Below are 72,089 nucleotides of genomic sequence, written 5' to 3'. Positions count from 1 at the left end.
GCAAGAATGCCTAGAAATGTCCCAAATGTTTTGTTAGGGAAAAATGAAGTACATGGGAGAAAAAAATCTCCAGCACCAGCCAAGCCTGGGGAGCCACTCTAAAGCCCAACATTGAGTTCTGAAAAATGCATAGAAATGTCTCACTCTTTGTGTTATGTAAAAAAATGACATGGGACACTTGTAGGCACTTTACATTATAGCAAGAATGCCTAGAAATGTCCCAAATGTTTTGATAGGGAAAAATACATGGGAGAAAAAATTCTCCAGCACCAGCCACGCCCAGGGACCCACTATAAAGCCCCACCTTGAGTGCTGAAAAATGCCTAGAAATGTCTCACTTCATGTGTTAGGTAAAACAATACATGGGACACTTGTAGGCACTTTACATTATAGCAAGAATGCCTAGAAATGTCCGAAATGTTTTGTTAGGGAAAAATGAAATACATGGGAGAAAAAAATCTCCAGCACCACCCAAGGCCAGGGATCCACTATAAAGCCCCACCTTTAGTGCTGAAAAATGCCTAGAAATGTCTCACTTTATGTGTTAGGTAAAAAAATATATATATATATGGGACACTTGTAGGCACTTTGCGTTATAGCAAGAATGCCTAGAAATGTCCCAAATGTTTTGTTAGGGAAAAATGAAGTACATGGGAGAAAAAAATCTCCAGCACCAGCCAAGCCTGGGGAGCCACTCTAAAGCCCAACATTGAGTTCTGAAAAATGCATAGAAATGTCTCACTCTTTGTGTTATGTAAAAAAATGACATGGGACACTTGTAGGCACTTTACATTATAGCAAGAATGCCTAGAAATGTCCCAAATGTTTTGTTAGGGAAAAATGAAATACATGGGAGAAAAAAATCTCCAGCACCAGCCAAGCCCAGGGACCCACTATAAAGCCCCACCTCGAGTGCAGAAAAATGCCTAGAAATGTCTCACTTCATGTGTTAGGTAAAACAATACATGGGAGACTTATAGGCACTTTACATTATAGCAAGAATGCCTAGAAATGTCCCAAATGTTTTGTTAGGGAAAAATGAAATACATGGGAGAAAAAAATCTCCAGCACCAGCCAAGCCCGGGGACCCACTATAAAGCCCCAACTTTAGTGCTGAAAAATGCCTAGAAATGTCTCACTTTATGTGTTAGGTAAAAAAATGACATGGGACACTTGTAGCCACTTTACATTATAGCAAGAATGTCTAGAAATGTCCCAAATGTTTTGATAGGGAAAAATACATGGGACACTTGTAGTTACTTTACATTATAGCAAGAATGCCTTGAAATGTCCGAAATGTTTTGTTAGGGAAAAATGAAATACATGGGAGAAAAAAATCTCCAGCACCAGCCAAGCCCAGGGACCCACTATAAAGCCCCACCTCGAGTGCTGAAAAATGCCTAGAAATGTCTCACTTCATGTGTTAGGTAAAACAATACATGGGACACTTGTAGGCACTTTACATTATAGCAAGAATGCCTAGAAATGTACGAAAATGTTTTGTTAGGGAAAAATGAAATACATGGGAGAAAAAAATCTCCAGCACCAGCCAAGCCCAGGGATCCACTATAAAGCCCCACCTTTAGTGCTGAAAAATGCCTAGAAATGTCTCACTTTATGTGTTAGGTAAAAAAAAAATATATATATATATATATATGGGACACTTGTAGGCACTTTGCGTTATAGCAAGAATGCCTCAAAATGTCCCACAAGTTTTATTAGGGAAAAATGAAATACATGGGAGAAAAAAATCTCCAGCACCAGCCAAGCCCGGGGACCCACTATAAAGCCCCGCCTTGAGTTCTGAAAAATGCATAGAAATGTCTCACTCTTTGTGTTATGTAAAAAAATGACATGGGACACTTGTAGGCACTTTACATTATAGCAAGAATGCCTAGAAATGTCCCAAATGTTTTGATAGGGAAAAATACATGGGACACTTGTAGGCACTTTACATTATAGCAAGAATGCCTAGAAATGTCCGAAATGTTTTGTTAGGGAAAAATGAAATACATGGGAGAAAAAAATCTCCAGCACCACCCAAGCCCAGGGATCCACTATAAAGCCCCACCTTTAGTGCTGAAAAATGCCTAGAAATGTCTCACTTTATGTGTTAGGTAAAAAAAAATATATATATATATGGGACACTTGTAGGCACTTTACATAATAGCAAGAATGCCTAGATATGTCCGAAATGTTTTGTTAGGGAAAAATGAAATACATGAGAGGAAAAAATTCTCCAGCACCAGCCACGCCTTGGGAGCCACTCTAAAGCCCAACCCTGAGTGATAAGTGCTGCTGCTGTTGTTACCACCTTTTGAAGTATTGGAGTTTGTTAAATGAAGAATCATTGAAATAACATTAACTTTATTTCCACTTTAAATAAATACTTTTGTAATTAAAGTATTTGTACTTCTGTGATTATTTGTGCATATGTATGTGAATACAGCAGGATTACTATAGCCTGTGCTCGAACTTAAAACCCTTCATTGTTTATTATATAATCATTAATACTAAATATTGAGATTATTAATATAACTTATATCATTGAGACTGATATTTAAAGATTGAATTGTTGGTCCCTGTAACCAGGGTGGTGCCCCGCGACAATAAGCAATGATTACAGATTTGTATTATTCTTAATTGATAATTTTATTGTTTTCATTAATTATTTTAACTATTATTAATGGATAACCGTATCATTTCTAATTAAATGGGTTACTGTTCTTAATTAATAGCTTTATCATTTTTGATTATTTTTAAGAAATAATTGTTATTTTAATAATCATATTTCCTGATTATTAATAATTAGCCAACGTCAATTCTACTCCTACTATTGCACAACACATGGTAGAAAAAATTCTCCAACAACAGCCAAGCCTGGGGACCCACTCTAAAGCCCTGCCTTGAATGCTGAAAAATGCCTAGAAATGTGTCACTCTTTGTGTTAGGTAAAAAAAAAAATACATGGGACACTTGTAGGCACTTTACATAATAGCAAGAATGCCTAGAAATGTCCCAAATGTTTTGTTAGGGAAAAATGAAATACATGGGAGAAAAAAATCTCCAGCACCAGCCAAGCCCGGGGACCCACTATAAAGCCCCACCTTGAGTGCTGAAAAATGCCTAGAAATGTCACTCTTTGTGTTAGGTAAAAAAATGACATGGGACACTTGTAGCCACTTTACATTATAGCAAGAATGCCTAGAAATATCCCAAATGTTTTGATAGGGAAAAATACATGGGACACTTGTAGTTACTTTTTTATTATAGCAAGAATGCCTAGAAATGTCCGAAATGTTTTGTTAGGGAAAAATGAAATACATGGGAGAAAAAAATCTCCAGCACCAGCCAAGCCCAGGGACCCACTATAAAGCCCCACCTCGAGTGCTGAAAAATGCCTAGAAATGTCTCACTTCATGTGTTAGGTAAAACAATACATGGGACACTTGTAGGCACTTTACATTATAGCAAGAATGCCTAGAAATGTCCGAAATGTTTTGTTAGGGAAAAATGAAATACATGGGAGAAAAAAATCTCCAGCACCAGCCAAGCCCAGGGATCCACTATAAAGCCCCACCTTTAGTGCTGAAAAATGCCTAGAAATGTCTCACTTTATGTGTTAGGTAAAAAAAAAATATATATATATATATATATATGGGACACTTGTAGCCACTTTGCGTTATAGCAAGAATGCCTCAAAATGTCCCACAAGTTTTATTAGGGAAAAATACAATACATGGAAGAAAAAATTGCCAGCAACAGCTAAGCCTGAGCAGCCACTCTAAAGCCTAACATTGAGTGCTGAAAAATGCCTAGAAATGTCTCACTTTATGTGTTAGGTAAAAAAAAAATATATATATATATGGGACACTTGTAGGCACTTTGCGTTCTAGCAAGAATGCCTAGAAATGTCCCAAATGTTTTGTTAGGGAAAAATGAAATACATGGGAGGAAAAAATCGCAAGCACCAGCCAAGCCTGAGGAGCCACTCTAAAGCCCCACCCTGAGTGATAAGTGCTGCTGCTGTTGTTACCACCTTTTGAAATATTGGAGTTTGTTAAATGAAGAATCATTGAAATAACATTAACTTTATTTCCCCTTTTAATAAATACTTTTGTAATTAAAGTATTTGTACTTCTGTGATTATTTGTGCATATGTATGTGAATACAGCAGGATTACTATAGCCTGTGCTCGAACTTAAAACCCTTCATTGTTTATTATATAATCATTAATACTAAATATTGAGATTATTAATATAACTTATATCATTGAGACTGATATTTAAAGATTGAATTGTTGGTCCCTGTAACCAGGGTGGAGCCCCGCGACAATAAGCAATGATTACAGATTTGTATTATTCTTAATTGATAATTTTATTGTTTTCATTAATTATTTTAACTATTATTAATGGATAACCGTATCATTTCTAATTAAATATGTTACTGTTCTTAATTAATAGCTTTATCATTTTTGATCATTTTTAAGAAATAATTGTTATTTTAATAATCATATTTCCTGATTATTAATAATTAGCCAACGTCAATTCTACTCCTACTATTGCACAACACATGGTAGAAAAAATTCTCCAACAACAGCCAAGCCTGGGGACCCACTCTAAAGCCCCGCCTTGAATGCTGAAAAATGCCTAGAAATGTGTCACTCTTTGTGTTAGGTAAAAAAAAAAATACATGGGACACTTGTAGGCACTTTACATAATAGCAAGAATGCCTGGAAATGTCCAAAATGTTTTGTTAGGGAAAAATGAAATACACGGGAGAAAAAAATCTCCAGCAACAGCCAAGCCTGGGGAGCCACTCTAAAGCCCAACATTGAGTGCTGAAAAATGCCTAGAAATGTCATTCTTTGTGTTTGGTAAAAAAATGACATGGGACAATTGTAGGCACTTTACATTATAGCAAGAATGCCTAGAAATGTCCCAAATGTTTTGTTAGGGAAAAATGAAGTACATGGGAGAAAAAATCTCCAGCACCAGCAAAGCCTGAGGAGCCACTCTAAAGCCCAAACCTGAGTGCTGAAAATGCCTAGAAATGTCTCACTCTTTGTTTTAGTTAAAAAAATGACATGGGACACTTGTAGGCACTTTACATTATAGCAAGAATGCCTAGAAATGTCCGAAATGTTTTGTTAGGGAAAAATACAAAACATGGTAGAAAAAATTCTCCAACAACAGCCAAGCCTGGGGACCCACTCTAAAGCCCCGCCTTGAATGCTGAAAAATGCCTAGAAATGTGTCACTCTTTGTGTTAGGTAAAAAAAAAAATACATGGGACACTTGTAGGCACTTTACATAATAGCAAGAATGCCTAGAAATGTCCGAAATGTTTTGTTAGGGAAAAATGAAATATACGGGAGAAAAAAATCTCCAGCACCAGCCAAGCCTGGGGAGCCACTCTAAAGCCCAACATTGAGTGCTGAAAAATGCCTAGAAATGTCACTCTTTGTGTTTGGTAAAAAAATGACATGGGACAATTGTAGGCACTTTAGATTGTAGCAAGAATGCCTAGAAATGTCCCAGATGTTTTGTTAGGTAAAAATGAAGTAAATGGGAGAAAAAATCTCCAGCACCAGCAAAGCCTGAGGAGCCACTCTAAAGCCCAACCCTGAGTGCTGAAAATGCCTAGAAATGTCTCACTCTTTGTTTTAGTTTAAAAAAATGACATGGGACACTTGTAGGCACTTTACATTATAGCAAGAATGCCTAGAAATGTCCGAAATGTTTTGTTAGGGAAAAATACAAAACATGGTAGAAAAAAATCTACAGCACCAGCCAAGCCCAGGGACCCACTCTAAAGCCCCACCTTGAGTGCTGAAAAATGCCCAGAAATGTCTCATTTCATGTGTTAGGTAAAAAAAAAAAAAAAAACACATGTGTAGTATATTCAGCTCCAACATGGTTATATATGTTGTTTATTCAGCTCTAACATGGTTATATACAATGATGGCATGTTACTGTTGTAAAATCAGCTAATGGAACTTTCTAACATGTGTATATACAATGATGACATGCTACCCTCCTAAGTTTTGAGTTTGAGTTATTCGTCCCCTCTTTGGAATGATCTTTGACCTATCGTACAGTATCTGACCTGCCAAGGGAGGAGCAAAGATCTAGAGGTTGACTTCAACTTGAAGTTCCTAAAAACATGTCCAAATTTAGGCATAGACCCTATGTGCTACGTCATTGTATCTATAGTTCTGTTGTAAACAACTCCTCTTTAAAAGGTCTTGCCTGGCGGAGGCGAGCCAGATTTTCACTATCTGGCCTTTGTGATTTCTCCGGGCATACCATGGAGCCCGTCTGACCTGTGAAACTTCTGTGTAATAAATTCTGTTATGCTGCAAGTTCTGGGTCCGCGTCTCCTCTCTTCAAACACCGACTTCGACAAGACACTGCTGCTTGAAATACGACAAATGGAACACTTGTAGTTACTTTACATTATAGCAAGAATGCCTAGAAATGTCCGAAATGTTTTGTTAGGGAAAACTAAAATACATGGGAGAAAAAAATCTCCAGCACCAGCCAAGCCTGAGGAGCCACTCTCAAGCCCAACCCTGAGTGCTGAAAATGCCTAGAAATGTCTCACTCTTTCTGTTAGGTAAAAAAATGACATGGGACACTTGTAGGCACTTTACATGATAGCAAGAATGCCTAGAACTGTCCCAAATGTTTTTAGGGAAAAATTAAATACATGGGAGAAAACAATTTCCAGCACCAGCCACGCCCAGGGATCCACTCTAAAGCCCCACCCTGAGTGCTGAGAAATGCCTAGAAATGTCTCACTATTTGTATTAGGTGAAAAAATGACATGGGACACTTGTAGGCACTTTACATTATAGCAAGAATGCCTAGAAATGTCCGAAATGTTTTGTTAGGGAAAAATGAAATACTTGGGAGAAAAAATCTCCAGCACCAGCCAAGCCTGAGGAGCCACTCTAAAGCCCAACCCTGTGTGCTGAAAAATGCCTAGAAATGTCTCACTCTTTGTGTTAGGTAAAAAAATGACATGGGACACTTGTAGGCACTTTACATGAAAGCAAGAATGCTTAGAAATGTCCCAAATGTTTTTAGGGAAAAATTAAATACATGGTAGAAAAAAATCTCCAGCACCAGCCAAGCCCAGGGACCTACTCTAAAGCCCCACCTTGAGTGCTGAAAAATGCATAGGAATGTCTCACTCTTTGTGTTAGGTAAAAAAATGACATGGGACACTTGTAGGCACTTTACATGAAAGCAAGAATGCCTAGAAATGTCCCAAATGTTTTTAGGGAAAAATTAAATACATGGGAGAAAACAAATTCCAGCACCAGCCACGCCCGGGGATCCACTCTAAAGCCCCACCCTGAGTGCTGAGAAATGCCTAGAAATGTCTCACTCTTTGTATTAGGTAAAAAAATGACATGGGACACTTGTAGGCACTTTACATTATAGCAAGAATGCCTAGAAATGTCCGAAATGTTTTGTTAGGGAAAAATGAAATACTTGGGAGAAAAAAATCTCCAGCACCAGCCAAGCCTGAGGAGCCACTCTAAAGCCCAACCCTGTGTGCTGAAAAATGCCTAGAAATGTCTCACTCTTTGTGTTAGGTAAAAAAATGACATGGGACACTTGTAGGCACTTTACATGAAAGCAAGAATGCTTAGAAATGTCCCAAATGTTTTTAGGGAAAAATTAAATACATGGTAGAAAAAAATCTCCAGCACCAGCCAAGCCCAGGGACCTACTCTAAAGCCCCACCTTGAGTGCTGAAAAATGCATAGGAATGTCTCACTTTATGTGTTAGGTAAAAAAATGACATGGGACACTTGTAGGCACTTTACATTATAGCAAGAATGCCTAGAAATGTCCGAAATGTTTTGTTAGGGAAAAATGAAATACATGGGAGAAAAAAATCTCCAGCACTAGGCAAGCCCAGGGACCCACTCTAAAGCCCCACCTTGAGTGCTGAAAAATGCCCAGAAATGTCTCATTTCATGTGTTAGGTAAAAAAAAAAAAAAAAACACATGGGACACTTGTAGTTACTTTACATTATAGCAAGAATGCCTAGAAATGTCCGAAATGTTTTGTTAGGGAAAACTAAAATACATGAGAGAAAAAAATCTCCAGCACCAGCCAAGCCTGAGGAGCCACTCTAAAGCCCAACCCTGAGTGCTGAAAATGCCTAGAAATGTCTCACTCTATCTGTTAGGTAAAAAAATGACATGGGACACTTTTAGGCACTTTACATTATAGCAAGAATGCCTAGAAATGTCCGAAATGTTTTGTTAGGGAAAAATGAAATACATGGGAGAAAAAAATCTCCAGCACTAGCCAAGCCCAGGGACCCACTCTAAAGCCCCACCTTGAGTGCTGAAAAATGCCCAGAAATGTCTCATTTCATGTGTTAGGTAAAAAAAAAAAAAAAAACACATGGGACACCTGTAGTTACTTTACATTATAGCAAGAATGCCTAGAAATGTCCGAAATGTTTTGTTAGGGAAAACTAAAATACATGGGAGAAAAAAATCTCCAGCACCAGCCAAGCCTGAGGAGCCACTCTAAAGCCCAACCCTGAGTGCTGAAAATGCCTAGAAATGTCTCACTCTTTGTATTAGGTAAAAAAATGACATGGGACACTTGTAGGCACTTTACATTATAGCAAGAATGCCTAGAAATGTCCGAAATGTTTTGTTAGGGAAAACTAAAATACATGGGAGAAAAAAATCTCCAGCACCAGCCAAGCCTGAGGAGCCACTCTAAAGCCCAACCCTGAGTGCTGAAAATGCCTAGAAATGTCTCACTCTTTCTGTTAGGTAAAAAAATGACATGGGACACTTGTAGGCACTTTACATTATAGCAAGAATGCCTAGAAATGTCCGAAATGTTTTGTTAGGGAAAAATGAAATACATGGGAGAAAACAATTTCCAGCACCAGCCAAGCCTGAGGAGCCACTCTAAAGCCCAACCCTGTGTGCTGAAAATGCCTAGAAATGTCTCACTCTTTCTGTTAGGTAAAAAAATGACATGGGACACTTGTAGGCACTTTACATTATAGCAAGAATGCCTAGAAATGTCCGAAATGTTTTGTTGGGGAAAAATGAAATACATGGGAGAAAAAAATCTCCAGCACTAGCCAAGCCCAGGGACCCACTCTAAAGCCCCACCTTGAGTGCTGAAAAATGCCCAGAAATGTCTCATTTCATGTGTTAGGTAAAAAAAAAAAAAAAAAACACATGGGACACTTGTAGTTACTTTACATTATAGCAAGAATGCCTAGAAATGTCCGAAATGTTTTGTTAGGGAAAACTAAAATACATGGGAGAAAAAAATCTCCAGCACCAGCCAAGCCTGAGGAGCCACTCTAAAACCCAACCCTGAGTGCTGAAAATGCCTAGAAATGTCTCACTCTTTCTGTTAGGTAAAAAAATGACATGGGACACTTGTAGGCACTTTACATGATAGCAAGAATGCCTAGAAATGTCCCAAATGTTTTTAGGGAAAAATTAAATACATGGGAGAAAACAATTTCCAGCACCAGCCACGCCCAGGGATCCACTCTAAAGCCCCACCCTGAGTGCTGAGAAATGCCTAGAAATGTCTCACTCTTTGTATTAGGTAAAAAAATGACATGGGACACTTGTAGGCACTTTACATTAAAGCAAGAATGCCTAGAAATGTCCGAAATGTTTTGTTAGGGAAAAATGAAATACTTGGGAGAAAAAAATCTCCAGCACCAGCCAAGCCTGAGGAGCCACTCTAAAGCCCAACCCTGTGTGCTGAAAAATGCCTAGAAATGTCTCACTCTTTGTGTTAGGTAAAAAAATGACATGGGACACTTGTAGGCACTTTACATGAAAGCAAGAATGCCTAGAAATGTCCCAAATGTTTTTAGGGAAAAATGAAATACATGGTAGAAAAAAATCTCCAGCACCAGCCAAGCCCAGGGACCTACTCTAAAGCCCCACCTTGAGTGCTGAAAAATGCATAGGAATGTCTCACTTTATGTGTTAGGTAAAAAAAATAAAAATACATGGGACACTTGTAGGCACTTTACATTATAGCAAGAATGCCTAGAAATGTCCCAAATGTTTTGTTAGGGAAAAATGAAATACATGGGAGAAAAAAATCTCCAGCACTAGCCAAGCCCAGGGACCCACTCTAAAGCCCCACCTTGAGTGCTGAAAATGCCCAGAAATGTCTCATTTCATGTGTTAGGTAAAAAAGAAAAAAAAACCACATGGGACACTTGTAGTTACTTTACATTATAGCAAGAATGCCTAGAAATGTCCGAAATGTTTTGTTAGGGAAAACTAAAATACATGGGAGAAAAAAATTTCCAGCACCAGCCACGCCCAGGGATCCACTCTATAGCCCAACCCTGAGTGCTGAAAATGCCTAGAAATGTCTCACTCTTTCTGTTAGGTAAAAAAATGACATGGGACACTTGTAGGTACTTTACATGATAGCAAGAATGCATAGAAATGTCCCAAATGTTTTTAGGGAAAAATGAAATACATGGGAGAAAACAATTTCCAGCACCAGCCACGCCCAGGGATCCACTCTATAGCCCCACCCTGAGTGCTGAGAAATGCCTAGAAATGTCTCACTCTATGTATTAGGTAAAAAAATGACATGGGACACTTGTAGGCACTTTACATTATAGCAAGAATCCCTAGAAATGTCCCAAATGTTTTGTTAGGGAGAAATACAAAACATGGTAGAAAAAAATCTCCAGCACCAGCCAAGCCCAGGGACCCACTCTAAAGCCCCACCTTGAGTGCTGAAAAATGCATAGGAATGTCTCACTTTATGTGTTAGGTAAAAAAAATTTAAAATACATGGTACACTTGTAGGCTCTTTACATTATAGCAAGAATGCCTAAAAATGTCTGAAATGTTTTGTTAGGGAAAAATTAAATACATGGGAGAAAAAATCTCCAGCACCAGCCAATCCCGGGGACCCACTCTGAAGGCCCACCCTGAGTGATGAAAACTGACTAGAAATGTCTCAATCTGAACTTCCGGTTACGCCATGTTCTGAGAAAGTCACAAGGAGTGTTGGCTCCCTCAAAATTCGGTGTGGCTTGGCTGTTTGCGAGATTATTACGATTAATGGGTTAAGTTTAGTCCTAGTGGAAGACATGAGCACGTCCAGAGATACAAGAAACGCAGGGAAGCAGCAGAAATCTCAAGAAGAGGCAAAAGGTAAAAAAGGGCCGCTGGCTAACATTGTCCCAGGTGAAGCTAGCGGAGGAGAAGGAGCAATGAACATGGCGGAGATACTTCGAGAACTGAAAGAATTAAGGAAAGAAAAATCAGGAACCTGCAGAACCGAATGCGCCGCAACAATCTGAGAATCTATCAAGTCCCTGAAGGTAGTGAGAAAGGAGATATGGCCGGATTTGTTAAACACTTATTAATGCCACGCTGCAGCTGCCGCCTGAAATTAACGTACACATTGAAAGGGCGCACAGATCTTTGGGGCTGAAACTGGACAACAGCGCACCTCCACGCTCCATTATTGTGAGATTTCTGGACTATACAGTGAAAGAAGCGGTGCTACGACAAGCCTGGACGCAGAAACAAGTCCAATTTCAGGGAAAACTCATTTACTTCGACCAGGATTACTCTCCGGAGGTGCAGAGGAAAAGAGCGCGGGTACGGGGAGTTATTAAGCAGCTGAAGGAGAAGGGGATTCGGGCCGGATGTCGCTTCCCTGCGCAGCTGAGAGTCACCTTGGAGACGGGAGTGAAAACTTTTCCAACACTGGTCGAGGCTCTGCCGACTCTTGGGGAGTTGGGCATCGAAGTGCAGGTTAGTGCTCTCACAGAGAAGATGGAACGGGAGCTTTCAAGGGTGACATGGCAGAGACAAGAGGAAGGGAGGAGAGGAAGAGGAGCCGCATCTCTGAGGGACACTGATCTACGGTCTTTTCTGCAGGATTGAGAAAATGACATATGTGCTCAGGAAACGCTAACAGACTTTTGAAAACTGGTGCTAAGTTTAACGGTCGAAAGGAATAAGACATTATATCTATCACCTCATACGACACTTGGAACAGTCAACCACACTGAATATAAATGATGAGTATATGTGAGTGATATTAAAGGTACGAGGGAGTGAAGTGCTCCCATTGTCTTTTTTATGATAATACCCAAGATGGGTCGAAAACCTCACCAGGGAATTGGTTATTTTCTTTTGTCTGTGGTTTGTTTGGCACTTAGTGCATATTCCCCAGAGAGAGTTAGAAGTCACAACTCTCTTCCTATAATACAACAGGAGCGGCTGGACACATTTCTTCTGCCAGCTGGGTTTTTGGAAGTCAAAGGTGTTTATTTCTTTCATTTAAATATGTTTGTTCTTGGTTCATATATCCTTGACATGTCTGTTCAGTCCACACAAGTACATGAGGTAATTTTTGAACTAAAACTTTTTGTTTTAAACACAGGGGATTTTAGGGGAAGGGAAAAAAACTAGACAGAATTTTATGTATGTCTGATTTAGGAGATGTCAGTTACAATGTTAAAGGTATCAATCATCCCATAAAAAGGAAAAAGATTCTAGCTCAGTTGAAAAAATTCAAATGCTCAATAGGGTTACTACAGGAAACTCACCTAAATGAGGCTGAACATAAGAAATTGAGAAGAGATTGGGAGGAGCAGGTGTTCTATGCAACTTGTCCAAATAGCAGAAAGAGAGGAGTGGCAATTTTGATTAGTCGATCCAGTGGCCTGACAGTACATAGGGAATTAAAAGATATTCAGGGCAGGTATATAGCAGTCATAGGAAAAATAGGTGGAATAGACCTGACCATCATGAATATTTATGCTCCGAATGAAGATGATTCTTTATTTTTTAAGGCCATTGCATCCATACTGGCAAGGGAAGCTGAAGGTACCATAGTTTTGGGAGGAGATTTTAATTGTGTCTTAAAGGGGACATATTATGCTCATTTCACCAAAGTTGATATGGCTCCTTGGGGTCTTAATGAAATGTCTGTAACATTTTTTGGTCAAAAAACAACAAGTATCATTTAAAACAGCACCCTTTTTACCCTGTCTAAAACAGCCTTCCTCAGATTGACCCCCCCCCCCCCCCCCCACCGCCTGCCCCCGCTCTCACCAACAACCCAACCCCCTTCTCACTGCCCCGCCCCCGACACACACGCGCACACACACACACACACACTCACACACAGACAGATCTTAAATCTCCCCTTAGCATATTTAAGGTTGTTAAAATCATTTTAAGTCACTGACCTACACATATATTTCTGTATCTGTTTGTTGTGTTTCTTCATTGAAGCTACAATTTTCTAAATACTACACCTTCTAATAAAGATTTACATTATTTAAATACATGCATTAGATATGTGTGTATACACTAATTGTATGTGTATATTTCTTCATACAGGGCATATATTCTGAGCTCACACACACACACACACACACACACTGTATCTGTTTGTTGTGTTTCTTCATTGAAGCTACAATTTTCGAACTACTACACCTTCTGATAAAGATGTACATTATTTAAATACATGCATTAGATATGTGTGTATACACTGTATAATTGTATGTGTATATTTCTTCTTAGAGGGCATATATTCTGAGCGCACACACACGCAGACACAGATCGTGGAGGGGCTACAGCTCTGGAGGCTAACACTGCTGCAACTTTTACGGCGAAATGCACTTAAATCCCCGGGTATGAGTTTATTGAGCAACGGAGGTGGCAACGAGCTAATAGTGACCGGCACCGGTGCGTGCAGCTTGGGGTACGTGGAGCAAATCTGTACGGGCCACAAAAGTTATAAGGCGCAGCTCTCTCCCCCCCTCCTCCTCTTCTGCTTCGCCGCCTGGGCATCACAGGAGAGGTTGTCCGCTGAGCGAGCACCAATGCACGGGTACAATGCAGCCGGAGACCGGGACTGCAGTAAAGTGAGCCGTCATTTGGGAAGCCAGCCACAACTCGGGTTTTTGTTGCGCGTCTACTACTGGCTCATACGGTAAAGCGGTAAAGCCGTTTCACCCAACCATGCTGTTTAACCGTAAAGCCACAAGTAGACGCGCAAAAAAAACACGTTCCGGTGCAATTTTATAAGCTGTTTGCTCCACAAACAGCTGTTTTAAATTATACCTGCTGTTTCAACCGGGCAACACACACAGAAGCAACGACTCGGGTTAGCAACGAACGGGGTTCCACATGCAATACTGCTGTAAAAACGTGCATAAGCAGCCATTTGAAGCAACTTTAAACACAAACTAACAGCAAGCTAGCGTTAGTGTATGGAGCCAGAACAGTCTCAAAAGGATTAAATGCACACAGAAATGAATACATGCGCAAAAAAGATCCACAAATACATTTTCAATGCACACACAAATATGTTTCATTCCATATATAAGTTAACAAAATTCACATGTAACATATAAGATTCATAAACATATTTCCAATGCACACACAAATAGAAAAAAAATTCACAAATATATGCATGTAAAAGTATTTGCAATCTTCATCAAATACATATTTAGAGCTTGTTGCATTCATATATAAACTGTTGGACCTGCATTTACCTGCAAGTGCTTTTAATTTGTAAACCTGGCTGCATTTGTGTGTGAGACTTTTGAGACTCCCCTGAAGTGACTCTGTTTCACAAATGCGTTTTTTCTAAGAGGGGATCGTCTGTAGCCAATCAGATGTCTCACTCCTCTACAGCCAATCACGTGAGTGCCATTACACGTGAGTGCCATTACACACGCACGCAGGCAGCCTGGAGCTGTTTCGCCCTATGGTTTAGCCCGCCAGCCAATAGACATAGAATTAGTAGACGCTGATCAGGCGCAAGAAATCCGCCCGCCAATTTCTGGAAAAGTCGAAGACAGGAGACCTTGGCAAGATGGCCTCTGGTCACTTAAGTGTAAGTGAAAAATAATCATTTCTTGTGAATCTTTTACGTAAGTCATGTTCTAGAATTATGAATGAATCAATGTTTATCATGAATCGCGACGTTAACTCAGACGGTTAGAGAATTATTTGAAACATGATAGGCGGTAACTAGCCACGTTAAGCTGGGCATACACTGTAGGGGAGAGCCGAGTCGAAAGTAACGCTGGACGAAAGTAAGGGGGCGATTTTCTGTTTTCAGTGACGGAAAGTAAACGCACACGAGCGGTTATTTTATCGGCTGTGTTTACTGTTTCAGGTGTTATAATTATGCTGGTTAGTTAGATGAATTAGGCCTCTAACACATCCATAAGTTTGACATGTCAGTATAGAAGCAAGTTCGGTGGGACGAAAGTAACAGCTGTCATATCCTCCCTCTGCACATTAACTATGAGCCTGTCAGTCACTCTGCCGGTGCCGCGGTCACACTATGTGTGTTTCAGGTAGTGTTATGCCTGAACGCGTTCAATGAACGATCGTTCATATTTTGAGTGAAAGTGAGCTGAATGTAATGTATTCCGCTTGATAAACGTTATTGATAAACGTTATTGATAAACGTTTGTTAAAGAGTGTCAGATTTCCATAAAGCCCCGGCTAAAACACACCGTAAACAGGCCTTAATATGAATCTGACGCATAGTTTCAGTGTTAAACTGATACAAAATAATTGCTGTCTGTGGCAACAATTTTGAAAAAGAATAGCTTGCAGCAACAAATTGAAACAAAGAACTATGAACTTGTTCATTTTTGGAACTAATTTCTTTTTTTAATCTATCCCCTAGGAATCACTGAAGCATGATATCTTTCAGAGACTACATGACCAACTGATCCACGTCTTGGAGAGGCAACCCCTTGACCTGGAAGGACTGCAGTTTGTTTGCCATCAGCATTTAGTTTTGCTGACCCGGTGGATGTGGGAGAGCACATCCAGACAGCACTGGCCGATCTAAATTCTCTCATCCAGCGAGAGAGAGAGAGTGAACACACATTTGTCACACTTGACTTCCAAAGGGGATTTTTTGGGCGTCCACGGTTGACAGTGTCAGTAGACACTCTTTCACATTTAATTGAAATTGGTCTGCCATCACGTTGCATTGCCAGACTCCTCGGTGTGTCAAGAGCCACACTTTTTAGGCGAATGGCTGAGAACAACCTGTCAGTATCACAGACATATAGTGGCTGCAGTAGTGAAGAATTGGACTCATTGGTTACAGCTATTAAGAACACTATGCCAGATGCTGGGTGCAGAATAGTTCGAGGTGCTCTACTAGCACAAGGACACAGTGCAATGGGACAGAGTATATGCAGCCATGCATCATGTGGAAAGTCTTGGGGTGCTCTCTAGGCTGTCCTCCCTGAGATGTATAGTGAGGAGAACATACACAGTCCCTTACCCCAATTATCTGGTTCACATTGACACCAACCATAAGCTCATTAGGTATGGCTGCATTCTATTTAGATGTAAACATTCTGAGTGTTTTTTTTTGTTTCTTTTTTTTGTAATGTCATGCCACCAATCTTGTCTGATTTTTATTTAGGTACAACTTTGTCATCTTTGGCGGAATTGATGGCTATTCAAGAAAGGTAAGACCCTTTTCTGTCAAGGACCAATGTAACAACCGTTAAAAAACCACTTAACCACTTATTGGGACAAAATAAATTTGCTTAGATAGCCTCTCTAATTATCTATTGTCTATCTAATTGTCTAATAAATTTCTTAACTCTTTCTTATGTGTCTAATTTAATCCTATTTTATTGTGTTATTTACCCACAGGTTGTTCCCTTTTACCTTTCCCGCTCTCAATCAGTAATTGAATTGAATAAACTTTATTAATCCCAATGGAAATTCTCAATGCCAGCAGCCCATACATACACCATTCTATAGATAGAATCTGAAGATAGCGGACAACAATCGGTCAGACACTCACTTGGCCTTTTTCAATGAAGCTGTGAATGAGCATGGGTTTCCTCTAAGGTCATTTTATTTATTTATTTATATATATAGTTTATAAGTTGCAGGGTAGCTGTCAGCCATCTGATGCTCAGTAGAACTTTGGAGATGTAAACAAAAATGCCCCTAAACATTGAGGAAACTTTATTACAAAATAGCCTTACATAAACTAATAAATGATTCAGAAAGGTTAAGGTCTTTGAACTACATAGATTTCAATTATACATGATTACGTCCTAGATGAGGCATAAAATTTCATGTTTTTATTTTCAGAGTAAGAGGAGATCATGGAGGAGAAAATGTTGGAGTTGCAGAATTAATGTTCACAGTTCGTGGCACTGATACCAACAGCTTTATTGCGGGGAAAAGTGTACACAATCAACGTTAAGTTAACCTTCATCTTGGAAGCTTTTAATATCACATTAATTGTTAAGATGCCTACACTTCTTAAAATAGGAAATAAAACATGTTCTGGAGAAGTTCTCAATCCTCACAGTTGTTGAATATTATTTCTGCTCCTGCTCTTTTCCTACTCATCTTCTCTCCTCTGTATCTTTCTCTCCACTTCTTCCTAGAATAAGAGTGTTATTTTTCTGGCCTATGATTGCTATATAGACCATTTCATTTCATTAAAGTCAAGGAAAGATGGCTAAATATTATGTAAACATTATATAAATACTGAAATGTTTGGGAACCTTGTAAAGAACAGTACATGAAAAATATCACCCCCCCAATACAGAATTGAACGGCTCTGGCGTGATGTGTTCATGAGTGTAACTGGAGTATACTACAACATCCTGCACTCTCTTGAACAACACATGCTGGACATCAGCAACATCCTACACATATTCTGCTGCCACTATGTTTTCCTCCCACGGATCCAGGCCAGCCTTGGATGTTTTCTGTGAGGCATGGGACAACCATCCCATCAGGACGGAGGAAAACCTGACACCTAATCAGTTGTGGCAGGTGGGACAGGCCCTGAATCCCATTGCAGATCCTGATCCCCAGGTAAATAATAAATGTTAATTATTAATCCTTTTTTCTAGAAAAACTTTACTAGCATAGCTATGCAGACAGTCTGTCTTTGTCAGGGTCTGGTCATTCCGGAGATCGCATGGGAGGAGAGTGGATTCATCAATGACAGTTATCCCGGCGTCAATGTCCCTACTCAGGAAAGTCCTCTCTCAGACCCTCAAATGATGGAACTGCAGGACAACATTGATCCACTGCAAGAGTCAGATTGCTTTGGAATGGACATATATCTCAGCACTGTCCAATATGTTGAGAACCTACTTCAGGCAACATAAACACACATACAAGTCAGTGCTAGAGTTTAGTTTAGTTTCTGGGCCAGTTATCTTTGATCAACCTATGTAATCTTAATTTTGGTTTTCACTAGTATGATAGGAATTGAATGTATCTTGTCAAAGCTAAGCTACTTGTTTATTATGGACTTCGTTTGTATGGGAAATTACAACTGCAAATTGTGTGATGTGCCTCCATCATTTAACTGATTTGATGTAATAAAATGTGTAAATTGCCATTGAATTATGCTTCCATTTTCCTTCTTCCTACAAGCATGATTTATTTTATAAAAGAAGTCATTCAATGTATTGGTTTTATAAAAGAGGTAAAACATCAATATTGGACAATTAGTTTTCAAAAGAAAAAAAAACAACTTTATTTTAGACATGTCATGCACAAGTTAGGTGTACAACCAAATATCTCTGGAAAAAGACAAAGCAAACAAATATAAAAAACTGCTAATCTTACCTCACCTATAAAGTCAAATGTAACCAGTACTGGCCATATACACACTGAAGAGCTGAACTGAGGAAGCTCTGCTGACATCATCCTGAAGGTACATACGGATGAAAACGTTTTCATAACCACAAATAAATAACACGTCTGTCTGATCTCTCTCCACCCACTGTCACGCTCCGCCTGTCTGTCTGTCCCTCTCTACCATTCCTTCAACAACTGGAGAACAAGTGCACAGATGAAACATAAACATCACCAGTGAAAGTGCAAAAACCTTCATGAAATGTGCATCTACACAAGCCCAAAACCAGAACTAATAGAGCTAAGGGCCATCATTAAATCACGATGGAACATTGTGTAGGTCTGGTAGTGGCTGGGGAGCTTCAACTTGAGGAGGCAGGTGAGAGCCACAGGGTAAGTTGAAGTTACAACCTCAACAACAAGGCTTTTTGTCAGCTGCTCCCACCCAACCCAGAACTTCATCAGGTCACACAGGACCTCTGGGGATGCTATGGAAGAGAAAAATTGATGTGACACCTCAAATGCATTGTGATATTTTGCATCAGCACTGCAATCTCTTAAGCTGCAATACGTTTGCTCCTATTCTTTATACATAGCAGTCCCAGCAACTAGGTACAAAATGAGATGAGGAATGCAATACAAGAAACAAGGACCGTTACCTTCCTCTATGAACTTCCTCAAAAATCCAGTGATGAGACTGACTTTCTCCAGTGGAACAGGGTCATCCTCGTCCTCGTCGCTGTAACAACTGGGCTGTGGCCATACAATGTGCTGGATCACAGTCTACTGGGGATCAAATACAAATGTGTTCAATATTAACATTGAAACAGCTGTGGAATGATCTTAAAAAGTACTGATGACTTGTTTATAAATTTACACACACCTGTAACAGATTAAAAAAAATACGTTAGTCTTTGCAATCGAATCCCTGCAACAATATACATCCAATAGACAAGAGGGAGCTTACCTGTGAGTCAAGCACATCATTCGCCTCTCTCAGAAAAAATATGGGATGGACATCTGGCCTTTCAGAAAGAAGTGGCCAGATTCCTGTTTCTTTCAGGCCTTTGCGGATCTGTTTAATAGGCTGCTTGACACAACGAAGTACCTGCAAACAGATTTGACAGGTCGAAGGACAAACATTTTACTCCCTAATAAGGGACAATAAAAGTCTTAAGTCTAAGTTTACTACTTTAGTAAGTCACAAATGTGACACTACACAAACCAGAGCCAATAGACATCATAATTAGTTATACTGTCATGTTAACATACTGTTTCAAGTAGGTAATTTATGAAATGCTTACTGCATGTGTAAGGAGCTCCTGGAACAGCCAGTCATGGTTGGTGGAGGTTGGAACAGGAAGATCCCAGGACAGGCAAAGATCAGTCACACGGGTGGTTTCGGCTGCAGTAAATTCTGCTTTCTTGAGCTAAATCAGGTAGACATTCACAAAAAGTAATAATTTAAGAGTGAAATACAAAGATATCTTGAAAGGTACAATATAAAACAGCCAAAATCTTGAGTAAACACAAGGACAGGAAATGCTTTGCAACAAATCAATCCAAACATGAGTGAGTGGTACTCACAAAACCAATAGTTTCACGATGATCAAGATCAGGATAGTCTTGCTGGGTCAGGGCTGCTGCTGCAGTGTCAGTGCTCCCACCAGTCAACAGAGTCACCACAGCCAAACTGAGTCCTGATAAACCGATACCACTATGCAGGAAAGAATGACCCATCATCCGACCTGCCATCTCAAATAGGTTGCTTTCCCGAAGCAGAGCAGCTGCAGAGGGAACCAGATGTTCCTTTTCCCCTTCAAAAATGCTCGTCAAAGCAGCAGAGCCTTAATGAAATAGGAGAAAAGTATTTATAGATCATAACAGGTAATTGGAATCCTATTTTGTCCATCTCACACTCTCTACTCAAAGTATGAACTTTTACTGTCATGTCAGGCAGAGTACACAGAACTAATTTCTGTCTGTTTCATTGTAACTCTTTAATAGCATAAAATTAGCAGAGGTTACAGAGGCTGTCCTGCAGGATTGATTGATTGTGGATGCAGCTTTTTCTGCATTATAAATTTCGAGATCTTTTGCGTTCTGTATGATCTTTGATATAATCTGTCTGTACTGTTGGGTGCCCATGGATGCAATGGTCTAGCATGCTGGGGTCCAAGTCAAAGTTCCCCATGGGAACAACAAAGTATATCTATATCCAATGCCATCACATGTTGGTCAAGCTGTTTGAAAACATCACAATTAAAAACCAAAACTCACTCTTTGGAGTTTTATCTAATGAAACAGTGTTTACATGTCAATTCTATTTTGTCATTTGATGAAATTAGTGTCAAAGGAATAGGCTACAAGCAAAAGAGCAAATACATGTTAAAAAATCCAGATATTCCTACTGAAGGTAATGTACACACTCTACACATACAAACCTAAATTTGTAGAGAAGCCAGTCTTGAGTTTCTGCATGGCCATTGACAAAACATGTCTTTTGACACCTTCGCCAACTGCTGCATCTCCTTGAAAATTAAGATGATCTCAGATTAATAGTACAATCAACCAATATATATATATATATTTAAAACACAGTCTGTCTTCTGTGGAATAAGGAACATGCACTCAACTCACATGATTTAATGTAAATAATCATACAAATTTATTCCACATGACCATCTATAATAATAAGAAAAGGTCAACTTGTTAGTAATACCTCTCAACTTGCACTTCAATGGAGCAGCCCAGTGAACATTATTTTGTTTATAAAATGAAATAAATGAGCTGTCCTGTTCTTCTGCATCAAACGTGTCAACTGACAGAAAGAGATGTCGGCGTTCGGCGTTTTGGTGAAGTAGTTCTTCTCGGAACAACTCGCAAGCTTTCCTGGTGTCTACTTCATTCACCCATGCTGAAAATGTAATTTAAAAAAAATGAAGTTAAGGGAGAGGTTGGTGCAAAGGAACTTCCAAATGATGTCAGCTTCCATTACAGAGTTAGACTACATTTGTATACTAAACAATGACATTTTGGAAGCCCTGCATTTTGAAGCAATATTTTACGATATCAAAGTTATTACTGTATCAAAATCATTGTGGCAACATCGCTGTTTTTAAAGACTTTGGTTAGTGGGGGGGGGGGAGAAAATGTGTCCTCACAAACAACTACACAATAGCAGTTATTGTTCAGGAAAAATTACCTGCTGACACTGGTGTTGGTAAGTGTGGAACTGAGGGTCCTGGCAATTCCTCTCCCCTGGCTGCTTCACTGTGGTCAGCAACGGTCATTCTTATGACAGACCAAATTAAATTTAAAGATTACTTGAAAACAGAGACAAATCATGATCACATGAGTGCTCATCATTCAAAACCCTATATAGCCCTGATAGGATTTCTACTGCAATTACACAGGTGCAGCACATGCTCTGATGAAACCATCAGAGCTGAAACATTATTAAAAAAAAAAAAATCAGGCACAAGAGCATTCACAGCATATAACAGTACTACAGTTAGGGGTCACACACTCTACACATTCTTCAACCCACTCAAAAAAAAAAAAAAAAATCTGTCAAACTTCTTACCCATCACAACAGGTACTTGCATGAGCTGGGAGCACATCGGTAGGAAAACACTCCTGACAAATTGGGAAAACCTGAAAAAAAGTCAATAATTAAAGAAAATAAAAAAAGATCTAATGATAATCAGCAAAGTATCATGATTAGTAGACCTCTCTGACATGTGATATTTGCTAGCTAAGAAATATTACTATTGTTTAATAGGAGGTTCAGAATAAGCTGTTCACTATTCAAGGATTTTGTATGCTCAAAAAAGGGGTTTATTCATCAGAAGGCATTTCAATACTAAATTTAACACTTGAAGGAAGGGAGAAAAGACAAACACACATGGGTGAGCGAACCTGAAAGAAAGCAAAACAAAGTTAAAACTCAGAGTGTTATATTCTAAGTGAAATTAGGTTTGAATGTCCATAGTAAAGAAAATGAAACATGGACAAAACTGAAGAGTGAATGAACAAAGAAGCTCTTACCAGCACTGCCACCCCATACAAAAGTGAGGAAAGGGAGTGCAGTCTTTAAATAGGGAGTGAACAGGTGAACTCAATCAGGTAAATGAGGGAATGATGGAAGGTGAAAAAAAGAGCCAATCGGTAATAAGGAGAAGAGAAAAAGGACTTAAAGTAAGGCGAGAGGCAGTCACCGGCTCGTAGCAAGCTTAAGATAATGGTGTCGTCGGAAAATGTTATTCCAATCCACACTTATTTATGCAAAGTAACATAAAACAGCACTGATTACCTCCAGTGAATTCTGTATCTTTGTGGGGGGTGGGTCTGTCTGCTCGATATCTGAGCCATCTCTCTCGCATGTAACAGAATCAGTCTCCTTTTTAAAAAAAAAAAAAGAAAAGAAAGAAAAATCAAGAGAGATGTTGCTACAAACTTTTAAAAAGTACATACTTTTTTGACAAATGGCAGAGATTTTATGATAACTCACAGTTGTAGTGCCATTACATCCCTCCACATGTAATGGCAACAGCTGGAGGGGCATTTTAGTACCACATGTCATGCATTGCGCCTGTGGCATCTTTGAAAACTCTGCACAGTCATATGGCAGTGGCAGGGTGCATAATTGCTCCTGAAGTGGAATTATGTACACCACATTTTTGCCATTGCTCGTTGCAGATCTTAGGAGGCGCGTTGAGTATCCCTCAGAGTCAGTGGGAATCACTGACAATCTGCGTCGCCCACTACCTAATTTAAAATGGAAAAACACAAGTGCCCTTTAAAACCTTGCAATAACACAATATTAGTTTAAGGAGACATAGTATGCTGATCCATATTTTAGAATATCATTACAATGTTATAATGTCATATGTCCATGCTGAACCTCTGCAAAGTTGCACAACATGAGCTAAGGGGATCTGCCGTGATCCACCAACGAGATTGCATTAAAATATGCATAATATGTCTTCTTTAAATAAGCTGTACCATGTCAGACAACTTACTCTACAACATGAAGAGTGATGTGTATGATAATTCAAAGTAGGGCTTTGAATGTGATAAACATTATCTGCCATATTTTTCATCAGTGGAGATTGAGAAAAATTCTACCTGTGCTCTTGAAAAACATCCAACCTCCTTTTAATGTTCTCAGTTTGGGGAACTCCTCCTCCAGTACAGCCACAATCTAAGGCAAAGGCAAGTTAGTAAGTCAGTGACTGAGCCCTTAATGGCCCCTTACCATAATTCAGCATCGATGCTGACTTATGGTAAGGAAATTACCCACAGTTCATAGAGTTGTGAGGTCAAATACAGGGATGGTCTCGGAACATGAGTGTTAAAAAAAATTTAAATAAACACAGGGACCAGACAGTGTCAACAACATTGTGTGGTCAAGGTAAAACGAAATTGGGTTAAGTGCTGTCCCATTCCTATCACAGCATCTGGACCCTTTCAGACTCTCACACTCGGTCACTTACAGCTGATGTCAGTTAAGTCTGTGAAGGCTCACGGCCTGAGTCTTTAGGGGGCAGAATAGAACTTGGCCCATGACAAGTTATCAAAAATCAAGTTATCCATCCAACAGTCATACCCACAATATTGTTGCTATATAAATATCACAGTACTTTGTCAAAACTTTCACGTGATATTTGGATTGGTATTGCCCTACATCAAGCGTTCTACAATGCTGTAAACACCACAATATGATTACCTCATCGTGTTTTAAGTTTTCTGCCATGGTTATCATTCTTTTCCCAAGGCCTGCATGGGCAAGTTCTAATTCCTCTGAACCGTTTGGGCTTAACTGTGTCGGCTCAGGGAGGACATAAACATTGAAATCTGTCTTCTTCACAGTCTGGGGGCTGGGTGTGCAGAATCTCTTTTTCCCTCTTGGCTGATTGGTACCAAACATGCCAGGGAATTGCCTGATGTGGGAATGACAAAAAGATATGTAAGGTAAACCAGATACTCCACAGTAAGATGAGAATATTATGCAAATTAATGGCTTTAGTTGATGGTTTTTACTTCATTGTCAATTATCAAGATTGGAATTATCTAAATAAAAGAATAAAATACACTCTGGCTTGCAGTGTGCCAGATATCAATATTCAGTACTTCAGAAAATATAAACCACTGACATTTAAGTTAACCTGTGTCAATGAATAAATGCTACATGACCATAAGCTTTATCTAAATACCAAGATCATTGTTCAACTTGCAGTGATTGATCTTAAATCATACATGCATCACCTTGTCATGGCCTGCTTCACCCTATTGCAACTTGTTGCAGCACTAGGGACGGGGGACTCTGCTGCCCTGACTGGCGTGCTCTGAGGTGGAGCTGTGCTTGTGGAGGGCGAGGACAGCTCATTTACCAGGAGCTGCACAATGGTATGAGCAGCTTCCTCAGCTCAAGCAGATAATCCCTGTCAATCAGCCATTTCATGACCACTCACGTTAACTTAATAATTAAGATATTAATAAGAAAAGCATACAACTAGAGGGATAGCGGCAATAGATAAGGGTTGGCTAGAAGGACAGTCAGCAGTCAGGGACAATCAGGGAGGATATGACAGCTGTTACTTTCGTCCCGACACCAAACTTGCTTCTATACTGACATGAACAAACTTTAGGATGTGGCAGGACTAATTCATCTTACTAACCAGCATAATTATAACACCTGAAACAGTAAACACAGCCAATAAAATAACCGCTCGTGTGCGTTTACTTTCCGTCACTGAAAACAGAAAATCGCCCCCTTACTTTCGTCCAGCGTTACTTTCGACTCGGCTCTCCCCTACAGTGTATGCCCAGCTTAACGTGGCTAGTTACCGCCTATCATGTTTCAAATAATTCTCTAACCGTCTGAGTTAACGTCGCGATTCATGATAAACATTGATTCATTTATAATTCTAGAACATGACTTACGTAAAAGATTCACAAGAAATGATTATTTTTCACTTACACTTAAGTGACCAGAGGCCATCTTGCCAAGGTCTCCTGTCTTCGACTTTTCCAGAAATTGGCGGGCGGATTTCTTGCGCCTGATCAGCGTCTACCGTCTACTATGTCTATTGGCTGGCGTGCTAAACAGCTCCAGGCTGCCTGCGCGCGTTTTAATGACGTTGTGTAATGGCACTCACGTGATTGGCTGTGGAGGAGTGAGACATCTGATTGGCTAGAGACGATCCCCTCTTAGAAAAAACGCATTTGTGAAACAGAGTCACATCAGGGGAGTCTCAAAAGTCTCACACACAAATACAGCGAGGTTTACAAATTAAAAGCACTTTGTAAATGCAGGTCCAACAGTTTATATATGAATGCAACAAGCTCTAAGTATGTATTTGATGAAGATTGCAAATACTTTTACATGCATATATTTGTGAATTTTTTTTCTATTTGTGTGTGCATTGGAAATATGTTTATGAATCTTATATTTTACATGTGAATTTTTTTTACTTATATATGGAATGAAACATTTGTGTGTGCATTGAAAATGTATTTGTGGATCTTTTTTGAGCATGAATTCATCTTTGTGTGCATTTAATCCTTTTGAGACTGTTCTGGCTCCACATTAGCCCGCTGCTAACCGTAGCAGGACACACACACACAGGCTGGAGATTTGTCACAGATCGATAATGAGCGCTAATGATCAATGATGAAAATGAGACATACCCTGCAGAAGTGGGGAACCCTGAGCCGGTGAGATGTGTCCGGCTCTCAGGTGTGTGAAGTCAGCGGGACCATCGCCAGCCTCGCAGTGAGCCGCCCGGGGACCAACCCGTCACCGAGCAGCCGGCTGCGGCTGCTGACGACGCCGGCAGGCAGGCTGGCACTGATTGCTATGAGGCTAACGCCACCTAGCTTACATGTCACCGTCAATTACCGAAACAAAACAGCTTTTCTAGTTGAAGACACACACTGCGACACAAGACACGCACTTTCAACGCTCCCCTGTCTGTGGGGAGATCAGTCAGGCGGCTGCTGCCAACCGTAAACAAACACCGACAGGTCCACCAAAAGCGAGCCGCAGACATGAGTCCAGCAGCCCAACATCTAACGAGCCCGAGCTGAGGAGGGGGCTTTGGCATGTGACTTACCCCGACCGCAGGCTCTGCTTCTCGGCCAGATCTCCGCTGCTTCTCGGGTGGGCTGCCACATGCAATACTGCTGTAAAAACGTGCACAAGCAGCCATTTGAAGCAACTTTAAACACAAACTAACAGCAAGCCAGCTAGCTCCGTGCTGCTAACCGTAAACAAACAGCGATAGGTCCACCAGAAGCAAGCCACAGAGATGGGTCCAGCAACCCGACATCCCCTAACGAGCCTGAGCTGAGGAGGGGGCTTTTGCATGTGACTAACCCCGACAGGCTCTGCTTCTCGGCCAGATCTCCGCCTCTCATCCCACTCACCGGCTGGTTAGTGTCCCCCTCGGCTAGCTTCCCAGCTAACACCCGCAGCCTCTCTGAGGAGGGTGCCGTGGCTCATAACATTACCCGGTCTCCTCCCCCACCAGATCTCCGCCTCCAGAGGGGGGGGGGGGGGGGGGCTATGCCATGTAGACCAACTGTGACGTCAATTCTGGTCATATTCCCATTCGATGCACTCTATGGTATATTTTCTTACATAGAGGAACCACAAGAAATCGCGGGAGTTGTTTTTTTCCAGAGTTTTTGGGACGGTAGACATGCCACATACCCACACTAACGTGTAGAAGCACTACAAAAGTGGATTTTTCATAATATGTCCCCTTTAAATGCGAAGTTAGACAAATCACCCTCAGACCATGGACCCCCTAGCAGGAAATCCAAAGCTGCAAAACATTTATTGGAAGAGTTAGGGCTTGTAGATGGCTGGAGAGCCAAGAATCCAACGACAAAAGACTTTACATTTCTGTCTACAGTTCATGGTTCATACTCCAGAATTGATCTGATTTGCATTTCAAAGCAGAGCCTTCATAAAATTGAGGAATGGGTTGTAGAACCTATTACTCTATCTGATCATGGACAAGTAAGACTGAAATTGAACTTGGGTTTCGAAAGACATTTTAAATACTGGAGATTAAATGTCTCTTTGCTAACAGACCCGACGACCCAAAAACAATTAAAACAAACTATAGAAGAATACTTTGCAATAAATGATAATGGAGCAGTGTCCCACTCCACCCTTTGGGATGGGGCTAAGGCTGTGCTGAGAGGAAAATTTATCGAAATAGCCGTTAAATTAAATAAAAAGAGACTTGAAAAGGAAAAACAATTGGAAAGTGATATAAAAAGATTGGGAAATGAGCATAGAGTAACGGGGGACAAAATTATATTGAAACAATTACAGGAGTGTAGAACTGCTCTAATGAAGATTTTAACTAAAGTTGCAAACATAAGCTTATCTCACTGTTTCCAGCGCTTTTGGGCATTTTGAGCCATTTAGACAGAAGAAACCGTTCAGTTGCAACTTTTTCATTCGGGATTCCAAAACTTAAAATCATTTGTTTAAAGAATTCCTTCAGAGTTGAAACTAAGATTTCAAATTAACCTTTTTCATTATAAACATCCACTGTATGCATGTTAAGTATTGTTACGCCCCCTGGTGGCTCGAAGTGGGGCATAGCATAAATGCGACCGGTATGCAGAAGTGAGGGTGCAATCATACATAAACCGTTACACGATAAAAGGCAAAGAAAGTATTTATTTAACAAAGCAACACAGGGATCAACAAGGACTCTCAGTGGCACCAAAGAAAAGAACACAAAAAAAACCCGGCCCCCCTTTACAGGTGCGTAGCACCCAAAAGTACAGCGGGTGGTGCTCACTCTAACCTGGGGTAATAACAAGAAGTAAACCTCCGGCTGTGTTATATGTAGAGCCCGGAGTATCTTACCTGTCCTTGTTGTCTCGGTGCGCACAACAAACAAACTTTCACAAAGACAAAGACAAAACCAAAAGTAGGCGGCAGCTAACAACTCAATTAATAAAGACAAAATTAAATTAAGGCACCAGCAAATATCTACGCTAAACCAAACACTAACACAAACCCACAGAGCTCTGACACAGCTTCCTACAAAAAGCCTCCTCTCTCGCTAACAAAAAAACAAAGGACTATTTAAAGGGGAAGGGTTGATTGTAGATGGGGACCAGGTGTGGTGATTTTATTATTGGCACCAGCTGAGATGAGCGGCCATGATGCTTCTTCCTCTGGCCACTTCAGCTGCGTCCTGCCCGAGAGCTCCCCCTTCAGGTCCCTGCAGGCAACACCACCCAGAAATACGGTGGCCCTGAGAGCTCAACGAACAGCAACTTAAGAAAACACATGCAAGTTGACAAAACACATGCAAGTTGACAAAACACAAGCAAAGTAAGAAAAAATCTCCATCAATTTCACAACACAACACAACACATTACAGAAACGCGCAGCAAATAGTCACACGCGCTGCAAATAGACGAACGCGCAGCAAATAGAGGCGACAACACAACGGAAGTGTTTCCAGAGGACAGCTAAAAGGGATGGACACAGGAGACACTAAAACGTCCAATACATAATACAATTTCGGTTCCGCACAGGGGTCGGCAACCCGCGGCTCTGATCGCGAAACATATGCACAACACTGTACAGTACAGCCACTGCAGAGGGGCTGAAGAGCCGCGTTCGGCTCCACAGCCGCGGGTTGCGGAACCCTGTGCGGAACCGAAATTGTATGGTGTATTGGACGTTTTAGTGTCTCCTGTGTCCAGGAATGTGCTCTTTGCTTCCACATTCTTCAGCCAGTTCGTGCTTATGATAAATATTTTAGCCAGTTCGTGCTTATGATAAATATTTTAATCACGAATGTTTTTATCGTTGCTATGAGGGTTGATATGACGCTGCCATGCCAGCACGGCGCAGCGTGCTGTTAAAATCACCGTCCCTGCGTGGTGTCGTTCAGGGATGTGAATGTTATTCGAGTTATATAATATTAATATTTGAGGCTAGATTACACCTCTAATGCGAAGGATCCTGCGAGACCGTTCATCCCGAAGGGGGACCGACTGCGCCACGGACGGACTAGGCGAGCGGACCGGACGTGTGGATTGTAAACATCCGGTCCATTTAACTCAGTGCTGAGTTGAATAGCTGGTGCGCTTGGAAGGCCACAATGTCATTTTCCTTCTGTCAGGTAAGTAGTTTATTGTTTTTAAAGATCGTTACGATCAAGGTTTACAGTCCGAGTGCTGAGACAGCGGATGCGGAGTCCGTTGATACACACAATGGATGCTATTCTTCAGCTAATACGCCATTGTTAGCCACATGGTTCAGCCCACCGTAGCCTGTGCTACCTGGGAGGTGAATACATGGTTGTTGAAACCAGTTCAAGACGCTTAGCTCATCATTGAGGGACGCTACATTATAAATATAAACATGAATTTGATTTATGAATGCTTTAGATTAATAAGGAGTGTATTTCTCTACCATTACTCAACGATATCATGTCAATTTGGATTAAAAAAGAAAAATGTCAAACATAGTAAATTAGCTCCTTGGTATAATTCCCAGACAAATGTTATCTAGAAAACTAGAAAGGAAGTGGCGCTCCAGCAACTATGTTGAAAACCTCATAGACTGGAAGAATAGTGTTAAAGAATATAAAAAGGCTCTCCACAAAGCAAGAGCCGCCTACTATTCAAAACTAATAGAAGAGAATAAAAACAACCCCAGGTTCTCTTCAGCACTGTAGCCAGGCTGACAGAGAGTCACACCTCCACCGAACCCAGTATTCCTCGATCCCTAAATAGCAATATCTTTATGACTTTTTTTAATGACAAAATTCAAACTATTAGAAATAAAATCAACCATCTCCTGCCCTCAATTTGCACTAATACCCTCCCAACAACAGAGATCTCAGAAACGGTTGAGAATCCTTCCCATTACTTAGACAGCTTCTCTCTGATCACCCGTGATCAGTTTACCAAAATAATCTCAGGTTCTAAACCAACAACCTGTATCTTAGATCCCATTCCTACAAAATTACTTAAAGAAATTCTGCCCCTAATTGATAGTTTGTTACTTAACATTATCAATCTGTCAGTATCATCAGGTTATGTACCACAGTCTTTTGAAAAAGCTGTCATCAAACCCCTACTCAAAAAACCCAGAGGTTTTAGCCAATTAAAGGCCAATATCTAATCTCCCCTTCATTTCTAAAATCTTAGAAAAAGCTGTAGCCAATCAGCTGTGTGAGTGTCTCCAGGAAAATAATACATATGAAGACTTTCAATCGGGGTTTAGAGCCAATCATAGTACAGAGACAGCCTTGGCAAAAGTCACTAATTTCCTTTTAATAGCCTCAGATCAGGGACTTGTGTCTGTCCTTGTTCTGTTCAGCATTCGACACAATTGACCATCAAATTTTATTACAAAGACTCAAACAGTTAATTAACATTAATGGAACCGCCCTTAACTGGTTTAAATCGTATTTTTCTGATCGCTCCCAATTCGTGCAAATTAATGATGAGTCATCTGTGCGCACCAAAGTTAACCATGGTGTTCCACAGAGCTCTGTGCTCGGCCCAATTTTATTCTCATTTTATATGCTTCAGCTAGGAAACATTATCAGGACACATTCGGTAAATTTCCACTGCTATGCGGATGACACCCAGTTATATTTGTCAATAAAACCTGAACAAAGTAATCAATTACCTAAACTTCGAATATGTCTCAAGGACATAAAAACCAGGATGACCCGCAATTTTCTCTTATTAAACTCAGACAAAACAGAGGTTATAATACTTGGCCCCAAACACCTCAGAGATACATTATCTAATGATATAGCTGCGCTAGACGACATTGCCCTTGCTTCCAATGAAACAGTCAGGAACTTGGGAGTGTTGGGAATAGTCACTTAAAACAAATTTCTAGGACCGCTTTTTTCCACTTGCATAATATTTAAAAAAGTTAGACATGTCCTTTCACAAAAAGATGCAGAAAACCTAGTCCACGCCTTTGTTACATCGAGACTGGACTATTGTAATTCATTATTATCAGGCTCCAGCAGTAAGTCGTTAAAGACTCTACAGCTTGTCCAAAATGCCGCAGCACGTGTCCTGACGAGAACAAAGAGAAGAGAGCACATTTCTCCAGTATTAGCATCGCTACACTGGCTTCCAGTTAAATCTAGAATAGAATTAAAAATTCTCCTCCTCACATTCAAGGCCCTTAATTATATAGCGCCTTTTTACCTTAAAGAGCTGTTAATACCTTATAAACCCGCTAAAGCACTCTGCTCCCAGAATTCAAAAAACCTTCCTTTTTGATAAAGCTTATAGTTAGAGCTAATTAGTGCGCCAGAATGTTACTTGTTCTATTTTATGACACTTGACACACAGAACTTCTCTTTCCAGCTTCTCCTTCCTTTTCTCCATCCCTATCCCCCTTCCCCGGAATCCCTTTGCTTTATCTCCCGCAGATCCAGGGCCTCTGTGGCCGCACCATGGATTGCGGCTTGTGGATCGCGCACCGGGGGTCGCAGTGTTGGATCCAGTGTGGCGGATTCTGAGTCATGTGGGCTGATCGTGGTGCTGGTGGCGGACCCTGTGTCGCGTTGGCATTGGGCACGGGCGGTGGACCAGGGCCGCGATGGTGGCTTGTGATGGGTCCTGGTGGGCGGCGGTGGACGGTGACTGAGGACTGGAGTGGCGTCTGGTCTGGATGGTGGATCGTGGTCTGGATGGTTGCTGAGCATGGACTGTGCTTGCAGCCGGACTGCTTGGCATGTCATGTTGGGGTTGTCCTTTGGATGTCTACCCTCATCAAATGCTGCTAGAGACTTTGATTATTGATGATGTTCTCCTACACGTGGCATCTATTGCACTTCTGTCTGTCCTGGGAGAGGGATCCCTCACATGTGGCTCGCTGTGAGGTTTCTACGTATTTTTACCCTGTTAAAAGGGTTTTTAGTAGTTTTTCCTTACTCTTGCTGAGGGTTAAGGACAGAGGATGTCACACCCTGTTAAAGCCCTATGAGACGAATTGTAATTTGTGAATATGGGCTATACAAATAAAATTTGATTGATTGATTGATTATTGTGCACAAACATTATATTAAGGCATCTGCTGGAAATGTTATGATCAACATGCAAATAAGACTTTAAAAACCTTTTCGAATCTTGGTCGAAAATCTGCTACCAATTCATCATCTTTTTGTTTTGTCTGACCAATTAGTCCATAATCAGCGTGTCGAGTGAACGTTTGTGTTGCTCTAGCTATGACACCTTCCACAGCCTGTTGCAGTGCTGGGGAGTCAGCTGCCAGTGGGAGCGGACGAGCTGCACCCACTGCTGGTGCCATCTGGGTCCAATTTCCCTGGATTCTCATCCAATTTGGCCCAAAAATCTGCATCAGGACTTGTTGCATTTCTGTACCATTTAAATGATACATGTTCATCAGACCCATGATGTCCTCCCCACATTCTACGACATTCACTTTGTATGATCGTACTCCCTCCACTGCGGCTTTAACATCACTTTGTGTCCAAGTTCTGAATACTCGTATTGTTGGTTGGGATTGATTATTAGCAGGATCATGAGCGGGAATGCTACTTCTATTAGTGGATAAGCGTCAGTATTTTCTTCATCTATTTTTAACAATCCTCCTTGCAAATCCTTACTCCACTCAAATTTACCTCCGGCACCTCGCAATTTACTTTTTACCCCGGACGGCATGGATGAATTGGACATGTCGTCTTGATTCAGTGGCGGTAAAGTCTCTCTCCCGCAGCGCCCTGAGGTTCATCATCTTCCCCCGTTAGATCTGAGTAGGGCGGTTGTGTAGAGGGACATCGTTTGTGATCTGCCTCTCTCACTGGAGGACCTTGGGGAAAGCGATTGACATTTTGCCTTCGGCGTCCCCCAGTTTCTAGATCTTCTGGCCTTTCGACCGCTAAACTCTCTGATTTAGTCTTTTGTCCGTTTTTATGTCTTTGTGCCTGCTCTAATCAGAGTCGAGCACATTGGTGCTCCTCACTGGGTTCTTTTTTTTTTTAATACAACTTTTAAATTGTAAACGCCGTACCAGTTCGGTACATTCACCAACATCTAATTTCCCTTTAAATTCATATTGTTTTTCCCATTTTCCAAGGTATTTAACACTTTGAGGTTCATACCTTTTCATATATTTTGCGTCCCCCTCTAGGGGTCCGGGCTTTGTGTAACAATTTCCCATTGTTTTAAGTTTACAAGTTGTCTTTCAGTAACAGAGAATTCCTCGCTGGGCCACACAACACTTCCAGAGAAACAAGCTTCTAGGCCACACTTAGGGTGCAGTCCGGTCTCTCTCTTGGGGTTTAATCCCAGAAGTCCTGTCGTGTGTTTTACACTCTTCACTGTCAGACCATTCATTCACACATTCACTCCCCACCACCATATATCCAAACGTGTTGCAAATACGTTTAGATATTTTTATTTCTGTTTTTTTATTATTTTTATTTTATTCTTTTTTGAGATGCGGGACTCGAACCCCGTTTTTGGCGCAAGACTTAACTCCGTCTTTGACACGGGACTCTAACCCTGTCTTTGACGCGGGACTCAAACCACGTCTTTGACACAGGACTCTAACCTCGTCTTTACAATTGTGTCATGTCGTACCTGTTTGATTCGTCTTCTTTTTGTTCGGATGCCGTCACTCCAGTCCAAGGAACAGGTCAGGTCGAACTCACTCCACAGGACTTTGTTCTAAGGGCTGTGCACAGTCCTCAGTTCCCTCTCGATCTGCTCCCTTTGTCTGGATCGGTTGGCATCCGGCTCGAAGGACTAAAAATGTCGAGGGAATTTCACCCAGACATGTATCAATGTTGTAAGAAACCACAAATCAAAAACCACACATACACTCGTACGTAGTTTTTACTTGCAAGGGAAGTCCGCACCTTTGAGTAGGTCGCAGCCAACTTCGACGGTACTTCCCGTATACAGTGTATTTATTCAAAAGCTCAGTTACAAGGTCAAGGTGGGGTTACATTTGCATACATCACATCTTTCCAGGCGTGTTTCCTGTTTAAGTAGAAAACTAGACAGCATCTGTCTGTGGTTTCTTGCAAGGCCTGTTGTTGCCCTGTTGTTGAACTCAGAGGTACCAGACTGCACCTGTCAATCCAGGTTTGCTGCTTGGTGTGATGGAGACATGAGGTTAGCATCAGGAGCAGGTGCTGCAGGAGGGACCATGGAGCTGGAGAACACCTGTTCAGCTTCACTTGAGAAGAACTGAAGGACGCAAACAAACCATAGTGTTAAATTATGAAGAGGATTTTTTTTTTAAATAAACGTCAGACAGGCCGCTAAAAACGAAATATGCTTAAGCTAACAGCTACCAAACACCAAGCTAATACCAGGCAGTAGCAACAGTAGCATTGCAGCAGAGATTACCTTATCACAGCACTCACATTTCTTCATCAGTGGAAAAGTACCTTGCCATGTTTTCCTCTTCAGAGGAGTCATCCAAACCTGCTGCAGCCTGCTGGGCTTGAAGTCTGTGCAATCTTCTCTTTAGCATGCAGAGTAGGCCCTCACATCCAGTCTCCGTAAATGCCTCACTACTACCTGAGAATATATGATAAAAAAAAAATTTTGATAGTGCGTTTGTGTGTATGTATATATACACACATACAAGGCTTTCTTTTCTACAGAATTATTTTTCCTGAGTTGATGTCTCTGCTTATGCCATCTAAAATGTGAAACCAAATATATTTGTTTGTGTACCCATACAAGATGTCCAATTTAACACCAATAAAATTCAGTCTACTATACTAACATTTTAATGCCTTTGCAATAGTGAGTCGCCGGAGGCATTACTGCATGTTTTCGGGTTGTCCAACTGTGTATTTGTCTTAAAGTCAAAAGGTCAAGGCCACACTGACCTCTTTTGATGGTTTCAGTTGTCAAGAGATTACAGTTACATTTATGTGATAGAAACTATGTAGAACTAGGGCTACGTTGTAGCACTGGCGGGCCCGAGCACCCGCACGTTGAAGCCTGTTATGGTCGGTGGAGAGAGCGATCGATGACTAATCGCATGTCTCCGCGTTGCATCCATTTTGCGCTCTGTGAAAGTAGGTTTGCCAGTAGGTGGCGCCATCACTATTATTACACACAGACATATAGATCTGTTCAAGTAGCCGTTCTGATATAGCGTGAGCAATTTTGTGTCAATTGGACAATTTTATCACAACGTAAATTTCACACTGATTAGTAGATGGAGCTATGACCCTGAACTAATATTTATATGTGGAGCTGCTCAGATCAGTATTGTGATTATAGGTCAGTAGTTTGGAGCCGGTTGGATAATGCAGAGTAGATTAAAAAAGTACTTCCTGTTTCCTGGCGAATCAGTAGGTGGCGCTATTACACTGAGGAAATATTGACACAGAGCTGTTCAGGCTTGTACAATTATCATGTGACAGAAGTGTGGTAGTAATAGGACAATGCACAGTGGACTTATGAAAACATCGCCTTGTCTGGCGAAGGATGATCCTTCGCCATACATCAATGTTTACATGGTTTGAGGAAATGTCACAATTCTGACCTTGATCCAATGACTTGACTGAGGTCATTTGAGCTGTATATTGTAAAGCAGCCAGGAGCAGTTCATCAAAATATAAAACATGTCACTTCCTGTAGCCACCAGGGGGCACTGCTATTTCAAATCATGATTTCTTTGTAGATGTCATCAGGCCGGGACTCTTGTCTTACATGTCTAGTTTGGACTCGATTGGACCATGTATGTTCAAGATACAGATGCTAGTGTTTTGATGGCGTTTAATCAAACTTTAGAACCATTAACACTGAAGTTACAGCAATTTCGTGTTTCGCGGCGAGTTGATGAACTTTGATGCCCCGCCTTTAATATGGCGTTTGACGAAAAGTTACAGTTATCTTATGCCTTCATTATCAATGTCTTGAGACCCATTTGATAAAGTTTGACATGGTTGAGGTCAATGGATGAGGAGAAATACATCCAAGTGTAAGACATGCAAAAAAAAAGACATTTCCTGTTGCCACCAGGGGGCACTGTGATTTCAAGTCATAATTTCTGTGTAGATGTCATCAGGCCAGGACTCTTGTCTTACATGTCTAGTTTGGACTCGATTTGACCATGTATGTTCGAGATAGAGATGCTCGTGTTTTGATGGCGTTTAATCAAACTTTGACGCCACGCCACGGTCACACGGTGTGACGAAAAAAAATTCCCTTGATCATTTTTTTCTCAATGTTGTTGTGATGACACTCATCTGAATTTGAAGTTGATCAGATGAAAGCTCTACGACAAGTACATAAAACAAAAAAAGTGGAATATGGCTAAAATGGACACTAAATTAAAAATGGCGGACTTCCTGTTGCTTTTTTCATAATGCTCCTTGAGACTTTTTTTCATGACTGCTCACGATACACCTATGTCCCAATTTTGGTGAAGATCGAAGAAGGGGAAACCTAGGGGCTGGTTCCAGGGGGCGCTGTTGAGCCATTTTGCCGCGCCCAAGTCAAATTTCTCCAGAAATCTAAAATATCCGCAGACCTTGAATGTCCTGCAAAGTTTCACAACTTTTTGAGCATGTCTAGACCCTGAAAAAGCCCCCCAAAGGGAAATAATAATAATAATAATAATAACTAGGGCTACGTTGTAGCACTAACGGGCCCGAGCACAGGCAATTTCAAGTCTGTTGCGGTCGGGGAAGAGAGAACGTTCGATGACCAAGCGCTCGTCTCCACATGCGTTTGGCCTGCGTTTGCCCTGTGCGGCAAGGAAGATCGCTCCACTTCTTCTGGCCAGCCGCTGGTGCTGAACTAGAGGTAAGTAACCTTCAAACTATCCAACATAACCTATTGCTTTATCATCATATGCTTACATGCCTCAAGTTTTTTGTAATATGTAATTGTTATAAAAGTTACCGTTTATTTATCACGTCTAATGAACAGATTGAAGCAAGATAACTCCACAGTCTTGTTTTGGTTGTGACATTATTTTTTTTAATGAGTTACTATCAATACGCTACACGTGTACGTTTCATGTGATAGTAACTGTTTCACCAATATTCTGATACAGGATGGTATATCCGCCATTACTATTTTCACATCGTTTATTTAGTCTGTCATGGAGTTGTAGAGTGAATTAGACAGTAGTGATAACATTATAATGTCCACACATCAGTGTTGTAAACACTTCTCCAATTAATTATTTAATTATGTTTTCACACTGAGGGAAGTGGAGAGACTTGATGTGGACTGTTATCAAAAGCTCTGTGGGAGATCATCACCTTGAATATTACAGATGAGGTAGAAAGACATTTTATCTATGTGTACAATGTTGTATTTCTTTGTCACGTTTTATCAAAAGCGATTTAAAGTATGTGCATTTAACCATTAGGATACAAACCCAGACCCTAGTACATCGGTTCTAGCTGAAATAAGTAGTGCTTCATAAACAACACAAAACATTCATAACAGTACGCTTCTGCTCCTCATTAATGCAGCTCCTGATGTCCCCAGCAGCAACATGGTGGAGATCTGCAGCTTCATGCTGGTCAACTGGAAGACAACTGATTAAGATTAAAAGATTAAGATTAAAATCCATTTATTCATCCCAAACACATGCACAGACATGCAAAGGCACACTCATGCAGGTAGGGAAATTTAATCGCTGCTTTTTACCCATCTGGTGCAGGACACACAGAGCAGTGAGCGACCATGTACGGCGCTCGGGGGAGCAGATGTTGGGGGAGTGAGGTGCCTTGCTCATGGGCACTAGAGAGGGTAGGGAGACTCTTGGATTTTTGGACAGATCAATCCAGGTTCGACTTTTGTTGTCTCTCCATGGAGTCGAACCAAAGACGAACCAGAGACCTTCTCTGCCCATAGTCCAAGTTTCTGCCACTCGACCACCGCCTCTCCTCATGCATCATCAAACTAGTAATCTACACATCACTCCATGCGTTGCTCCCTTAACTACAGATGGCCTGCGAATGTCATGGAGTTTTACAGTGAATTAGACAGTTTAGGTATGATTTTAATCTCCACACATCAGTGTTGTAAACAGTTCTCAAATTAATTATAGAATTATGTTTTCACACTGAGAGAAGTGGAAAGACTTGATTTGGACTGTTATCAATAGGTCTGTGGGAGATTATCACCTTGAATAGTACTGATGAGGTAGAAAGACATTTTATGTATTTGTACAATGTTGTATTTCTTTCAGCACTTTTATCAGAAGGGACTTAAAATATGTACATTTCACCATGAGGATATAAACCAAGACCACAGTACAACAGTTCTATCTGAAATCTGTTGTGCTTTATACACAACACAAAACATTCTTTAACAGTGCGTTTTTTCTCTTCATAGATGAAGAACTGCAGCACCTGATGTCCTCAGCAGCAACATGGTGGAGATCTGATTTGATACACTTTAGATAAGAACCCAGTGTTTTATATTTCTGCTTTGCCATAAGAGACAGAACATGGTCATCACAGCTGTGTCCTTCAGGCTCGTCTGTCCCTAATAAAATGATAGGAAACATGAAAGTGATCGTCATTATTGTAGAGGAAGAGTTACATATGAACAAAGTGTGTAATCTTATTTTCTGTGGATATTCAACTGTGTATTTGAATATGCTTTTGGATTAAAACGTGCACTACCATGACAATGAATGTTTTTAATGGAGCTATTTCACATTAAAAGTATTGCATTATAATTTAATACATTATGTATTATGTGCAATACTTTGATTGTTTTTAAGTAATGAAATCAGGTCTGTACCTGGAGTCAGTGTTCAGTCTGGTTGGATTCAAGTTGTGTGTCAAGTTGGACCTTCTAGAGGAACATGAAACCAATACACAGATATGTAAAGTCATACATGGGCCAGGTTAAGTAATTAACAGACTTTTAAATGGTAAAAATAAAATATTAGTTCAAAGTTAATCAGAGCATAATCATTTCAGATTAGGAAATAGGTAGTGCATATAAGCCCACAACTCTGTATGACACTGTCTGTTCTAGTAAAGGTACAAGGCTATGACTTACTCATATTTACCAAAAGAATTCAGTGAAGTCTGTCTGAGATTAACGATTTAAATACTGAAGGTGGGAGACACGGTTATTTTTCACTGTAACACGTGACAGGACATCAACACCGTGACTCTGAATAAAGAGCCTTAAAAGACGTAGGGCTCCTTTGAACAGCTGCTCTTACAATGTGTAGCAAGTGCTAAATCTCCATTAGTATAATAGTAACAAAAATCACCCTTAAATAATTGAACATATATTTTCCATGTGAACCCCTTTAACACAGTTCAATTCAGGAGCAAAATATAATTTATACAGTATTTATTAGAGCTAGTATTAGTAAACAGATCAAACAAATGCAGTACAACACATCACACATCCACAGTGTCTCTTTTGCTTATCATCACAGTCAGTCAGAAGTGTCCGTTTAACTTACGTAGCAGTTGAGAGATGCTTCGTTGGAGCTAGCAGGAGCTAGCTCATAGCCAGTGCTGCTGTTGAGAGCGGCAGAGTTCACACAGGAAAAGACACAACGGGAGAGGGGAAAAAAGCTTTGAGTCCCACACTCTAACCTGCTGAGCGAACAACGTCCACAGTGACTCCGCCGCCGTCCTCTCATCCAGACTCGCCAACCGTTCTCCGGTTCTTCGTGATACACAGCTCCGCAGCTTGTGACGACGTAACTTTTTCAGAGTCTCATGAGGCGTTCACTTGCAGCTGTGTTAAATGCAGCTTCGTTTGTCATGGCGAGTTGAAGAAGTCTGCTGCAAAGCTATGAATAATCCGCATGATGAAAACTCACAGCAATGTTATGCCTACATTATCAATATATTGAGACCCATGTGACACAGTTTGACATGGTTTAGCAAAGTGAATGAGGAGAAATACATCCAAGTGTGAGACGTAACAAACCGAAAGCGGTCTCATGCTGCGTTCAGGGTAACTCTGTTAAAATGGGTTTCATTGGTCATGGTGAGCTGATGAACTTTGATGCCACGCCATTAACAATCTGCATGATGAAAAGTCACAATAATGTTATGCCTACATTATCAATATCTTGAGACCAATTTGACACAGTTTGACATGGTTTAGTAAAGTGGCTGGAGGGAAATACATCAAAGAGTAAGATGACCAAAACAAGACATTTCCTGATGCCACCAGGGGGCGCTTTCCTTTTAAGTCATGATTTCTAGGTAGATGTCTTCCGGTCGCGACTCTTGTCTTATATGTGTAGTTTGGAGTCGATTGGACAAAATATGTCTAAGTTACAGAAGCTCGCTTATATTGGCGTTTAGTCGAACTTTGAGACCTCACCACGGTCACACGGTATGATGAAAAGTTTAAATTCTGATAACTTTAGATCTTCATCTTGTTTTGTAGAGTCTCATCTAATTTTTAAGTTGATCTGATGAAAGCTGTCTGAGTAGTACATAAAAACATAACACGTACCAAAACAAGACATTTCGCGTTACCACCAGGGGGCGCTGTGATTGTAAGTCACAATTTCTGCACCCATGTCTTCTGGTGGCGACTCTTGTCGAATGTGTCTAGTTTGGACTCAATTGGACAAAATATGTCTGAAATATGGAAGCTTGTGTTTTGATGGCGTTTCATCAAACTTTAACGCCACACCACGGTCAGACGGTTTTGCTAAAACGTAATCCTTCAATAACTTTAGATCTCCAATTTGTTGTGATGACGATCGTCTAAATTTGAAGTTGATCTGATGAAAGCTGTACGACAAGTACATCAAAGAAAAAATATGGAATATGACCAAAATGGCCACTAAAGTCAAACTGGCGGGCTTCCTGTTGCGTTATTCATAATGCACTGATGGACTTTTTTGTGCATCTAGTCATGATACACAATAATCTTTGTTTTTTTTGAGGATCGGTGAATGCTAAATGAGGGGCTTTTCCGTAGGTGGCGCTCTTGAGCCATTTTGCCACGCCCTTTTCAAAATACTCCAGAATACGTAATTTTACGCCGCCTTCGAATTTACTGCAAACTCCTACAACTTTTTGAGCACATTAAAGCCCTCAAAAAGCCAATTCATTTAAGCTAAGAAAAATAATAATAACTAGGGCTACGTTGTAGCACTTGCGGGCCCGAGCACCCGCACGTTGAAGCCTGTTGCGGTCGGTGGAGAGAGCGATCGATGACCAAGCGCACATCATCGATCGAGCATGCACTTCTCCACGTTGCATGCGTTTTGCGCTCTGCGGCAGTAGGTTTGCCAGTAGGTGGCGCCATCACTATTATTACGCACAGACATATATATCTGTTCATGTAGGCGCTCTGATGTAGCGTGAGCAATTTTGTGTCAATTGGACAATGTTAACACAACTTAATTTTCACACTGATCAGTAGGTGGCGCTATGACCCTGAACTAATATTTATATGTGGAGCTGTTCAGATCAGTATTGTGATCTTAGGTCAGTAGTTTGGAGCCGGTTGGATAATGCAGAGTGGATTAACAAAGTACTTCCTGTTTCCTGGCGAATCAGTAGGTGGCGCTATGACACTGAGGAAATATTGACACATAGAGCTGTTCAGGCTTGGACTCTGACCATGTGACAGAAGTTTTGTAGTGATAGGACAATGCACAGTGGAGTTATGATAACATCGTGTCCTTTGGCGAAGGAAAATCCTTAGCCGCACATCAATGTTTACACGGTTTGAGGAAACGTCACAATTCTGACCATGATCTAATGACTTGACTGATCTGATTTGAGCTGTATATTGTAAATCAGCCAGGAGCAGTTCATCAAAGTATAAAACATGTCACTTCCTGTAGCCACCAGGGGGCGCTGTAATTTCAAGTCATAATTTCTGTGTAGATGTCATCAGGATGGCACCCTTGTCTTACGTGTCTAGTTTGGACTCGATTGGACAATGTATGTCCGAGATACAGAACCTCGTGTTTTGATGGCGTTTAATCAAACTCAAGACGCCACGCCACGGTCACACGGTGTGACGAAAGGTCAATCTCTTAATCACTTTTTATCTCCATCTTGTTGTGATGGCACTGATCTTAATTTGAAGTTAATCTGATGAAAGCCCTGGGACAAGTGCATCAAGTAAAAATGTGGAATATGGAAAAAAAATGGCCACTTAATCCAAAATGGCGGCCTCCCTGTTTGGTCAAGCATACCTATCCAAGATATTTTTTTGTTTGTTATGAAACGACACATGTCCCGATAGATTTGTATAAATGTCGGCCATCGTAGTGCCGGGGTTGCCCTATAGGGGGCGCTGGTCAGTTTTTTTGCCACGCCCATTTCTTAAAACCATATGAATATCTTCAGGGGGGGGCTGTTGTTACACACATGTAGTTTGAGAGAGATAGAATCATGAACACTGAAGTTACAGCAATTTCGTGTTTCACAGCGAGTTGATGAACTTTAATGCCACGCCATTCATATGGCGTTTGACGAAAAGTCACGGTAATCTTATGTCTTCATTGTCAATGTCTTGGGACCCATTTGATACAGTTTGACATGGTTGAGGTCAGTGGATGAGGAGAAATTCATCCAAGTGTAAGACAAGCAAAAAACAAGACATTTCCTGTTGCCACCAGGGGGCGCTGCGGTTTTAAGTCATCATTTATGCATAGATGTCATCAGGCGGGGACTATTGTCTTACATGTCTAGTTTGGACTTGATTGGAACATGTATGTCCGAGATACAGATGCCCGTGTTTTGATGGCGTGTAACCAATTTTTAACGCCATGCCACGGTCACACGGTGTGATAAAAAAAAAATCCCTCAATCATTTTTTATCTCCATCTTGTTGTGATGACACTCATCTGAATTTGAAGTTGATCTGATGAAAGCCCTGGGACAAGTACGTAAAAGTAAAAATGTGGGATATTGCCAAAATGGCCACTAAAAGCAAAATGGCGGACTTCCTGTTGCGTTTTTCATTATGCTCCATGAGACTTTTTTTCATGACTGGTCACGATACACCTATATCCAGATTTTGATGAAAATCCGTTATGTGGAAACCTAGGGGCTGGTTCCAGGGGGCGCTGTAGAGCCATTTTGCCACGCCCAATTCCAATTACTCCAGAATACTAAAATATCCGCAGACCTTGAATTTCCTGCAAAGTTTCATAACTTTTTGAGCATGTCTAGACCCTGAAAAAGCCCCCCAAAGGGAAATAATAATAATAATAATAATAATAATAATAATAATAAAAATCCTTACAGATTCAATAGGGCCTCTCACCATTCGGTGCTCGGGCCCTAATAATAATAATAATAATAATAATAATAATAATAATAACTAGGGCTACGTTGTAGCACTAACGGGCCCGAGCACAGGCAATTTCAAGTCTGTTGCGGTCGGGGAAGAGAGAACGTTCGATGACCAAGCGCTCGTCTCCACATTGCCTGCGTTTGCCCTGTGCGGCAAGGAAGATCGCTCCACTTCTTCTGGCCAGCCGCTGGTGCTGAACTAGAGGTAAGTAACCTTGAAACTATCCAACATAACCTATTGCTTTATCTATCATCATATGCTTACATGCCTCAAGTTTTTTGTAATATGTAATTGTTATAAAAGTTACCGTTTATTTATCACGTCTAATGAACAGATTGAAGCAAGATAACTCGACAGTCTTGTTTTGGTTGTGACATTATTTTTTTTAATGAGTTACTATCAATACGCTACACGTGTACGTTTCATGTGATAGTAACTGTTTCACCAATATTCTGATACAGGATGGTATATCCGCCATTACTATTTTCACATCGTTTATTTAGTCTGTCATGGAGTTGTAGAGTGAATTAGACAGTAGTGATAACATTATAATGTCCACACATCAGTGTTGTAAACACTTCTCCAATTAATTATATAATTATGTTTTCAAACTGAGGGAAGTGGAGAGACTTGATGTGGAATGTTATCAACAGCTCTGTGGGAGATCATCACCTTGAATATTACAGATGAGGTAGAAAGACATTTTATCTATGTGTACAATGTTGTATTTCTTTGTCACGTTTTATCAAAAGCGATTTAAAGTATGTGCATTTAACCATTAGGATACAAACCCAGACCCTAGTACATCGGTTCTAGCTGAAATAAGTAGTGCTTCATAAACAACACAAAACATTCATAACAGTACGCTTCTGCTCCTCATTAATGCAGCTCCTGATGTCCCCAGCAGCAACATGGTGGAGATCTGCAGCTTCATGCTGGTCAACTGGAAGACAACTGATTAAGATTAAAAGATTAAGATTAAAATCCATTTATTCATCCCAAACACATGCACAGACATGCAAAGGCACACTCATGCAGGTAGGGAAATTTAATCGCTGCTTTTTACCCATCTGGTGCAGGACACACAGAGCAGTGAGCGACCATGTACGGCGCTCGGGGGAGCAGATGTTGGGGGAGTGAGGTGCCTTGCTCATGGGCACTAGAGAGGGTAGGGAGACTCTTGGATTTTTGGACAGATCAATCCAGGTTCGACTTTTGTTGTCTCTCCATGGAGTCGAACCAAAGACGAACCAGAGACCTTCTCTGCCCATAGTCCAAGTTTCTGCCACTCGACCACCGCCTCTCCTCATGCATCATCAAACTAGTAATCTACACATCACTCCATGCGTTGCTCCCTTAACTACAGATGGCCTGCGAATGTCATGGAGTTTTACAGTGAATTAGACAGTTTAGGTATGATTTTAATCTCCACACATCAGTGTTGTAAACAGTTCTCAAATTAATTATAGAATTATGTTTTCACACTGAGAGAAGTGGAAAGACTTGATTTGGACTGTTATCAATAGGTCTGTGGGAGATTATCACCTTGAATAGTACTGATGAGGTAGAAAGACATTTTATGTATTTGTACAATGTTGTATTTCTTTCAGCACTTTTATCAGAAGGGACTTAAAATATGTACATTTCACCATGAGGATATAAACCAAGACCACAGTACAACAGTTCTATCTGAAATCTGTTGTGCTTTATACACAACACAAAACATTCTTTAACAGTGCATTTTTTCTCTTCATAGATGAAGAACTGCAGCACCTGATGTCCTCAGCAGCAACATGGTGGAGATCTGATTTGATACACTTTAGATAAGAACCCAGTGTTTTATATTTCTGCTTTGCCATAAGAGACAGAACATGGTCATCACAGCTGTGTCCTTCAGGCTCGTCTGTCCCTAATAAAATGATAGGAAACATGAAAGTGATCGTCATTATTGTAGAGGAAGAGTTACATATGAACAAAGTGTGTAATCTTATTTTCTGTGGATATTCAACTGTGTATTTGAATATGCTTTTGGATTAAAACGTGCACTACCATGACAATGAATGTTTTTAATGGAGCTATTTCACATTAAAAGTATTGCATTATAATTTAATACATTATGTATTATGTGCAATACTTTGATTGTTTTTAAGTAATGAAATCAGGTCTGTACCTGGAGTCAGTGTTCAGTCTGGTTGGATTCAAGTTGTGTGTCAAGTTGGACCTTCTAGAGGAACATGAAACCAATACACAGATATGTAAAGTCATACATGGGCCAGGTTAAGTAATTAACAGACTTTTAAATGGTAAAAATAAAATATTAGTTCAAAGTTAATCAGAGCATAATCATTTCAGATTAGGAAATAGGTAGTGCATATAAGCCCACAACTCTGTATGACACTGTCTGTTGTAGTAAAGTTACAAGGCTATGACTTACTCATATTTAACAAAAGAATTCAGTGAAGTCTGTCTGAGATTAACGATTTAAATACTGAAGGTGGGAGACACGGTTATTTTTCACTGTAACACGTGACAGGACATCAACACCGTGACTCTGAATAAAGAGCCTTAAAAGACGTAGTGCTCCTTTGAACAGCTGCTCTTACAATGTGTAGCAAGTGCTAAATCTCCATTAGTATAATAGTAACAAAAATCACCCTTTACATAATTGAACATATATTTTCCATGTGAACCCCTTTAACACAGTTCAATTCAGGAGCAAAATATAATTTATACAGTATTTATTAGAGCTAGTATTAGTAAACAGATCAAACAAATGCAGTACAACACATCACACATCCACAGTGTCTCTTTTGCTTATCATCACAGTCAGTCAGAAGTGTCCGTTTAACTTACGTAGCAGTTGAGAGATGCTTCGTTGGAGCTAGCAGGAGCTAGCTCATAGCCAGTGCTGCTGTTGAGAGAGGCAGAGTTCACACAGGAAAAGACACGACGGACGGGGGAAAAAAGCTTTGAGTGCGTCCCACACTCTAACCTGCTGAGCTAACAACGTCCACAGTGACTCCGCCGCCGTCCTCTCATCCAGACTCGCCAACCGTTCTCCGGTTCTTCGTGATACACAGCTCCGCAGCTTGTGACGACGTAACTCATGAGGCGTTCACTTGCAGCTGTGTTAAATGCAGCTTCGTTTGTCATGGCGAGTTGAAGAAGTCTGCTGCAAAGCTATGAATAATCCGCATGATGAAAACTCACAGCAATGTTATGCCTACATTATCAATATATTGAGACCCATGTGACACAGTTTGACATGGTTTAGCAAAGTGAATGAGGAGAAATACATCCAAGTGTGAGACGTAACAAACCGAAAGCGGTCTCATGCTGCGTTCAGGGTAACTCTGTTAAAATGGGTTTCATAGGTCATGATGAGCTGATGAACTTTGATGCCACGCCATTAACAATCTGCATGATGAAAAGTCACAATAATGTTATGCCTACATTATCAATATCTTGAGACCAATTTGACACAGTTTGACATGGTTTAGTAAAGTGGCTGGAGGGAAATACATCAAAGAGTAAGATGACCAAAACAAGACATTTCCTGATGCCACCAGGGGGCGCTTTCCTTTTAAGTCATGATTTCTAGGTAGATGTCTTCCGGTCGCGACTCTTTTCTTATATGTGTAGTTTGGAGTCGATTGGACAAAATATGTCTAAGTTACAGAAGCTCGCTTATATTGGCGTTTAGTCGAACTTTGAGACCTCACCACGGTCACACGGTATGATGAAAAGTTTAAATTCTGATAACTTTAGATCTTCATCTTGTTTTGTAGAGTCTCATCTAATTTTTAAGTTGATCTGATGAAAGCTGTCTGAGTAGTACATAAAAACATAACACGTACCAAAATAAGACATTTCGCGTTACCACCAGGGGGCGCTGTGATTGTAAGTCACAATTTCTGCACCCATGTCTTCTGGTGGCGACTCTTGTCGAATGTGTCTAGTTTGGACTCAATTGGACAAAATATGTCTGAAATATGGAAGCTTGTGTTTTGATGGCGTTTCATCAAACTTTAACGCCACACCACGGTCAGACGGTTTTGCTAAAACGTAATCCTTCAATAACTTTAGATCTCCAATTTGTTGTGATGACGATCGTCTAAATTTGAAGTTGATCTGATGAAAGCTGTACGACAAGTACATCAAAGAAAAAATATGGAATATGACCAAAATGGCCACTAAAGTCAAACTGGCGGGCTTCCTGTTGCGTTATTCATAATGCACTGATGGACTTTTTTGTGCATCTAGTCATGATACACAATAATCTTTGTTTTTTTTGAGGATCGGTGAATGCTAAATGAGGGGCTTTTCCGTAGGTGGCGCTCTTGAGCCATTTTGCCACGCCCTTTTCAAAATACTCCAGAATACGTAATTTTACGCCGCCTTCGAATTTACTGCAAACTCCTACAACTTTTTGAGCACATTAAAGCCCTCAAAAAGCCAATTCATTTAAGCTAAGAAAAATAATAATAATAATAATAATAATAATCATTTCAATTTCAATAGGGCCTCCCACCGATTTCGGTGCTCGGGCCCTAATAATAATAATAAAAATCCTTACAGATTCAATAGGGCCTCTCACCATTCGGTGCTCGGGCCCTAACTAGGGCTACGTTGTAGCACTAACGGGCCCGAGCACAGGCAATTTCAAGTCTGTTGCGGTCGGGGAAGAGAGAACGTTCGATGACCAAGCGCTCGTCTCCACATTGCCTGCGTTTGCCCTGTGCGGCAAGGAAGATCGCTCCACTTCTTCTGGCCAGCCGCTGGTGCTGAACTAGAGGTAAGTAACCTTGAAACTATCCAACATAACCTATTGCTTTATCTATCATCATATGCTTACATGCCTCAAGTTTTTTGTAATATGTAATTGTTATAAAAGTTACCGTTTATTTATCACGTCTAATGAACAGATTGAAGCAAGATAACTCGACAGTCTTGTTTTGGTTGTGACATTATTTTTTTTAATGAGTTACTATCAATACGCTACACGTGTACGTTTCATGTGATAGTAACTGTTTCACCAATATTCTGATACAGGATGGTATATCCGCCATTACTATTTTCACATCGTTTATTTAGTCTGTCATGGAGTTGTAGAGTGAATTAGACAGTAGTGATAACATTATAATGTCCACACATCAGTGTTGTAAACACTTCTCCAATTAATTATATAATTATGTTTTCACACTGAGGGAAGTGGAGAGACTTGATGTGGACTGTTATCAACAGCTCTGTGGGAGATCATCACCTTGAATATTACAGATGAGGTAGAAAGACATTTTATCTATGTGTACAATGTTGTATTTCTTTGTCACGTTTTATCAAAAGCGATTTAAAGTATGTGCATTTAACCATTAGGATACAAACCCAGACCCTAGTACATCGGTTCTAGCTGAAATAAGTAGTGCTTCATAAACAACACAAAACATTCATAACAGTACGCTTCTGCTCCTCATTAATGCAGCTCCTGATGTCCCCAGCAGCAACATGGTGGAGATCTGCAGCTTCATGCTGGTCAACTGGAAGACAACTGATTAAGATTAAAAGATTAAGATTAAAATCCATTTATTCATCCCAAACACATGCACAGACATGCAAAGGCACACTCATGCAGGTAGGGAAATTGAATCGCTGCTTTTTACCCATCTGGTGCAGGACACACAGAGCAGTGAGCGACCATGTACGGCGCTCGGGGGAGCAGATGTTGGGGGAGTGAGGTGCCTTGCTCATGGGCACTAGAGAGGGTAGGGAGACTCTTGGATTTTTGGACAGATCAATCCAGGTTCGACTTTTGTTGTCTCTCCATGGAGTCGAACCAAAGACGAACCAGAGACCTTCTCTGCCCATAGTCCAAGTTTCTGCCACTCGACCACCGCCTCTCCTCATGCATCATCAAACTAGTAATCTACACATCACTCCATGCGTTGCTCCCTTAACTACAGATGGCCTGCGAATGTCATGGAGTTTTACAGTGAATTAGACAGTTTAGGTATGATTTTAATCTCCACACATCAGTGTTGTAAACAGTTCTCAAATTAATTATAGAATTATGTTTTCACACTGAGAGAAGTGGAAAGACTTGATTTGGACTGTTATCAATAGGTCTGTGGGAGATTATCACCTTGAATAGTACTGATGAGGTAGAAAGACATTTTATGTATTTGTACAATGTTGTATTTCTTTCAGCACTTTTATCAGAAGGGACTTAAAATATGTACATTTAACCATGAGGATATAAACCAAGACCACAGTACAACAGTTCTATCTGAAATCTGTTGTGCTTTATACACAACACAAAACATTCTTTAACAGTGCGTTGTTTCTCTTCATAGATGAAGAACTGCAGCACCTGATGTCCTCAGCAGCAACATGGTGGAGATCTGATTTGATACACTTTAGATAAGAACCCAGTGTTTTATATTTCTGCTTTGCCATAAGAGACAGAACATGGTCATCACAGCTGTGTCCTTCAGGCTCGTCTGTCCCTAATAAAATGATAGGAAACATGAAAGTGATCGTCATTATTGTAGAGGAAGAGTTACATATGAACAAAGTGTGTAATCTTATTTTCTGTGGATATTCAACTGTGTATTTGAATATGCTTTTGGATTAAAACGTGCACTACCATGACAATGAATGTTTTTAATGGAGCTATTTCACATTAAAAGTATTGCATTATAATTTAATACATTATGTATTATGTGCAATACTTTGATTGTTTTTAAGTAATGAAATCAGGTCTGTACCTGGAGTCAGTGTTCAGTCTGGTTGGATTCAAGTTGTGTGTCAAGTTGGACCTTCTAGAGGAACATGAAACCAATACACAGATATGTAAAGTCATACATGGGCCAGGTTAAGTAATTAACAGACTTTTAAATGGTAAAAATAAAATATTAGTTCAAAGTTAATCAGAGCATAATCATTTCAGATTAGGAAATAGGTAGTGCATATAAGCCCACAACTCTGTATGACACTGTCTGTTCTAGTAAAGTTACAAGGCTATGACTTACTCATATTTAACAAAAGAATTCAGTGAAGTCTGTCTGAGATTAACGATTTAAATACTGAAGGTGGGAGACACGGTTATTTTTCACTGTAACACGTGACAGGACATCAACACCGTGACTCTGAATAAAGAGCCTTAAAAGACGTAGTGCTCCTTTGAACAGCTGCTCTTACAATGTGTAGCAAGTGCTAAATCTCCATCAGTATAATAGTAACAAAAATCACCCTTTACATAATTGAACATATATTTTCCATGTGAACCCCTTTAACACAGTTCAATTCAGGAGCAAAATATAATTTATACAGTATTTATTAGAGCTAGTATTAGTAAACAGATCAAACAAATGCAGTACAACACATCACACATCCACAGTGTCTCTTTTGCTTATCATCACAGTCAGTCAGAAGTGTCCGTTTAACTTACGTAGCAGTTGAGAGATGCTTCGTTGGAGCTAGCAGGAGCTAGCTCATAGCCAGTGCTGCTGTTGAGAGCGGCAGAGTTCACACAGGAAAAGACACGACGGACGGGGGAAAAAAGCTTTGAGTGCGTCCCACACTCTAACCTGCTGAGCGAACAACGTCCACAGTGACTCCGCCGCCGTCCTCTCATCCAGACTCGCCAACCGTTCTCCGGTTCTTCGTGATACACAGCTCCGCAGCTTGTGATGACGAAACTTTTTTCAGAGTCTCATGAGGCGTTCACTTGCAGCTGTGTTAAATGCAGCTTCGTTTGTCATGGCGAGTTGAAGAAGTCTGCTGCAAAGCTATGAATAATCCGCATGATGAAAACTCACAGCAATGTTATGCCTACATTATCAATATATTGAGACCCATGTGACACAGTTTGACATGGTTTAGCAAAGTGAATGAGGAGAAATACATCCAAGTGTGAGACGTAACAAACCGAAAGCGGTCTCATGCTGCGTTCAGGGTAACTCTGTTAAAATGGGTTTCATTGGTCATGGTGAGCTGATGAACTTTGATGCCACGCCATTAACAATCTGCATGATGAAAAGTCACAATAATGTTATGCCTACATTATCAATATCTTGAGACCAATTTGACACAGTTTGACATGGTTTAGTAAAGTGGCTGGAGGGAAATACATCAAAGAGTAAGATGACCAAAACAAGACATTTCCTGATGCCACCAGGGGGCGCTTTCCTTTTAAGTCATGATTTCTAGGTAGATGTCTTCCGGTCGCGACTCTTGTCTTATATGTGTAGTTTGGAGTCGATTGGACAAAATATGTCTAAGTTACAGAAGCTCGCTTATATTGGCGTTTAGTCGAACTTTGAGACCTCACCACGGTCACACGGTATGATGAAAAGTTTAAATTCTGATAACTTTAGATCTTCATCTTGTTTTGTAGAGTCTCATCTAATTTTTAAGTTGATCTGATGAAAGCTGTCTGAGTAGTACATAAAAACATAACACGTACCAAAACAAGACATTTCGTGTTACCACCAGGGGGCGCTGTGATTGTAAGTCACAATTTCTGCACCGATGTCTTCTGGTGGCGACTCTTGTCGTATGTGTCTAGTTTGGACTCAATTGGACAAAATATGTCTGAAATATGGAAGGTTGTGTTTTGATGGCGTTTCATCAAACTTTAACGCCACACCACGGTCAGACGGTTTTGCTAAAACGTAATCCTTCAATAACTTTAGATCTCCAATTTGTTGTGATGACGATCGTCTAAATTTGAAGTTGATCTGATGAAAGCTGTACGACAAGTACATCAAAGAAAAAATATGGAATATGACCAAAATGGCCACTAAAGTCAAACTGGCGGGCTTCCTGTTGCGTTATTCATAATGCACTGATGGACTTTTTTGTGCATCTAGTCATGATACACAATAATCTTTGTTTTTTTTGAGGATCGGTGAATGCTAAATGAGGGGCTTTTCCGTAGGTGGCGCTCTTGAGCCATTTTGCCACGCCCTTTTCAAAATACTCCAGAATACGTAATTTTACGCCGCCTTCGAATTTACTGCAAACTCCTACAACTTTTTGAGCACATTAAAGCCCTCAAAAAGCCAATTCATTTAAGCTATGAAAAATAATAATAATAACTAGGGCTACGTTGTAGCACTTGCGGGCCCGAGCACCCGCACGTTGAAGCCTGTTGCGGTCGTGGAGAGAGCGATCGATGACAAAGCGCACATCATCGATCGAGCATGCACTTCTCCACGTTGCATGCGTTTTGCGCTCTGCGGCAGTAGGTTTGCCAGTAGGTGGTCGCCATCACTATTATTACGCACAGACATATATATCTGTTCATGTAGGCGCTCTGATGTAGCGTGAGCAATTTTGTGTCAATTGGACAATGTTTCCGCAACTTAATTTTCACACTGATCAATAGGTGGCGCTATGATCCTGAACTAATATTCATATATGGAGCTGTTCTATTCAGGATTGTGATCATAGGTCAGTAGTTTGGAGCCGGTTGGATAATGCAGAGTGGATTAACAAAGTACTTCCTGTTTCCTGGCGAATCAGTAGGTGGCGCTATGACACTGAGGAAATATTGACACATAGAGCTGTTCAGGCTTGGACTCTGACCATGTGACAGAAGTTTTGTAGTGATAGGACAATGCACAGTGGAGTTATGATAACATCGTGTCCTTTGGCGAAGGAAAATCCTTCGCCGCACATCAATGTTTACACGGTTTGAGGAAACGTCACAATTCTGACCATGATCTAATGACTTGACTGATCTGATTTGAGCTGTATATTGTAAATCAGCCAGGAGCAGTTCATCAAAGTATAAAACATGTCACTTCCTGTAGCCACCAGGGGGCGCTGTAATTTCAAGTCATAATTTCTGTGTAGATGTCATCAGGATGGCACCCTTGTCTTACATGTCTAGTTTGGACTCGATTGGACAATGTATGTCCGAGATACAGAACCTCGTGTTTTGATGGCGTTTAATCAAACTCAAGACGCCACGCCACGGTCACACGGTGTGACGAAAGGTCAGTCTCTTAATCACTTTTTATCTCCATCTTGTTGTGATGGCACTGATCTTAATTTGAAGTTAATCTGATGAAAGCCCTGGGACAAGTGCATCAAGTAAAAATGTGGAATATGGAAAAAAAATGGCCACTTAATCCAAAATGGCGGCCTCCCTGTTTGGTCAAGCATACCTATCCAAGATATTTTTTTGTTTGTTATGAAACGACACATGTCCCGATAGATTTGTATAAATGTCGGCCATCGTAGTGCCGGGGTTGCCCTATAGGGGGCGCTGGTCAGTTTTTTTGCCACGCCCATTTCTTAAAACCATATGAATATCTTCAGGGGGGGGCTGTTGTTACACACATGTAGTTTGAGAGAGATAGAATCATGAACACTGAAGTTACAGCAATTTCGTGTTTCACGGCGAGTTGATGAACTTTAATGCCACGCCATTCATATGGCGTTTGACGAAAAGTCACGGTAATCTTATGTCTTCATTGTCAATGTCTTGGGACCCATTTGATACAGTTTGACATGGTTGAGGTCAGTGGATGAGGAGAAATTCATCCAAGTGTAAGACAAGCAAAAAACAAGACATTTCCTGTTGCCACCAGGGGGCGCTGTGGTTTTAAGTCATCATTTATGCATAGATGTCATCAGGCGGGGACTATTGTCTTACATGTCTAGTTTGGACTTGATTGGAACATGTATGTCCGAGATACAGATGCCCGTGTTTTGATGGCGTGTAACCAATTTTTAACGGCATGCCACGGTCACACGGTGTGATAAAAAAAAAATCCCTCAATCATTTTTTATCTCCATCTTGTTGTGATGACACTCATCTGAATTTGAAGTTGATCTGATGAAAGCCCTGGGACAAGTACGTAAAAGTAAAAATGTGGGATATTGCCAAAATGGCCACTAAAAGCAAAATGGCGGACTTCCTGTTGCGTTTTTCATAATGCTCCATGAGACTTTTTTTCATGACTGGTCACGATACACCTATATCCAGATTTTGATGAAAATCCGTTATGTGGAAACCTAGGGGCTGGTTCCAGGGGGCGCTGTAGAGCCATTTTGCCACGCCCAATTCCAATTACTCCAGAATACTAAAATATCCGCAGACCTTGAATTTCCTGCAAAGTTTCATAACTTTTTGAGCATGTCTAGACCCTGAAAAAGCCCCCCAAAGGGAAATAATAATAATAATAATAATAATAACTAGGGCTACGTTGTAGCACTAACGGGCCCGAGCACAGGCAATTTCAAGTCTGTTGCGGTCGGGGAAGAGAGAACGTTCGATGACCAAGCGCTCGTCTCCACATTGCCTGCGTTTGCCCTGTGCGGCAAGGAAGATCGCTCCACTTCTTCTGGCCAGCCGCTGGTGCTGAACTAGAGGTAAGTAACCTTGAAACTATCCAACATAACCTATTGCTTTATCTATCATCATATGCTTACATGCCTCAAGTTTTTTGTAATATGTAATTGTTATAAAAGTTACCGTTTATTTATCACGTCTAATGAACAGATTGAAGCAAGATAACTCGACAGTCTTGTTTTGGTTGTGACATTATTTTTTTTAATGAGTTACTATCAATACGCTACACGTGTACGTTTCATGTGATAGTAACTGTTTCACCAATATTCTGATACAGGATGGTATATCCGCCATTACTATGTTCACATCGTTTATTTAGTCTGTCATGGAGTTGTAGAGTGAATTAGACAGTAGTGATAACATTATAATGTCCACACATCAGTGTTGTAAACACTTCTCCAATTAATTATATAATTATGTTTTCACACTGAGGGAAGTGGAGAGACTTGATGTGGACTGTTATCAACAGCTCTGTGGGAGATCATCACCTTGAATATTACAGATGAGGTAGAAAGACATTTTATCTATGTGTACAATGTTGTATTTCTTTGTCACGTTTTATCAAAAGCGATTTAAAGTATGTGCATTTAACCATTAGGATACAAACCCAGACCCTAGTACATCGGTTCTAGCTGAAATAAGTAGTGCTTCATAAACAACACAAAACATTCATAACAGTACGCTTCTGATCCTCATTAATGCAGCTCCTGATGTCCCCAGCAGCAACATGGTGGAGATCTGCAGCTTCATGCTGGTCAACTGGAAGACAACTGATTAAGATTAAAATCCATTTATTCATCCCAAACACATGCACAGACATGCAAAGGCACACTCATGCAGGTAGGGAAATTTAATCGCTGCTTTTAACCATCTGGTGCAGGACACACAGAGCAGTGAGCGACCATGTACGGCGCTCGGGGGAGCAGATGTTGGGGGAGTGAGGTGCCTTGCTCATGGGCACTAGAGAGGGTAGGGAGACTCTTGGATTTTTGGACAGATCAATCCAGGTTCGACTTTTGTTGTCTCTCCATGGAGTCGAACCAAAGACGAACCAGAGACCTTCTCTGCCCATAGTCCAAGTTTCTGCCACTCGACCACCGCCTCTCCTCATGCATCATCAAACTAGTAATCTACACATCACTCCATGCGTTGCTCCCTTAACTACAGATGGCCTGCGAATGTCATGGAGTTTTACAGTGAATTAGACAGTTTAGGTATGATTTTAATCTCCACACATCAGTGTTGTAAACAGTTCTCAAATTAATTATAGAATTATGTTTTCACACTGAGAGAAGTGGAAAGACTTGATTTGGACTGTTATCAATAGGTCTGTGGGAGATTATCACCTTGAATAGTACTGATGAGGTAGAAAGACATTTTATGTATTTGTACAATGTTGTATTTCTTTCAGCACTTTTATCAGAAGGGACTTAAAATATGTACATTTCACCATGAGGATATAAACCAAGACCACAGTACAACAGTTCTATCTGAAATCTGTTGTGCTTTATACACAACACAAAACATTCTTTAACAGTGCGTTTTTTCTCTTCATAGATGAAGAACTGCAGCACCTGATGTCCTCAGCAGCAACATGGTGGAGATCTGATTTGAAACACTTTAGATAAGAACCCAGTGTTTTATATTTCTGCTTTGCCATAAGAGACAGAACATGGTCATCACAGCTGTGTCCTTCAGGCTCGTCTGTCCCTAATAAAATGATAGGAAACATGAAAGTGATCGTCATTATTGTAGAGGAAGAGTTACATATGAACAAAGTGTGTAATCTTATTTTCTGTGGATATTCAACTGTGTATTTGAATATGGTTTTGGATTAAAACGTGCACTACCATGACAATGAATGTTTTTAATGGAGCTATTTCACATTAAAAGTATTGCATTATAATTTAATACATTATGTATTATGTGCAATACTTTGATTGTTTTTAAGTAATGAAATCAGGTCTGTACCTGGAGTCAGTGTTCAGTCTGGTTGGATTCAAGTTGTGTGTCAAGTTGGACCTTCTAGAGGAACATCAAACCAATACACAGATATGTAAAGTCATACATGGGCCAGGTTAAGTAATTAACAGACTTTTAAATGGTAAAAATAAAATATTAGTTCAAAGTTAATCAGAGCATAATCATTTCAGATTAGGAAATAGGTAGTGCATATAAGCCCACAACTCTGTATGACACTGTCTGTTCTAGTAAAGGTACAAGGCTATGACTTACTCATATTTAACAAAAGAATTCAGTGAAGTCTGTCTGAGATTAACGATTTAAATACTGAAGGTGGGAGACACGGTTATTTTTCACTGTAACACGTGACAGGACATCAACACCGTGACTCTGAATAAAGAGCCTTAAAAGACGTAGTGCTCCTTTGAACAGCTGCTCTTACAATGTGTAGCAAGTGCTAAATCTCCATTAGTATAATAGTAACAAAAATCACCCTTTACATAATTGAACATATATTTTCCATGTGAACCCCTTTAACACAGTTCAATTCAGGAGCAAAATATAATTTATACAGTATTTATTAGAGCTAGTATTAGTAAACAGATCAAACAAATGCAGTACAACACATCACACATCCACAGTGTCTCTTTTGCTTATCATCACAGTCAGTCAGAAGTGTCCGTTTAACTTACGTAGCAGTTGAGAGATGCTTCGTTTGAGCTAGCAGGAGCTAGCTCATAGCCAGTGCTGCTGTTGAGAGCGGCAGAGTTCACACAGGAAAAGACACAACGGGAGAGGGGACAAAAACCTTTGAGTCCCACACTCTAACCTGCTGAGCGAACAACGTCCACAGTGACTCCGCCGCCGTCCTCTCATCCAGACTCGCCAACCGTTCTCCGGTTCTTCGTGATACACAGCTCCGCAGCTTGTGACGACGTAACTTCTTTCAGAGTCTCATGAGGCGTTCACTTGCAGCTGTGTTAAATGCAGCTTCGTTTGTCATGGCGAGTTGAAGAAGTCTGCTGCAAAGCTATGAATAATCCGCATGATGAAAACTCACAGCAATGTTATGCCTACATTATCAATATATTGAGACCCATGTGACACAGTTTGACATGGTTTAGCAAAGTGAATGAGGAGAAATTCATCCAAGTGTGAGACGTAACAAACCGAAAGCGGTCTCATGCTGCGTTCAGGGTAACTCTGTTAAAATGGGTTTAATTGGTCATGGTGAGCTGATGAACTTTGATGCCACGCCATTAACAATCTGCATGATGAAAAGTCACAATAATGTTATGCCTACATTATCAATATCTTGAGACCAATTTGACACAGTTTGACATGGTTTAGTAAAGTGGCTGGAGGGAAATACATCAAAGAGTAAGATGACCAAAACAAGACATTTCCTGATGCCACCAGGGGGCGCTTTCCTTTTAAGTCATGATTTCTAGGTAGATGTCTTCCGGTCGCGACTCTTGTCTTATATGTGTAGTTTGGAGTCGATTGGACAAAATATGTCTAAGTTACAGAAGCTCGCTTATATTGGCGTTTAGTCGAACTTTAAGACCTCACCACGGTCACACGGTATGATGAAAAGTTTAAATTCTGATAACTTTAGATCTTCATCTTGTTTTGTAGAGTCTCATCTAATTTTTAAGTTGATCTGATGAAAGCTGTCTGAGTAGTACATAAAAACATAACACGTACCAAAACAAGACATTTCGCGTTACCACCAGGGGGCGCTGTGATTGTAAGTCACAATTTCTGCACCCATGTCTTCTGGTGGCGACTCTTGTCGAATGTGTCTAGTTTGGACTCAATTGGACAAAATATGTCTGAAATATGGAAGCTTGTGTTTTGATGGCGTTTCATCAAACTTTAACGCCACACCACGGTCAGACGGTTTTGCTAAAACGTAATCCTTCAATAACTTTAGATCTCCAATTTGTTGTGATGACGATCGTCTAAATTTGAAGTTGATCTGATGAAAGCTGTACGACAAGTACATCAAAGAAAAAATATGGAATATGACCAAAATGGCCACTAAAGTCAAACTGGCGGGCTTCCTGTTGCGTTATTCATAATGCACTGATGGACTTTTTTGTGCATCTAGTCATGATACACAATAATCTTTGTTTTTTTTGAGGATCGGTGAATGCTAAATGAGGGGCTTTTCCGTAGGTGGCGCTCTTGAGCCATTTTGCCACGCCCTTTTCAAAATACTCCAGAATACGTAATTTTACGCCGCCTTCGAATTTACTGCAAACTCCTACAACTTTTTGAGCACATTAAAGCCCTCAAAAAGCCAATTCATTTAAGCTAAGAAAAATAATAATAATAATAATAATAATCATTTCAATTTCAATAGGGCCTCCCACCGATTTCGGTGCTCGGGCCCTAATAATAATAATCATTTCAATTTCAATAGGGCCTCCCACCGATTTCGGTGCTCGGGCCCTAATAATAATAATAATAATCATTTCAATTTCAATAGGGCCTCCCACCGATTTCGGTGCTCGGGCCCTAATAATAATAATAATCATTTCAATTTCAATAGGGCCTCCCACCGATTTCGGTGCTCGGGCCCTAATAATAATCTTTTCAATTTCAATAGGTCCTCTCACCGATTTCGGTGCTCGGGCCCTAATAATAACTAGGGCTACGTTGTAGCACTAACGGGCCCGAGCACAGGCAATTTCAAGTCTGTTGCGGTCGGGGAAGAGAGAACGTTCGATGACCAAGCGCTCGTCTCAGCGTTGCATGCATTTGCGCACACTGCTGCGATATAAACGCTTCACTTCCTGTAGCCAGCAGGTGGCGCTATGATTTTAAGTCATGGTGTCTTTGTTGATGTCATCAGGTCGCGCTTCTTGTCTTACATGTGTAGTTTGAACTCGATTGGACCAAATATGTCCAAGATACAGAAGCTTGTGTTTTGATGGCGTTTAGTCACATTTTGACGCCTCGCCACGGTCACACGGTGTGGCGAAAAATTGATCTTTCAATAACTTTAGATCTCCATCTTGTTGTGATGACACTCGTCTAAATTTTCAGTTGATCTGATGAAAGCTCTCCAAGAAGTACTTGAAAATAAAAAACATGGAATATGGTCCAAATAGAAAATGGCGGGGTTCCTGTTGCGTTTTTCAAATTGCTCCGAGCGCGTTTTTTGTGCATCTGGTGATGATACACAACTGTCTTCAATTTCGTGAGGATCAGTGAATTCTAAATGAGGTGTTTCTCCATAAATGAGGGGAAGCTCCGTTGTTTGCGCTGTTGAGCCATTTTGCCACGCCCATTCTTTAAAACCATCTGAATATCTTCAAGGGAGGGGGGCTGATGATACACACATGTAGTTTGAGGGAGATGGACCCATGAACACGGAAGTTAAAGCGTTTTCGTGTGTCATGGCGAGCTGATGTGACGCCCCGCCACAGTCAGACAGTGTGACGAAAAGTTGTTTCTTTGATAACTTTAGATCTCCATCTTGTTGTGATGACGCTCGTCTAAATTTTCAGTTGATGTGATGAAAGCTGTACGAGAAGTATATCAAAGTAAAAGATTATGGAATATGACCAAAATGGCCACGAAATCGAAAATGGCGTGCTTCCTGTTGCGTTTTTCATATTGCTCCGGCGCGTTTTTTGTGCATCTGGTGATGATACACAACTGTCTTCAATTTCGTGCGGATCAGTGAATGCTAAATGAGGTGTTTCTCCGTAAATGAGGGAAAGCACCGTTGGTGGCGCTGTTGAGCCATTTTGCCACACCCATTTCCAAATACCCCAGATTACGTACATTTTCACGAGGCCCATAATCTGCCCTATAGATGTTGAATGCATTCTGTAGTGAGAACACATTCAAGCACATGTCCTACACCTCCATGAGAGGGGGGAGGGGTGAGAAGGGGGAGGGATGAGAGGGGTGAAAGGGGGTGGGGTAAGATGGGGGCAGGTTGATCTGAGGAGGTCTGTTTTAGACAGAGTAAAAAGGTGCTGTTTTAAATTATCCTTGGGGTATTTTTACCAAAATATTTTACAGACATTTCATTAAGACCCCAAGGAACCATATCAACTGTGTTGAAATGGAAATAATATGTCCCCTTTAAAGCGAATATGTCCCCTTTAAGCGGTTTCGTGTGTCATGGTGAGCTGATTTGACGCCCCGCCACAGTCAGACGGTGTGTCGAAAAGTTGTTTCTTTGATAACTTTAGATCTCCATCTTGTTGTGATGCCACCCGTCTAAATTTTAAATTGATGTGATGAAAGCTCTCCGACAAATAAATCAAAGCGCACGATGTACAAAAACAAGACATTTCCTGATGCCACCAGGGGGCGCTTTCCTTTTAAGTCATGATTTCTAGGTAGATGTCTTCCGGTCGCGACTCTTGTCTTATATGTGTAGTTTGGAGTCGATTGGACAAAATATGTCTAAGTTACAGAAGCTTGCTTATATTGGCGTTTAGTCGAACTTTGAGACCTCACCACGGTCACACGGTGTGATGAAAAGTTTAAATATTGATAACTTTAGATCTTCATCTTGTTTTGTAGAGTCTCATCTAATTTTTAAGTTGATCTGATGAAAGCTCTCCGAGTAGTACATAAAAACATAACACGTCTTAAAAAGAAGACATTTCCTGTTGCCCCCAGGGGGCGCTGTGATTGTAAGTCACAATTTCTGCACCGATGTCTTCTGGTCGCGATTCTTGTCGTATGTGTCTAGTGTGGACTCAATTGGACAAAATATGTCTGAAATATGGAAGCTTGTGTTTTGATGGCGTTTCATCAAACTTTAACGCCACACCACGGTCAGACGGTTTTGCTAAAACGTAATCCTTCAATAACTTTAGATCTCCAATTTGTTGTGATGACGATCGTCTAAATTTGAAGTTGATCTGATGAAAGCTGTACGACAAGTACATCAAAGAAAAAATATGGAATATGACCGAAATGGCCACTAAAGTCAAACTGGCGGGCTTCCTGCTGCGTTATTCATAATGCACTGATGGACTTTTTTGTGCATCTTGTCATGAGACACAATAGTCTATGTTTTTTTTGAGGATCGGTGAATGCTAAATGAGGGGCTTTTCCGTAGGTGGCGCTCTTGAGCCATTTTGCCACGCCCTTTTCAAAATACTTCAGAAAACGTAAACTTGCGCACATTTGTAATTTACTGTACACTTTAGAAACTTTTTGAGCACGTTAAAGCCCTCAAAAAGCCAATTCACTGAGCGAAGAAAAATAATAATAATAATAATCTTTTCAATTTCAATAGGTCCTCTCACCGATTTCGGTGCTCGGGCCCTAATAATCATTTCAATTTCAATAGGGCCTCCCACCGATTTCGGTGCTCGGGCCCTAACTAGGGCTACGTTGTAGCACTAACGGGCCCGAGCACAGGCAATTTCAAGTCTGTTGACGTCGGGGAAGAAAGAACGTTCGATGACCAAGCGCTCGTCTTCACATTGCCTGCGTTTGCCCTGTGCGGCAAGGAAGATCGCTCCACTTCTTCTGGCCAGCCGCTGGTGCTGAACTAGAGGTAAGTAACCTTCAAACTATCCAACATAACCTATTGCTTTATCTATCATCATATGCTTACATGCCTCAAGTTTTTTGTAATATGTAATTGTTATAAAAGTTACCGTTTATTTATCACGTCTAATGAACAGATTGAAGCAAGATAACTCCACAGTCTTGTTTTGGTTGTGACATTATTATTTTTTTTAACGAGTTACTATCAATACGCTACACGTGTACGTTTCATGTGATAGTAACTGTTTCACCAATATTCTGATACAGGATGGTATATCCGCCATTACTATTTTCACATCGTTTATTTAGTCTGTCATGGAGTTGTAGAGTGAATTAGACAGTAGTGATAAGATTATAATGTCCACACATCAGTGTTGTAAACACTTCTCCAATTAATTATATAATTATGTTTTCACACTGAGGGAAGTGGAGAGACTTGATGTGGACTGTTATCAACAGCTCTGTGGGAGATCATCACGTTGAATATTACAGATTAGGTAGAAAGACATTTTATCTATGTGTACAATGTTGTGTATTTTTTTGTCACGTTTTATCAAAAGCGATTTAAAGTATGTGCATTTAACCATTAGGATACAAACCCAGACCCTAGTACATCGGTTCTAGCTGAAATATGTAGTGCTTCATAAACAACACAAAACATTCATAACAGTACGCTTCTGCTCCTCATTAATGCAGCTCCTGATGTCCCCAGCAGCAACATGGTGGAGATCTGCAGCTTCATGCTGGTCAACTGGAAGACAACTGATTAAGATTAAAATCCATTTGTTCATCCCAAACACATGCACAGACATGCAAAGGCACACTCATGCAGGTAGGGAAATTTAATCGCTGCTTTTTACCCATCTGGTGCAGGACACACAGAGCAGTGAGCGACCATGTACGGCGCTCGGGGAGCAGATGTTGGGGGAGTGAGGTGCCTTGCTCATGGGCACTAGAGAGGGTAGGGAGACTCTTGGATTTTTGGACAGATCAATCCAGGTTCGACTTTTGTTGTCTCTCCATGGAGTCGAACCAAAGACGAACCAGAGACCTTCTCTGCCCATAGTCCAAGTTTCTGCCACTCGACCACCGCCTCTCCTCATGCATCATCAAACTAGTAATCTACACATCACTCCATGCGTTGCTCCCTTAACTACAGATGGCCTGCGAATGTCATGGAGTTTTACAGTGAATTAGACAGTTTAGGTATGATTTTAATCTCCACACATCAGTGTTGTAAACAGTTCTCAAATTAATTATAGAATTATGTTTTCACACTGAGAGAAGTGGAAAGACTTGATTTGGACTGTTATCAATAGGTCTGTGGGAGATTATCACCTTGAATAGTACTGATGAGGTAGAAAGACATTTTATGTATTTGTACAATGTTGTATTTCTTTCAGCACTTTTATCAGAAGGGACTTAAAATATGTACATTTAACCATGAGGATATAAACCAAGACCACAGTACAACAGTTCTATCTGAAATCTGTTGTTCTTTATACACAACACAAAACATTCTTTAACAGTGCGTTGTTTCTCTTCATAGATGAAGAACTGCAGCACCTGATGTCCTCAGCAGCAACATGGTGGAGATCTGATTTGATACACTTTAGATAAGAACCCAGTGTTTTATATTTCTGCTTTGCCATAAGAGACAGAACATGGTCATCACAGCTGTGTCCTTCAGGCTCGTCCGTCCCTAATAAAATGAGAGGAAACAAAAAAATAATCAGATCATAATCATTTCATCTTAGGAAATAGGTAGTGCACATCATTTTCAAATTCTCTATGAACACTGTCTGTTCTAATAAAGTTACAAGGCTATAATGTATTTATATTTAACAAAATAATTCAGGGAAGTCTGCCTGAGATTAACGATGTAAACACTAGTAGACACGGTTATTTTTCACTGTAACACGTGACAGGACATCAACACCGTGACTCTGAATAAAGAGCCTTAGGATACGTAGTGCTCCTTTGCACAGCTGCTGTTACAATGTGTAGCAAGTGCTAAATCTCCATTAGTATAATAGTAATGAAAATCACCCTTCACATAATTGAACATTTATTTTCCATGTGAACCGCTTTAACACAGTTCAATTCCGGTGCAAAATATAACTTATACAGTATTTATTAGAGCTATTATTAGTAAACAGATCAAACAAATAGCAGTACAACGCATCACACGTGCACCAGCATGCAGTCTCACTGTCGCTATGGAATTGTTCTTAGAGTGTGTGCCGCGCACTGTACTCTGCACATTCAGTCAGAAGTGTCCGTTTCACTTACGTAGCAGTTGAGAGATGCTTTGTTGGAGCTAGCAGGAGCTAGCTAATAGCCAGTGCTGATGTTGACAAAGGCAGCGGCAGAGTTCACACAGGAAGAAACACGAGGGGAGAGGGGAAATAGCGTGGAGACACTCTAACCTGCTGAGCGAACAACGTCCACAGTAACTCTGACGCCGAACTCTCATCCAGATTCGCCAACAGTTCTCCGGTTCCCCGTCACCCACAGCTCCGCAGCTTGTCACGCTGTAACTTTTTTGAAAGTCTTATGATGCGTTCACTTGCAGCTGTGTTCAATTGAGTTTCGTTTTTCATGTCGAGATGATGACCTCAGCTGCCAAGCAGTTAATCATCATGATGAAAAGTCACAGCAATCTTATGCCTACACTATCAATATCTTGAGACCCATTTCACACAGTTTGAAATGGTTTCGTAAAGTGGCTGAATAAAAATAACTCCAGGTGTGAGTTGACCAAAACAATGCGGTCTAATGAACCTTGAAACTATCCAACATAACCTATTGCTTTATCTATCATCATATGCTTACATGCCTCAAGTTTTTTGTAATATGTAATTGTTATAAAAGTTACCGTTTATTTATCACGTCTAATGAACAGATTGAAGCAAGATAACTCGACAGTCTTGTTTTGGTTGTGACATTATTTTTTTTAATGAGTTACTATCAATACGCTACACGTGTACGTTTCATGTGATAGTAACTGTTTCACCAATATTCTGATACAGGATGGTATATCCGCCATTACTATTTTCACATCGTTTATTTAGTCTGTCATGGAGTTGTAGAGTGAATTAGACAGTAGTGATAACATTATAATGTCCACACATCAGTGTTGTAAACACTTCTCCAATTAATTATATAATTATGTTTTCACACTGAGGGAAGTGGAGAGACTTGATGTGGACTGTTATCAACAGCTCTGTGGGAGATCATCACCTTGAATATTACAGATGAGGTAGAAAGACATTTTATCTATGTGTACAATGTTGTATTTCTTTGTCACGTTTTATCAAAAGCGATTTAAAGTATGTGCATTTAACCATTAGGATACAAACCCAGACCCTAGTACATCGGTTCTAGCTGAAATAAGTAGTGCTTCATAAACAACACAAAACATTCATAACAGTACGCTTCTGCTCCTCATTAATGCAGCTCCTGATGTCCCCAGCAGCAACATGGTGGAGATCTGCAGCTTCATGCTGGTCAACTGGAAGACAACTGATTAAGATTAAAAGATTAAGATTAAAATCCATTTATTCATCCCAAACACATGCACAGACATGCAAAGGCACACTCATGCAGGTAGGGAAATTTAATCGCTGCTTTTTACCCATCTGGTGCAGGACACACAGAGCAGTGAGCGACCATGTACGGCGCTCGGGGGAGCAGATGTTGGGGGAGTGAGGTGCCTTGCTCATGGGCACTAGAGAGGGTAGGGAGACTCTTGGATTTTTGGACAGATCAATCCAGGTTCGACTTTTGTTGTCTCTCCATGGAGTCGAACCAAAGACGAACCAGAGACCTTCTCTGCCCATAGTCCAAGTTTCTGCCACTCGACCACCGCCTCTCCTCATGCATCATCAAACTAGTAATCTACACATCACTCCATGCGTTGCTCCCTTAACTACAGATGGCCTGCGAATGTCATGGAGTTTTACAGTGAATTAGACAGTTTAGGTATGATTTTAATCTCCACACATCAGTGTTGTAAACAGTTCTCAAATTAATTATAGAATTATGTTTTCACACTGAGAGAAGTGGAAAGACTTGATTTGGACTGTTATCAATAGGTCTGTGGGAGATTATCACCTTGAATAGTACTGATGAGGTAGAAAGACATTTTATGTATTTGTACAATGTTGTATTTCTTTCAGCACTTTTATCAGAAGGGACTTAAAATATGTACATTTCACCATGAGGATATAAACCAAGACCACAGTACAACAGTTCTATCTGAAATCTGTTGTGCTTTATACACAACACAAAACATTCTTTAACAGTGCGTTTTTTCTCTTCATAGATGAAGAACTGCAGCACCTGATGTCCTCAGCAGCAACATGGTGGAGATCTGATTTGATACACTTTAGATAAGAACCCAGTGTTTTATATTTCTGCTTTGCCATAAGAGACAGAACATGGTCATCACAGCTGTGTCCTTCAGGCTCGTCTGTCCCTAATAAAATGATAGGAAACATGAAAGTGATCGTCATTATTGTAGAGGAAGAGTTACATATGAACAAAGTGTGTAATCTTATTTTCTGTGGATATTCAACTGTGTATTTGAATATGCTTTTGGATTAAAACGTGCACTACCATGACAATGAATGTTTTTAATGGAGCTATTTCACATTAAAAGTATTGCATTATAATTTAATACATTATGTATTATGTGCAATACTTTGATTGTTTTTAAGTAATGAAATCAGGTCTGTACCTGGAGTCAGTGTTCAGTCTGGTTGGATTCAAGTTGTGTGTCAAGTTGGACCTTCTAGAGGAACATGAAACCAATACACAGATATGTAAAGTCATACATGGGCCAGGTTAAGTAATTAACAGACTTTTAAATGGTAAAAATAAAATATTAGTTCAAAGTTAATCAGAGCATAATCATTTCAGATTAGGAAATAGGTAGTGCATATAAGCCCACAACTCTGTATGACACTGTCTGTTCTAGTAAAGGTACAAGGCTATGACTTACTCATATTTACCAAAAGAATTCAGTGAAGTCTGTCTGAGATTAACGATTTAAATACTGAAGGTGGGAGACACGGTTATTTTTCACTGTAACACGTGACAGGACATCAACACCGTGACTCTGAATAAAGAGCCTTAAAAGACGTAGTGCTCCTTTGAACAGCTGCTCTTACAATGTGTAGCAAGTGCTAAATCTCCATTAGTATAATAGTAACAAAAATCACCCTTAAATAATTGAACATATATTTTCCATGTGAACCCCTTTAACACAGTTCAATTCAGGAGCAAAATATAATTTATACAGTATTTATTAGAGCTAGTATTAGTAAACAGATCAAACAAATGCAGTACAACACATCACACATCCACAGTGTCTCTTTTGCTTATCATCACAGTCAGTCAGAAGTGTCCGTTTAACTTACGTAGCAGTTGAGAGATGCTTCGTTGGAGCTAGCAGGAGCTAGCTCATAGCCAGTGCTGCTGTTGAGAGCGGCAGAGTTCACACAGGAAAAGACACAACGGGAGAGGGGAAAAAAGCTTTGAGTCCCACACTCTAACCTGCTGAGCGAACAACGTCCACAGTGACTCCGCCGCCGTCCTCTCATCCAGACTCGCCAACCGTTCTCCGGTTCTTCGTGATACACAGCTCCGCAGCTTGTGACGACGTAACTTTTTCAGAGTCTCATGAGGCGTTCACTTGCAGCTGTGTTAAATGCAGCTTCGTTTGTCATGGCGAGTTGAAGAAGTCTGCTGCAAAGCTATGAATAATCCGCATGATGAAAACTCACAGCAATGTTATGCCTACATTATCAATATATTGAGACCCATGTGACACAGTTTGACATGGTTTAGCAAAGTGAATGAGGAGAAATACATCCAAGTGTGAGACGTAACAAACCGAAAGCGGTCTCATGCTGCGTTCAGGGTAACTCTGTTAAAATGGGTTTCATTGGTCATGGTGAGCTGATGAACTTTGATGCCACGCCATTAACAATCTGCATGATGAAAAGTCACAATAATGTTATGCCTACATTATCAATATCTTGAGACCAATTTGACACAGTTTGACATGGTTTAGTAAAGTGGCTGGAGGGAAATACATCAAAGAGTAAGATGACCAAAACAAGACATTTCCTGATGCCACCAGGGGGCGCTTTCCTTTTAAGTCATGATTTCTAGGTAGATGTCTTCCGGTCGCGACTCTTGTCTTATATGTGTAGTTTGGAGTCGATTGGACAAAATATGTCTAAGTTACAGAAGCTCGCTTATATTGGCGTTTAGTCGAACTTTGAGACCTCACCACGGTCACACGGTATGATGAAAAGTTTAAATTCTGATAACTTTAGATCTTCATCTTGTTTTGTAGAGTCTCATCTAATTTTTAAGTTGATCTGATGAAAGCTGTCTGAGTAGTACATAAAAACATAACACGTACCAAAACAAGACATTTCGCGTTACCACCAGGGGGCGCTGTGATTGTAAGTCACAATTTCTGCACCCATGTCTTCTGGTGGCGACTCTTGTCGAATGTGTCTAGTTTGGACTCAATTGGACAAAATATGTCTGAAATATGGAAGCTTGTGTTTTGATGGCGTTTCATCAAACTTTAACGCCACACCACGGTCAGACGGTTTTGCTAAAACGTAATCCTTCAATAACTTTAGATCTCCAATTTGTTGTGATGACGATCGTCTAAATTTGAAGTTGATCTGATGAAAGCTGTACGACAAGTACATCAAAGAAAAAATATGGAATATGACCAAAATGGCCACTAAAGTCAAACTGGCGGGCTTCCTGTTGCGTTATTCATAATGCACTGATGGACTTTTTTGTGCATCTAGTCATGATACACAATAATCTTTGTTTTTTTTGAGGATCGGTGAATGCTAAATGAGGGGCTTTTCCGTAGGTGGCGCTCTTGAGCCATTTTGCCACGCCCTTTTCAAAATACTCCAGAATACGTAATTTTACGCCGCCTTCGAATTTACTGCAAACTCCTACAACTTTTTGAGCACATTAAAGCCCTCAAAAAGCCAATTCATTTAAGCTAAGAAAAATAATAATAACTAGGGCTACGTTGTAGCACTAACGGGCCCGAGCACAGGCAATTTTAAGTCTGTTGCGGTCGGGGAAGAGAGAACGTTCGATGACCAAGCGCTCGTCTCAGCGTTGCATGCATTTGCGCACTGCTGCGATATAAACGCTTCACTTCCTGTAGCCAGCAGGTGGCGCTATGATTTTAAGTCATGGTGTCTTTGTTGATGTCATCAGGTCGCGCTTCTTGTCTTACATGTGTAGTTTGAACTCGATTGGACCAAATATGTCCAAGATACAGAAGCTTGTGTTTTGATGGCGTTTAGTCACATTTTGACGCCTCGCCACGGTCACACGGTGTGGCGAAAAATTGATCTTTCAATAACTTTAGATCTCCATCTTGTTGTGATGACACTCGTCTAAATTTTCAGTTGATCTGATGAAAGCTCTCCAAGAAGTACTTGAAAATAAAAAACATGGAATATGGTCCAAATAGAAAATGGCGGGGTTCCTGTTGCGTTTTTCAAATTGCTCCGAGCGCGTTTTTTGTGCATCTGGTGATGATACACAACTGTCTTCAATTTCGTGAGGATCAGTGAATTCTAAATGAGGTGTTTCTCCATAAATGAGGGGAAGCTCCGTTGGTTGCGCTGTTGAGCCATTTTGCCACGCCCATTCTTTAAAACCATCTGAATATCTTCAAGGGAGGGGGGCTGATGATACACACATGTAGTTTGAGGGAGATGGACCCATGAACACGGAAGTTAAAGCGTTTTCGTGTGTCATGGCGAGCTGATGTGACGCCCCGCCACAGTCAGACAGTGTGACGAAAAGTTGTTTCTTTGATAACTTTAGATCTCCATCTTGTTGTGATGACGCTCGTCTAAATTTTCAGTTGATGTGATGAAAGCTGTACGAGAAGTATATCAAAGTAAAAGATTATGGAATATGACCAAAATGGCCACGAAATCGAAAATGGCGTGCTTCCTGTTGCGTTTTTCATATTGCTCCGAGCGCGTTTTTTGTGCATCTGGTGATGATACACAACTGTCTTCAATTTCGTGCGGATCAGTGAATGCTAAATGAGGTGTTTCTCCGTAAATGAGGGAAAGTACCGTTGGTGGCGCTGTTGAGCCATTTTGCCACACCCATTTCCAAATACCCCAGATTACGTAAATTTTCACGAGGCCCATAATCTGCCCTATAGATGTTGAATGCATTCTGTAGTGAGAACACATTCAAGCACATGTCCTACACCTCCATGAGAGGGGGGAGGGGTGAGAAGGGGGAGGGATGAGAGGGGTGAAAGGGGATGGGGTAAGATGGGGGCAGGTTGATCTGAGGAGGTCTGTTTTAGACAGAGTAAAAAGGTGCTGTTTTAAATTATCCTTGGGGTATTTTTACCAAAATATTTTACAGACATTTCATTAAGACCCCAAGGAACCATATCAACTGTGTTGAAATGGAAATAATATGTCCCCTTTAAAGCGAATATGTCCCCTTTAAGCGGTTTCGTGTGTCATGGTGAGCTGATTTGACGCCCCGCCACAGTCAGACGGTGTGTCGAAAAGTTGTTTCTTTGATAACTTTAGATCTCCATCTTGTTGTGATGCCACCCGTCTAAATTTTAAATTGATGTGATGAAAGCTCTCCGACAAATAAATCAAAGCGCACGATGTACAAAAACAAGACATTTCCTGATGCCACCAGGGGGCGCTTTCCTTTTAAGTCATGATTTCTAGGTAGATGTCTTCCGGTCGCGACTCTTGTCTTATATGTGTAGTTTGGAGTCGATTGGACAAAATATGTCTAAGTTACAGAAGCTTGCTTATATTGGCGTTTAATCGAACTTTGAGACCTCACCACGGTCACACGGTGTGATGAAAAGTTTAAATATTGATAACTTTAGATCTTCATCTTGTTTTGTAGAGTCTCATCTAATTTTTAAGTTGATCTGATGAAAGCTCTCCGAGTAGTACATAAAAACATAACACGTCTTAAAAACAAGACATTTCCTGTTGCCCCCAGGGGGCGCTGTGATTGTAACTCACAATTTCTGCACCGATGTCTTCTGGTCGCGATTCTTGTCGTATGTGTCTAGTTTGGACTCAATTGGACAAAATATGTCTGAAATATGGAAGCTTGTGTTTTGATGGCGTTTCATCAAACTTTAACGCCACACCACGGTCAGACGGTTTTGCTAAAACGTAATCCTTCAATAACTTTAG

Source organism: Platichthys flesus, chromosome 16 (genome assembly GCF_949316205.1).
Source record: "Platichthys flesus chromosome 16, fPlaFle2.1, whole genome shotgun sequence".
Classification (NCBI taxonomy): domain Eukaryota; kingdom Metazoa; phylum Chordata; class Actinopteri; order Pleuronectiformes; family Pleuronectidae; genus Platichthys; species Platichthys flesus.
This window is presented reverse-complemented; position numbering follows the sequence as displayed.